The 71,465-nt window shown below is 38.1% G+C and overlaps 1 protein-coding gene across 4 annotated transcripts; it reads right to left on the minus strand.

Moving 5' to 3' along the window:
- Nucleotides 1–688: 688 nt before the first annotated feature.
- On the minus strand, nt 689–35,111 carry LOC119542493 (prostaglandin F synthase 1-like). Of its 4 annotated transcripts, none has more exons than XM_037847297.1 (10): nt 35,033–35,111; nt 18,017–18,159; nt 13,419–13,586; nt 11,422–11,538; nt 10,644–10,721; nt 9,530–9,652; nt 7,313–7,422; nt 5,784–5,949; nt 5,152–5,234; nt 689–1,060 (listed from the first exon to the last, which is right to left on the minus strand). In XM_037847297.1, exons 2-10 carry the CDS (start codon nt 18,101–18,103, stop codon nt 1,018–1,020), a joined length of 975 nt encoding a protein of 324 aa, XP_037703225.1. In that variant the 5' UTR covers nt 18,104–18,159; nt 35,033–35,111; the 3' UTR covers nt 689–1,017. The 4 variants fall into 4 exon arrangements, with proteins under 4 accessions (XP_037703225.1, XP_037703223.1, XP_037703227.1 ...); XM_037847295.1 differs by having other exon boundaries at nt 13,368–13,586; XM_037847299.1 differs by lacking the exon at nt 10,644–10,721.
- Between the last annotated feature and the right edge of the window lie 36,354 nt (nt 35,112–71,465).

Here is a 71,465-nt window from a genome sequence, read left to right on the forward strand (position 1 = left end):
AGCCGTTACTTCTTTGAGTATCTTTTTAAGTCTGCCCTCTTTCTCTTCCCTTCCAGCATTTTGATGATAAAAATATAGATCTTTTTTTATAATTCCACAAGTACCTGATGCTCTGTTAAATTTTTAAAAATCTCCTTTCTCTCTGTAATTCAGGTTAGGTAATTCATATTGTTTTATCTTCAAGCTTACTGGTTATTTCCTCTGTCTCCTCCATTCTCCTGTTGAATGCATGCTTTGAGTTTTTAATATGTATTATTGTATTTTTCAGTTCTAAAATTTCCATTGGTTCTTTTTATAACTTCTATTTATTTACTGAGACTTTCTATTTCTTTAATGAGTCTTCCTATTTTTAAATTTGTTCCAAGTATATTTGTAATTGCTTATTGAAGCATTTTTTTTAATGATAGCTTCTTTAAAATCTTTGTCAGATAACTTTTATCATTTTTGTCATCTTGATACTGGAATCTATTGATTGTCTTTTTTCCATTTCATTTGAGATCTTCATTCTTGATATGGTGAGTGGTTTTTATTGAAATTTGGGCATTTTTGATATTATTTTAAATTAAATTTAAACTCATTTGCAAAGTACAATAAAATTGTATAGTGTGGAATATTCACAAAATGAAAGGTAATAAAACCAAGAAGTACAGAAAAATGAAAAGGTAGACTTTGAAAATTTTAAGGCATACTAAATGATTGCATTTTCTGAGAGACTTATATTCCCTGTGATCATTTCCAGGGATGCCAGCATTTCACCTCATTAGTGAGATACAGAAAAAATAAAAAAGCAAATGCCATAATTTCAATAGTTTATGTTCTTTAAAATTTATCTTTATTTTCTTAGAAAAAAGACTGAGTTTTGAGATTTTTATTTCCTGATCATGTGACTTGGTCCAAGTTGTGACACAGCAGGCTAAGCAACATGGAATAAATCAAATACCTTCTCATTCTTGAGATGTTCTCTAATCATCAGAAAAAAAAAATCAAAGAATTCTGGAGTAATCACAGACACTGTTGTTAATATCCATCAAGGAATGGATAATTTGGGTGATGAGAAAATCTAAAAAATAAAGGGAGAGTGTAGCTTAAGAACTGTGCTTCTGGACTGGGGGAAGAGAGGTTTCTGTTACACTTGTGTCAGTATGAAAATCATTGTGATTTTCTTTTTTGGAAGAGGTGCAAATGTAATTAGTTTTATCATAATCATATATTATTGCATCACACTTCAGTTAACACATTTTGGAAAATAAGTATCCCTGCACACACATGGACACACACACAAATAAACCAATACATTCCATTTCTGCAGGTATGTCATTCTACAAGATAAGGAGATAAAGTATTCGGGTTGATATTTTATACCCCTAGGAGGGCAGAAATATATTCTATCTCTGTTGGAATTATACCCAGTTTGGTTTACTGTGTAAAGTTAATAAACATTTCAAGGTGATAATGAAGAAGGTGATAAAGATATCATTGTTCAGTTTTTTCATACACCCAGAAATAAGTTATCTATGACTTTACTAGGTGAAAAATTATATATCAGACCTACAGATGAATACAGTGACTGTAAAATGAGATAACTTCAACAGGGAGTTTCCCTTTTAGCAAGGGACGTCAAATATATATAATTTGAGATAGAAAATGATAAATAATTGCATGCTACTCACATTTATTATTAATGATTACTGATTGCTTCTCCACCTTCCCTTATTCTTATTTATCTATTATTATATGATATTATTCATTCAACCAATATATATTGAGTACCCGTGAATAGAGTGGTTTAAGCAAAACCCTGCCCTCATGGATCTAACATTCTAATGTGATAGGCAGAAAACAAATAAGATAACATAAAAAAGTCTATGGTATGTTAACTAGGGATTTGTGCCAAGGACAAAAATAAAGCAGGATAGAGAGAAAGGAAGTACTGGGTAGGGTAGCATTTTTAGATAAAGTGATAAACAAGGCATCTCTGATGTAACATCTGAGTTAAGACTTGAAGGAGATGAAGTGGGTCACCCATTTATCTAGGGGAAAAGCACTCTAGGCCAAGAGAACAGCCAGTGCAAAGACTCTGAGACAAGCCTGGCATCTGCGGGAAACAACAGGAGGGGGAAAAATAGTAGAACATGGAGTCAGAGAGGTACATGAGGAAGTAAAATGTTGGGCCTGATAGGTCTTTGTAAGGAATTTGGCCTTTACTCTGAGTGATAGCAAGAGGAAAGTGACCTTACCAGACTTACCTACTTTTTAGCCTGTTCATTCTGTCTCCTGTGCATGGGGATGAAGTTCAGAAGTGGGGACAACAGTTAGGAGCTAGCTATTTGATCAGGAAAACTTTGAAATGAGCAGATTTGGTATGTAGTATGTGTGTGGAAGAGGGGCAGGGAGTTGGTTGCAGTTACCATCAGGAGTTTGATTTTGGACATCAAGGGTTGAGATGCTTATGACATCCAAGTGGAGTTGAGTAGATAGATATCCAAATCTTGGTCCAGGGCCTAGGCCTGAGTGGATATAATTTTGGCAGTCTATATTTAGATGAAATCACTAAAGATGTGGGTGTACAGAAAAGAGAAAATAGAAGAGGTCCAGGAATTGAGCTCCAGGCCACTCCCAAGTTTAGAGACAAGCTGATAAGGAGCAACCAGCAAAGAAAATGAGAAGGGAAGGCGGGGGTGGGTGGAGGGTGGGGTGGGCACAGGACCAGATCAACAATAAAGAAAGAAAATAAGGAAGCAAGTAAAGAAAGTGTTTCTAGGAAGAGAGAGTGATCAGCTAGATAAATAAGATGAATGAGAATTGCTGTTGGTTTAAGCAAAGAGGAGGTCATGGATAACCTTGATAAGAGTTTTGTTGGAGTGTAGAGAACAAATACCTTATTGGGGTGGGTTCAAGAGAGAACTGAATGAGAGAAGTTGAGGGCAGCAAGTATTTACTTCTTCAAGATGTTTTGCTATAAAAGGAGAAATGGGGTGGTAGCTGGAGAATGAAATTAGCTAAAGAGAGGATTTTTGTTTTGTTTTGTTTTGAATATGAAAGCATGTCTGAATGTCTTTAGTAATGATCCCATGGAGAGAGAAAAACTGATGATGTAGACACAGAATAGGGTTTAGTCAGGTTTTTGTTTTGACCAATGAGTAAGGCAAAGACAAAGAGTTGGGCAAAGGAGTTGAGGGTGTATACAAGATGCTACTGTATTGATTGACTCTGGAATTTAAGCCAGAATTTAAGCAGTAGGGTTAGGGTTAGGATTAGGGTTAGAGTCATGTCAGAGTGTTGAGTGATAGTGAAAAGGTGGTATGATAATGGATTGTAGGTCACAGGGTAATCAAAGGATTGTTGAAGTTGGAATAATATGGAGAATGAACTGGACATTTAGGTAGTGTTGACTGGGATGGGAGAATTTAAAATTGAGTGACAAATAGGAACTAAAATCGTCAATGAATAAGGGAAAGAGACCTAGAAGTCGGTAGATGACAGCAACAAGGAGATGTAGTCATGGGATAGTCTGATGATATGAGATTCAGGGATGGATGTTTTTAGGAAAGAAGGAGTAAGAATATCCTAGCAGTACTAATGAGGGGGAAAGAAGACTCCTCCTATTCTGTGTCTAGGCTTTGTGGTACTAAGGGTTTGGGATTGATAACAGCCATAACCTGAGAGGACTGATGGAATGCAGAGCCATCAGGAGAAATTAGGTTTTAGCTAGAGCAAGAAGGTGCAAGGGGCATTTAAGAAGGAGTTGAGGCTGAGATGCTTTTGTCAATGGTTGATGGGTGTTCCAGAAAGAACAGTGAAAGGGTGCAGAGGTGGTGTACAGAAAGCTATCTGGGAACCAAGAATTACAGGCTCCTTGTGGTGACTGAAATAAATTGTGACAAAAGGCATGTTGGCCCCAAGGAAGCAAGACAGTTGTGGTCAGACTTTTTGGGCAGAGGAAGGGTGAGGGTCTTTCCAGGAGCTCACAGAGCTCTGGGGCTCCCTCAGAATTTCTACTGTTGAAGACCTTGAGGGGCCGTCTTACTTTTTTCATGTTATGAGCCCTTTACATACAATTATGCATTAAAATGTCACTGAACGGAAAAACAAACAAACAAAAAACCAGCAAACAATTTTAATTCTTTCCCATTTGTAACAGCCTCTGAGAATCACAGAATCTAAAAGTATTCATCCTTTTTTTCATTAAAAGCTTATCTTTGGAAATGATTTTTTTTTTTCCTGCCACTAGACTTTTTTTACCCACCTCCAACCTCTCTCCCCTTTTTTCTTCCTGATTTTCAGAATCCTCTCACTTTTTCGTGAATTAGAGGGCATGGGCTTAGTGATAGATATTTGGGAAAGATCCAGAAATATTAAGATGTAGAATTGACAGGTTAAGGTGGTTAATTAGATGTGGAGATAAGGTTTGTGATATAATACTGATGTTTGTAACATTACCAAAGGAGTTTAGCGAGAGAAGATAAACACTTTAATTTTAGGTATATGAAGTTTTTGTAATAATCGCTTCAAGTATCATCATTATTTAATTATCTCATTTATTTTTATGTTCTCCTGTGAGAATAGCTATGTCACTGTATAGGGCACAAACCTGTTTTTTTCCCCCCAGGTTTAGAATGATAGAAGTGACATTGTGTTATTACTATTTGAGTGTTACCTATTTCCAAATGTTTTTGTTTTATAAATTGTATGTTTTAGAAATTTTGATGTCAGTTGGAATATATCCTCACTACCATATCCACTGTTGATGATTTGCTATTTTCTGGAAGACAGCCTCTATACTTAAATGGTATATTAAGTCTGAATCGTGAGAATAGATAGAATTGTCCAATTAGGCTACTGGAGACAGGAGAAGGTCTAGAAATTGGGGAAATACTGATATGTAGAGAGGAGTGAGGCTACCAAGGGAGGCAGTGTTGAGTGAGAAGAACACAGGTTTGAGGATGAAGCTTCAGTTTTACTCTGAGTCCTGCTCCTACTCTTGTCTGGGCAGAACCCTGAACCTTGGAGTAAATCTCTGGTCTGTGGGTTTCAAGAAAAAAGTTTCCCAACAACTTTCACAAGCAACAGACTCTGCCTTCTGTGTACTGAAATGAACTGAATTCCTCCAGTTTCCTTCTTTCCAGGTCTGCAATCAAACAAGCTACTTACTCATGTGCTTCAAAATAGCGCATGTTTCTATTTAGGCCATCTAGGGTTTCCATGTCCTCTAGCGTCAACTGGAAATCAAAAACCTATTGGAAATGTGAGGAGATCAATTTAATTTCCCTCAAGCAATGGCTCCTCTCCCCCAATATATGTAGGTTTTGTGAGATGGTTGTCGTGGACCTGGGATTCATTCAAAGAGTCACAGGAATTCGTGCACTCAGATAGTTGAAATTGGTACCTCTGATGTGGCCTCAGAGCCACATCTTTTATTGGGTGACTGTGGGCTATGGCAAAGGAATCTGAGAGATTTTTGAGCCCAAATCTCACCTGATCCAATGCCTTCATATTACAGGTAGAGAAGTCAAAGGATGATTCACCTGGGGACATACAGGAGGGGGCGGAACCAGGATTGGGACCCGAGCCTGACCCTCTGTTTACTGTTCTTTCCAATCACCAAGTGCCCTCCCTTGCAGCAGCTGGACAGTTAAATACAGCACATGTAGGATGCAAACAGAAACCAGCATGGAGCATACAAGGAGGTAAGTTTTGCCCACGTATACCGTCAGAAGATCACAAATAACCACCTACCTGGGGAGGGGATTATGGTGCTTGGTGCCCACAGCCCTGCCCTGTACCTGGAAGTTCTCTTTGATCCTCTTCTCATTAAAACTCTTGGCCAGGACCACCACCCCCCGCTGCAACTGGTAGCGCAGGGCCACCTGGGCTGGAGTTCTCCCGTGCTTTTCAGCAATGGCTTTGAGTACTGGATCCTCCAGGAGAGCTGGATTGTTCTTGTTTATCCTGGGAGGGAAGGCAGAGATGCTAAGTGTCTGGAGCTGCTAATCTTACTTGGGGTTCTAATTTAGGCTTGGGATGACTAATCCTCTAGAATCTTCTTACCCTCTGGATGCCTCAATATCTGTTTGTTTTTTTTGCTATATCCAAAGAAGAAGGTCAAGAGCAGGTAATGGGGAAAGGGAAACTCAGGTATTTTTTCATTTTTAAATATTTTTGGGAAATTCAGTAAAAGATTAAGTCAGGAAGACAAAACTGTTATCTAAAGTACGACCCAATAACCACCATAATAATAAATGATCGACTATTGTATAGGAATTTGCTCTTTCAAAACAAGTTTTCAATTAATTATCTCAGTTTTGTCATCAGAGTACTAAATATTCAAGAGGAATATTATCATTCCTCTTGAAGAGTTAAAATCAACAGAAATTGTTACTTGTGTCATATCGCTTAAGTGTTAAGTGTTAGAATCATGGCTTGAGCGCACATTATCACTCTTTAAAGCCAAAGTTTTTGACTTACATGGATATTTAAATTAATAACTTCACTATTTAAAATGCTTTATTGAGTCCCTTAGAATGTAGGTCTGCTGGCATCGTGGGATGGAGAACATCTTCTTGACCAATAGGGGGATGTGAAAGGAAATGAAATAAGCTTCAGTAGCAGAGAGATTCCAAAAGGAGCCGAGAGGTCACTCTGGTGGGCACTCTTAACGCACACTTTAGACAACCCTTTTTAGGTTCTAATGAATTGGGGTAGCTGGTGGTGGATACCTGAAACTATCAAACTACAACCTAGAACCCATGAATCTCAAAGACACTTGTATAAAAATGTAGCTTATGAGGGATGACAATGGGATTGGGAAAACCATAAGGACCACACTCCACTTTGTCTAGTTTATGGATGGATGAGTAGAAAAATAGGGGAAGGAAACAAACAAACAAACAGACAAAGGTACCCAGTGTTCTTTTTTTACTTCAATTGCTCTTTTTGACTTTAATTATTATTCTTATTATTTTTGTGTGTGTGGTAATGAAGGTGTCAGGGATTGATTTAGGTGATGAATGTACAACTATGTAATGGTACTGTGAACAATTGAATGTACGATTTGTTTTGTATGACTGCATGGTATGTGAATATATCTCAATAAAATGAAGATAAAAAAAAGAATTATAGGTTGACAGCTTTCTTTCAGCATGTTAGAGATAGATATAAAAAATAATGTACAAAGGTGAATTCTTCCTGCTGTCTATCCTTGATTTCCCCCAGGTAGTTTGAGAGACAATGCCAGAAGGTAGGGTATATGTGATTAAAAACATCATGACTGCAGTAATTGCCCTAGAATAAATAACTTTATAGAGATCATTACCAGTCCTTGCCTGGGTCGGACCCCAGTGCAGCATACGCAACCAAGACAATGTCCTTTGACTTGCAGAACTCTAGCATTTTGCTCTGGTTGAGGTAAGGGTGACATTCCACCTGCAGAATGCCAAACAGAAGTGTTGGATTATAGGATGACCAACACCAAATTTATGAGGAATTTACAATGTCATATTGCATGGTATCAAAAATATGTAAGAGGATCAGCAGTATTGGTTGGTTGTGTTCATGATCAAGAGTTCTGCCCATGGAGCTCCCAAAGGCCAAACTTTGGATTCCAGAAATATTAGTTAAATAATTAGTTAGCAGTCTTACAGGACATGATTTAGATTACAAGATGAACAAATATTCTCCTGTCTCTCAGACTGGAAACTATGGGGTTATCTTTTGTTCTTCCTCATTTGTTGCTTGTTTATAATAAGCAGCAGTTTCTGCCTTTTAAACGTTTTTTAATCTTAGTGTTCCTTACATTTGTCTCTCCTCTCCATGGCTGCTACCCCTGGGAACCAATAAATCTCTCAAACTTGAGTAACTTTTTCATTCTTGGCCATTCTTTGACCCCAGAAACATTGTGATATCTTTGCTTGATCCTTAAGAAGCTCCAAAAACTGGCCTTACTCCAAATTATTGCACCCATATGCTTCCCAAAGCTTTAGTCTTGGAAAGGGAACTCTTCTGGCCCTTTTGCCATCAAGTGGAAAAAATTTGCTAATTGTTATTCGTCAGAACTGACTCATTTACACATTACCAGTGAGAGGTTTTTGTGCTGTAAAAGGTATTCGGTAGTGCTGTAATCTCACTTTTCCATTTTTCTCTCTTCTGTGCACCTGGAGAGTAAGACATCCAAGACCTTTACTCTGCTCCCTGCCAGATATCTGGGCCAAGGTCACTGCCATAGCCAGGGGATCAGAGGCCTAGTGGCCTGCTCAGAACTAGGCTCTACGGGCAGATGCACTTTTTGCTGCATTCTTTTCTCACTGCTTTTCTTCTGACACTTGTGATTTGATAAAATAAATGGCAGAGATCTAAAGAGAAGAAAAAGACGCTTCACTTAGGCCTCTGTTTGAATTGCATTCTCCATCACAGTTTGCAAGAAAGGCCCTGAATTGGGACACTGGCTGGGTTGGTCATTAAGTACAAAGTAACTTTCTATATCACTGCTGCTTGTATGTTTGCTGTCTCAGTCATGACACTGAAAAGGAGAAAGGGTGATTGGTAGTATTCTGGGATCAAAACTAAGCCTTTATCCTGTAACACCCTTGCCTGAACTATGCTCTCACTATTACCTGCTTTGCTACACAAATCATAATTAATTGCAATTTTGCTCAAACTTTCCATGCCAAAGTAAACCAGTCAGCCTTAACCTGGCCAAATTCCATTAACCCTTTAGAAAATGTCCAGCTTTTCCTTTAAGTCTTCAACTACTCCAGTCAAAACAGATTTTTCCTTTCTCTAAACTGGTGATCTCCAAATTGGAGGTAGACAACCCAAGGGATACAAAAGACTGTGGTTAAACAAGAAAACATTAGAACTTCTATGTGTATTTTTCATCCAAAAATAAGAAAGAAATTAAGCTTTACTAATTTTTAATACATGGATTAACTGTTATCCTCACTCAGTCTGGGAGAAGCCTGGGTCTTCCCCAGGGCAAATGTGTTGTCAGCTGTTCCTTTACTCATCTGATTTCTTCCAGGAATTTCCAAGATGTGGCTGTTAATGTGTTGTCCATTTATGTGGATTTATCTTAAGAGTTTTTTCTTACACCCATTTTAATAAGTTTGGGAGTGAGTTTGCCTTACATAGGGTCTCACTAGTTATTTCATGGCTCTACCCTTAAAAGAGTTACCAGACCAAAAGATGAACTACCCTGTTTTTTTTTTTTTTTTTTTTTTCTTTCACATTTCAGTGTTCCAAATTTGCTGACCTTTTCTGTGATGAGAAGTGATTGTCAGTGGTTTGCCAGCTTTAAAATCCTAGGGCCCTCTTAGCACCTTTTAGCAGATCATACCCCCACCTGAATGTTAGGTTTTTTTTATAAAGGGCACAGCCTTGGGACTGTCTTCAACAATTTGAAAGATGCTCTGTTCTCTTGAAGCAGCTGATGTCCAAAGGTAAAATACACCAGAGGGCAGTGTCATTGGAGGCCTTGGGAAAATGAGGAAAGAGGAGGCTGAGTTGCAGAAGGGAGATGTTGGGGGCTGCTCACCTGGTTGCAGACGGGCTTGTACTTGAGCCCTGGCTTGTTCAGGATCTTCTCCAGCTGCTTGTGGTTAAAGTTGGACACGCCGATGGACTTGGTCAATCCCGCATCCTTACACTTCTCCAGGGCCTGGGAGGAAGGGGTTGTGAGGAGTAACCGGTATAACAGGCTAGAGAAGAGGAACACATGCCAGCATGCATTAATTTCTGGGGATATTCCTGAGGAACTGGGGAGTGGGAAAGAATATGAGACAGACAGTGAGAGAGGAATTCATTACAGGTGTAGATGTCAATAAATAAGACCGGAAATGACTGAGTAGGAGGAAAATGAAAACAAGTAGGAAAAAAAAAAAAACGCTCAGAAGGTAGAGTAAGAAAAGAATGTAAATGGCTAGGACTGAGCTAAAGGAGCCAGCATGATCTTCAGGTGAATGCCTGGAAGGACTTGACTGAGAAGGAAGTGGAGCCAGGTGCAGCCTGGGAAATAGGAAGGGAGCCATATAGCCAGCTCACTGGCTCCCTGTTTTCTCTTTGACCTCAGTTTCTATTATTGTCCACCTCACTCACTCTGTTCCAGGCACACATCTGTTCCTTGAACATAGCAGGTTCTCTCCCACCTTAAAACTTTGCTCTGCCTTTTTTCTGCCTGAAACACTGTTCTGCCAGATATCCACATCATCAGTTCCCTCATCTCCTTCAAGGCTTTGCTCAAACGTCCCCCTCTCAAAGAGGCCTACCCTGCGTGCTCTGTTTTTAATCATCTCTCTGTGGCCCAAACCTACTTTGGCACTCCCAGTTTCCCTTTCTCAGCTTTTCTTCCCAGCTCCTCCCCTCACCCCAATATCCAGCACTCCACAGAGGGGAAGGGGTGCACAAAGACCTTTGTTTTTTTCACGCATATAGTCTAAGTACCTAAAACTGCTTGGCACATAATAGGCACTCAATAAATGTTTGTTGAATGACTGAATGAGTGAAACATGAAAACAGAGGCAGAGGGACATTCCAGAACTTGTTTGAGTAGACAAAGGGAGCAGAATTGGACTAGATCTGCCTTTCTGGGGTTCCTTATTTGTCCTCTCTACCCCAAGGTGCAGAGATGGCCTCTCCAGAGCTGCACTCACCTCCCATGTGGTGCAGAGATCTACTGTGTCAGAAATGATTTTTCCCTGCTTGTCCTTTGGGTAAAGATCCTCCCCAGGCTGGAACACAGGAAAGAAGGAGGGGGTTGTGTAAAGCTATGTCTGACAACAGGCAAGTTCTTTGGAGCTTATAGGCCTTGAGGCTAACTCTTGAAAGGATCTGTAAGGTTGGGCGAAAGGGAAAGGAAGTATATTTAGGAAACATACTTCCCAGAAATGCTTTTACCTGCTAAAAGTTTAATAAATACTGTTTGTGTCAAGGACAACCTGGGGCATTGAGCACTGTGTCTTGGAGAAAGTGTAGAATGGAGCCATGGCCCAGTGGGCTCTTTGGCTTTGAAACCTTGTGAGATAATCCTCTCTCACCCTTACTTTCCCCCGAAAGGTGGTCATATGACAGGGTGACTTGTCAGTGTCCCAACTGCTGAATGTCATCCTCATTAAATTTTCTTTACTTCAACTAACTCCAAATGGGGACATTCCCCAGATGCCAGTGGGAATGGGGTTGAGATTCAAGAGCATGGGGCCTTAAAAGTACAGACAGTGTACACAAGAATAAGGCAAAGAGATCAAGATCAGTGAACTCATATCATTCTGGGCTGTAATAGTGAACTAAAGTGGGAGCAGTTTCAGCAGAAAAATAATCTTAAAGTGTTACTTAGGGTAATCTCATAGTCACAAGCTGTATCTTCTCCTATAATCAGCTTCTAATTTAGACAGTGATTACATTGATTACCAATATAAAATAACTTTTGCTAACCTTAAAAGCTGTTGGGAAATGAATAATATAAAGATCCACATAGCTCAGCTGAAGTTTCTTCAGTGACATTTCCAGGGCTGTTTGGACCAATTCTGGGCGGAGAAAGGTGCTCCACAGCTGCAATGTTTCAAAGAGAGGAAATTGTGTGTTATTTCTTTAAGTCTTTAGCAGAGATAAATAAAACAATAAATAAACAACAACAACAATCAAAAGCTCTCCTATGGTAGTTGGGAAGTGATAAGTTATACCCTGTGGTTCTCATGAATTCTTTATCATGAAAGCTGATTTTCGTACAAATTTGAGACAATGTAAAAATCCAGATATCCTACCACAGTCAGTCTTTAGCATTATCTGGTTTGCTTATAACAAAGCATTTTCGTGGGTTCCACCCCAAACACAACAAATCACAGTATCTGGAGACTGGGTGGGAAGTTGCATTTTGAAGAACTCCAAGTGATTATGATGCAGGAAATTCTCTGTTGACTGTATTAGATTTACTAAAGAAAGTTTCCCCCCAAAAGTTAGATCCTGTAGGAACATATTTTTTTGGGGGTATTTAAGTGACTTCATTCTAAGGATTTCAGGAAAAATAATCTAAAGGAAAATTAATCAAAACGACTAAAGTTAATGAAGCAAGACAAGAACAGGAAGGTAGTGTCTGAGCTCTAGGAGTTCTAGGAACTGCTGTCTAGGAACAGGGAGATTTACATCCTGGATCCCTATTCCTAGAAGGAAAGCTGTCCATGGATAGGCCTGCAGAGAATTCACTCACCAGGGCTGCAACTCTTTCTTCCTGGGCCACTTCACCTTGAATTTGAATGATCTTTTTTTTTTTTTCTAGTACTAGTCAGTTCAATGAACATTAGGGTGGAAATTGCCTACTTATGTTCACTTTCCCATCGGACTCAAACATCGAAGTTTAAGGGGATATGAAGATTATTAGAAGAAAATGGCTCAAGAGCTAAAAAAAAAATTTACCTAAGTACTTTTAGAAGCATTAATTTCATCTTCCTTTCAATCCTGAGATATTAATATTCCTACTTCATAGGGAAGATAAAGAAATGTTTATCGGTCACCTAATAGATTGAGATGCGAGGACTGAGGCGCTTAGAGGTTAAGAACCTTTTCTTTTTTGGTTAAGAAATTTCACAAAGTTACATAGATAGAATATTAAAGAGCTAAAATTTGACCCTACTTTTGTCACATTCTGAAGCTCATACTCTGGCTGAATTCAATACTATGACTGAGAAAGATAAGTCACTTTTTCGAAATTTAAGTATAGTGGAGTTGGAAATGCCAAATCCATCTATGAGTATTTAAAAATATAATTATAATAAAAACAGTTAGCAGTTTTGAGCATTTAAAATGTACCAAATACTTTTCTAAGGGCTTTACATGATTTATTTATTTATTTATTTATTTATTTATTTAGAGAAGTTTTAGGTTTACAGAAAAATCACACGGAAAATACAAAGTTCCCATATACTCCGCTACTATTAACACCTTTTATTAGTCTGGTACTTGTTACAAATGATGAAAAGATATAGATATTATTATAATGATACTATTAACTATAGTCCATGATTTAAATTAGGGTTCGTTGTTTGTGTTGTACAGTCATATGTTTTTTTTTTCTTAAATTCTTATTCTAGTAACATATATACAATCTAAAATTTCCCCTGCTTGCCATGTATTTTTTGATGTAATATGAAAATTCTGTGAGATAAATAATATTTGCTTTATTTCATAATTTGGGAAATTCATTTTAAGTAGTTTGTCCAAAGTCACACATTTATTAAGTGACAGAGCCTGGATTCAAATATGGGGAATCTGACCACAGAACCCAAGTTCCTAACCAGTGTGTTCCTAACCAGCCTTCTCGTAGTGCAAGGTCTAAGAGAGAATGAAGATGAACCAATGGGAAGAGAAATTTGCCAGCCATGTACCAGCTTATTCAGCTTAGCATGAGCTTCCCACAGATCTAGAGGGAACAGCACCTTTGAAGTGTAGAATATGTCATCTCTCATCACAGTGCCACTGTTGATTTTCTTCTGGATGGCCCGTCCAATCTCTTCTTCATTTAGGTAGAGATAAGCTGAGTCAATATGGCGGTAGCCTACATCAATGGCCAACTCGATGGCCTTTTCTACTTTAGACTTAGGAACCTAGATGGGCATAAAAAGACAGGGGCATGCTTGAGTCAGGAGCAGATGACCCATTCCATAAGCAGAGCTATTCAATAGAATCTATGGCTTTTTGAAGTCTCCTGCTAAGAAGTAGAGGTGATAAAGCTAAATATTGAGTTATAACCAGGGGTAAATGTTTAACAATTGATTCTGTGGGAAAAAAAAAATCCAGATTTGTCATATTTGCCCATTTCTATGGTGTAGATACTCCCAGGATGGCTAATTGGGAAGAGATGCTCATCACCAACTCTTGTGTGCCCGTATGAGTTGGCTCCAGTACATCACTCGGTTTAACCCCTTATCTGTAGATTTACGCCTTTATCTGTAGAAATACATTTCAAAATTAATTCTGCTCTATAAGAGATTAGTTAACTGGTTTCAACCCAGAAAGCCAATGCTAATAATTATGTATCAGTGCAATAAAGATGTAACTTTAGACATAATAAATTAGTGTCTTACCTATCTCAACTTGGACAAACACTTCAGACTACACTTGAAGAAGAATAAAAAGGTTAAAAAAACCTTTTTTTTCCACACAAAAATATCTCATAATTAATTTTTTTTTGATTGCTAAGAAATTAGGACTCATCCTTAGATGCCACTTTCTCCTTTACAACTTTTTAAATTTTTTTTTAGCTGTCCCACTATTCTCTTAGCCTACTAGGCTGGACTCTTGAAATCATCCATAAATTTTCCTTCTCCATTACCCTCCTCTGTCTCAGTGAGGAATTAAAATGTCTCTTGGACACCTATCTTCATTTCTAAGTCCTGATAGTTAACGGAGACCCATGCAGATTAATTGACTGCCCCAGGTCAAAGCGTCAAGTAAAGACAAAAGCAGCACTTCATGCTAGTCTCCTTGCTTGCATTCCTCAGCATTAAATAGCACATGCCTCTCATGTTGGAGAATCACTCCTACAACTTTCCTTGAACAATTATAAACATCTTCACCAAGAATCACTGAAGATGTGCTCTTGTAAAATTGCAGTGTTTAATCTAAAAACTTGTATGGAGTTTAGTCTTTCCAGCAGAGGGAGAATTTCCGAGGACCTACCATGGGACAGCAGGTGAGAGTAACAAAAACAGACTTGCTGCCCTGAATCACTGAAATAACATACATTTATCCCCCTGGATGTAGCACCACTCCAATTATGGTCTTGGTCTGTGGACAAGCAGCATTGGAATCACTTGGTAGTTTCTTTATAATATCAATATTTTTAAATTTGTTGAGACTTGCTTTGTGACCCAACATGTGGTCTATCCTAGAGAATGTTCCATGAGCACTTGAAAAAAAAGTGTATCCTGCTGTTGTTGGATGTAGTGTTCTATAAATGTCTGTCAAGTCTAGTTCATTTATCATACAATTCAACATCTCTGTTTCTTTAGTGATCCTCTGTCTAGATGTTCTATCCATTGATGAGAGTGGTGTATTGAAGTCTCCAACTATTATTGTAGAGGTATCTATTTCTCCTTTCAGTGATCGCAGTGTTTGCCTCATGAATTTTGGGGCATTCTGGTTTGGTGCATAAATATTTATGACTGTTATGTTTTCTTGATGAATTGACCCTTTTATTAATATATAGTGTCCTTCTTTGTCTCTTTTAATTGTTTCGCTTTTGAAGTCTAACTTGTCTGATATTAATATAGCTACTCCCGCTTTTTTCTGGTTGTTGTTTGCATGAAATATCTTTTTCCAACCTTTCACTTTCAGTCTATGTTTGTCCTTGTGTCTAAAGTGAGTTTCTTGTAGACAGCATATAGATGGGCCCTGTTTTTTAATCCATTCTGCCAGTCTGTGTCTTTTTATTGGGGAGTTTAATCCATTTACATTTAGTGTTATTACTGTAAGGGCAGTACTTTCTACTACCATTTTGTTTTTTGGAATTTATATGTCATATCTTATTTTTTCCTCTCCTTTTACCTTTCCTGATAATCTTCATTTCTGCACTCTTCTCCAACTCTCTCTCTCCTGTCATTTCCTATCAGCCTGTAGCACTCCCTTTAGTATTTCTTGTAGTGCCGGTCTCTTATTCACAAACTCTCTCAGTGTCTGTTTGTCTGAAAATGTTTTAATCTCTCCCTCATTTTTGAAGGAAAGTTTTGCTGGATATAGAATTCTTGGTTGGCAGTTTTTCTCTTTCAGTATCTTAAATATATCATGCCACTGTCTTCTTGCCTCCATGGTTTCTGCAGAGAAATCTGTACATAGTCTTATTGACTTTCCCTTGTACATGATGGATTGCTTTTCTCTTGCTGCTTTCAGAATCCTCTCTTTGTCTTTGACATTGGACAATCTGACCAGTAAGTGTCTTGGAGTAGGTCTATTGGGATCTATTCTATTTGGGGTACGCTGTACTTCTTGAATCTCTAATTTTCTGTCTTTTATAAGAGTTGGGAAATTTTCAGTGAATATGTCTTCTGTTACTCTTTCTGCCCCTTTTCCCCTCTCTTCTCCTTCTGGGATACCCATAACACGTATATTTGTGCGTTTCATGTTGTCACTTAGCTCCCTAAGACCCTGCTCATATTTTTCCATTTTTTTCACCAACTGTTCTTTTGTGTGTATGAATTTGAATGACCTGTGTGCCGGTTTGAGTGTATTGTGTCCCCCAAATGCCATTATCTTTGTGGTTTTGTGTGGGGCAGGTGTTTTGGTGATGGTTGGATTTGCTTGGAATGTGCCCCACCCAGCTGTGGGCAATGATTCTGATGAGATGTTCTCATGGAGGCGTGGCCCCGCCCATTCAGGGTGGGCCCTTATCGGTGGAGCTATATAAATGAGCTGACTCGGGGGGAAGAAAGAGAGTGCAGCTGGGAGTGATGTTTTGAAGAGAAGCAAGCTTGCTAGAAAGGAACGTCCTGGGAGAAAGCCATTTTGAGGCCGGAGCTTTGGAGCAGACGCCAGCTGCCTTCCTAGCTAACAGAGGTTTTCTGGACACCACTGGCCGTCCTCCGGTGAAGGTACCCGATTGCTGGTGTGTTACCTTGGATGCTTTGTGGCTTTAAGACTGTAACTGTGTAGTGAAATAAACCCCCATTTTATAAAAGCCTGTCCATCTCTGGTGTTTTGCATTCTGCAGCATTAGCAAACTAAGACAACCTGTCTTCCAGTTCACTGATCCTTTCTTCTGCCTGTTCAAATCTACTGTTGTGTCCCTTCATTGTGTTTTTCATCTCCTCCATTGTGGCCTTCATTCCCATGAGTTCTGCCATTTGTTTTTTTAAGTTTATGAGTTCTTCTTTATGGTCAGCCAGTGTCTTGTTTATATCCTTCAGCTCTTTTGCTATATCTTCCTTCATTTCATCAAATTTATTTAGCATTAGTTGCCTCCACTCCTGTGTCTCAGCTGAGCTATTAGTTTGTTCCTTTGGCTGGTCCATGTTTTCATGTTTCCTGGTATGGCTTGTTATCTTAAGTTGTCTAGGCATCTGATTCTCTTGATTAGTTTATTTTGGAGCTTGTTTTCTGTCTTTTTACCTAGTGGTTTTCTTGTTGGTTGGCTTTGTTTTCTGGCCTCTGTTATTCAGTTCAGCTTATTCTAGACCTCTAACTTGGGTTCTATTTAGTTGATCAGAATTTTTCCCCTCTTGTTTTTTCTGTTTCTTGCTCTGCCTCTATGTAACCTTTTTGTGAGTGGGTCTCCTCAGATATGGTCGACCCTAGTCAGATTTTCCCAGTCTAGTGAGGCCCAGGTCTCAGTGGAAGGGTATGGAGTTTTCCTGAGAATGAGACCCTCCTATGAGGCCTTTAGAATTGGTGCTTTTCCTCTCCTGTCCAGCAGGTGGCACTGGCCAGCCCGCAGCTCCCTCACCAGTGTAAGGAGGTGTGGAGCCTTTAGTTCTCCTGGTGACTCTGATCCTGTCGGGGGCGTGGCTGACTGAAGCAATGTTCGCTGCGATCTCAGCTTTTCCTCCAATTCCAAACTTGTGTCCAATGTGTGACTGGTTACTGGAGACCCCGAAAACACTGTTTCATATAGTTCTTGGGTAATTGCCAGCTGCTCTAGGGGAGAGACGAAATTCTGCTCCTCACCACTCCGCCATCTTGCCCTGCCTCCACTTGGTAGTTTCTTTAGAAATGTGCGTTTTCAAGTCCCATTCCAGAACTACTCAATCGGAATCTTTGGGGGTGGAGCTCCCAAATCTGCATATTTAACAAGAGCCTCAGTTTACACGCCCATTAAAATATGAAAAGCACCAACTTAATGTACAAAATAACCTAACTTGGAGAGAAGCTTCTTACAAATGAGGAAAGTGAGACCCACCTGAATTTCCAAAACTCTCCAGTGACTGATTCTGATCTGGACCTATGTTGACTTCCCCTCCATCTCCACCCCCTCCATCTCCAGCCCCTCCATCTCTACCCTCTGTATCTCCACTCCCTCCATCTCCGATACCATTACTGTTACCTGATTAGGGGTGGAGGTGCCAATTCCCAATATGGGTATGGAGTGTCCATCATTCAGTTGTACAGAATGGGATCGAATCTGATTCATGACCTTTTTCTCTTCTGGCTAAATAGACAATGATTTTCTTCTTTATGAAGAGAAACCTGTAGAGGGAAGAAAATAGTCCAGTTGCTCTTTTTTAAAATAGCAGATTTATGGAGATATAATTCACACACCACAAAGTTATCCCTTTGAAGTACACAGTCCAGTAGTTTTTAGCATATTCATTGAGTTGTGTGGCCATCAGCATTGTATAATTTTGGAACATTTTCATCATCCTAAAAGACATCTCATACTCATTAGAAACCACTCCCTATTCTCCCCCTCCCTCCAGTCCCCAGCAACTACTAGTCTATTTCTGTCTCTGTGGATTTGCCTATTTTGGACATTTCATATGAAGGGTCTTATACAATATGCGGCCTTTAGTGACTGGCTTCTTTCACTTAGCATAATGTTATCAAGGTTCATCCATGTCATAGCATGTATCAGTTCTTCATTCCTTTTTATGCCCCAATAATATTCCATTGTATGGATATGTCACATTTTGTTTATCCATTCATCAGTTGATAGATATTTGGGATCTTTTCTGGTTTTAGGAATAATGCCTCTGTGAATATTCATATATAAATTTTTATGTGGACGTAAGTTTTCATTTCTCTTGGGTATATATATACCTAGGAGTGAAATTGTTGGGTCTCCATGTTTAACACTTGGAGGAACTGCCAGATGCTAACCAAAGTGCTTGCACCATTTTTGCATTCCTACCAGTAGGTTCAGCTTCTTGGATGTGTTTGTGCATGTCTTTCGTGAAATATGTGAAGTTTTTAGCCATTATTTCTTGGAATATTCTTTCTGTCCCTTTATCTCTTTCTTTACCTTCTGGGACTTCCATAATGTGTACACTGGTACACTTGATGCTATCCCACAAGCCTCTTAGGCTCTGTTCACTTTTCTTTATTCTTTTTCCTTTATGCTCCACAGACGGAATGTTTTCAATAGTCTCATCATCAAGTTCACTGATTGTTTCTTTCGCCAGCTCCAATATCCTGAAGAACCCTTCTAGGGAGTTTTTTTTTTTTTTTAATTTCTGTTATTTTGGCCTTTACCCCTGTTTGGTTTGAGAATATTTAGCATCATTTTTTTAAATATTCATTTTATTGAGATATATTCACATACCACGCAGTCATACAAAACAAATCGTACATTCAGTTGTTCACAGTACCATTACATAGTTGTACATTCATCACCAAAATCATTCCCTGACACCTTCATTACCACACACACAAAAATAAGAATAATAATTAAAGTGAAAAAGAGCAATTAAAGTAAAAAAGAACACTGGGTGCCTCTGTCTGTTTGTTTGTTTGTTTCCTTCCCCCATTTTTCTACTCATCCATCCATAAACTAGACAGATGGGAGTGTGGTCCTTATGGCTTTCCCAATCCCATTGTCATTCCTCATAAGCTACATTTTTATATAATCGTCTTCAAGATTCATGGGTTCTGGGTTGTAGTTTGATAGTTTCGAGTATCTACCGCCATCTACCCCAATTCATTAGAACCTAAAAACGGTTGTCTATATTGTGCATAAGGGTGCCCACCAGAGTGACCTCTCAGCTCGTTTTGGAATCTCTCTGACACTGAAGCTTATTTCATTTCCTTTCATTTCCCCCTTTTGGTCAAGAAGATGTTTTCCATCCCATGATGCCGGGTCTACGTTCCTCCCCGGGAGTCATATTCCACGTTGCCAGGGAGATTCACTCCCCTGGGTGTTTGATCCCATGTAGGGGGGAGGGCAGTGATTTCACCTGCCATTTGGCTTAGCTAGGGAGAGAGGGCCACATCTGAGCAACAAAGAGGCATTCGGGAGGACGTTCTTAGGCACAATTATAGAGAGGCCTAGCCTTTCCTTTGCAGCAACCGTCTTCCCAAGGGCAAGTCCTGTTGTAGAGGGCTCAGCCCATCAAACTACCAGTCCCCTATGTCTTTGAGCACATTAGCAACCATTGAGGTGGGACAGGCCAATACCCCGGCATTCTCCACCAGCTCCTCAACGGGGCTCTGCATATTTTTTTCCATGTATTTTTTTTTAACCTTTTTTTAAATCAACTGTATAAAAAATAAAAAAAATAAAAAATGTTAAAAAACATACAATAAAAGAACATTTCAAAGAGATAAGAAGGGAGTAAGAAAAAGACAAGGGAGTAAGAAAAAGACAATACTAAGATAACTACTTTACTTCCAACATGTTCCTACTGTACCCCAAGAAGGTAACCTAATATAGCAACATTTCTGTGAGCTTGTTAAGATCATTTTTTAAAGTCTTTTCTGGTATGTCCCAGGTCTGGTCCTCCTCTTGTATGGTTATTAATGCTTTTTCCTGCTCCTTTTATGAGCCATTTTTTCCTATTTTTTTTGTATGTTTTGTCTCTCCTAAAGGTGGTAAAAAAGCATCTGGTAGCACTTTTCCCCATAACCAATTATTATGTGAAACACTAATACCAGAACTGTGTCCCTAAAAGATATCTGGATTCTTGGAGAGTAGCTGACTTCATGTCTTGCATCAGGAAATGTCAAGGCAGATCTGAATATTGTGATGTTGCCAGAAAGCAAGGCTGCTAATGGCTGTACTGAAAAGACAAAGGAACACCCTGAGGGAATCCTACCTAGACAGTTATGACACTTTGAAAATGAAAACAATGTTAATATTGCTATTTGGAAAAAAAGCCATGAGATCATAATTATACTAAAAAAAAGAATATTAATATAAAATTCAGGGAAAGGTAGTTATAGTACAAAAGGGTGAATAAAATAAAATGTTTAATTTTTTATTATTTTAATAAGTAAAGAAATTAAATTTCTATGGGTATTTTTCTTCCTTTATGTTAACATAAGGCTATAAAAGTTAAGTTATGAAATAGGGATATATGCTTCTTTCTTTTTTCCTATAATGCATTTTTTAAAATTAGGGAAGTTGTAGGTTTATAGAAAAATCACATAGGAAATACAGAGTTCCCATATACAGCCATCCCCCCATTATTAGCACTTTGCATTAGTGTGGTAACTTTGTTACTATTGATCAAAGAATATTATTATAATTGTACTAATAATTATAGCCCGTAGTTTACATTAGAGTTCACTGTTTATATTGTATTGTGCAATGGGTTTTTTAAAAAATTATTATTCCAGTAACATATATAAAACCTATAATTTCTCTTTTAAATGCATTCCAATATGTAATTCAGTGAAGTTAATTACATTTACAATGTTGTGCTACTATAACCACCATCCATTACCAAAACTTTTCCATCACTTCAAACAAATTCTGTACAAATTAAGCAATAACTCCCTATTCCCTACCCAAAACCTGGCCCTTGGTAACCTGTATTCTAGTTTCTGACTCTATGAATTGTTTATTCTAGTTATTTCATAACAATAAGGTTATAAATAGTTGTCCTTTTGAGTCTGGCTTGTTTTACTCAATGTGATGTCTTCAAGTTTCATCCATGTTGTTGCATATCAGAACTTCATTCTGTTGTATGTATATACCACATTTTATTATCTGTGCATCTGTTGATGGACACTTGGGTTGCTTCCATCTTTTGGCAATTCTGAATAATGCCACTATGAACATTGGTGTGCAAATGTTTGTTTGAGTCCCTGCTTTTAGTTGTTCTGGGTATATACCTAGTAATAGGATTGCCAGATCATAGGACAATTCTACACTTAGTTTTCTGAGGAACTGCCAAACTGTCTTCCACAGTGCCTGCAACATTTTACATTCTCATCAGCAGTGAATAAGTGTTCCTATTTCTCCACATCCTCTCCAACACTTGTAATTTTCTGTTTTTATTTTTTAATGGTGGCCATTGTAGTATGTGCAAAATGATATTTCATGGTTTTGATTTGCATTTCACTAATAGCTAGTGATGTTGAGCATCTTTTCAAATACTTTTTTAGCCATTTTTATTTCTGTTTTGGAAAAATGTCTATTAAGTCTTTTGCCCATTTTAAAATTGGGTTGTTTGTCTTTTTATTGTTGAGTTGTAGGATTTCTTTACATACTCTGGATATTAAACCCTTAGCAGATATGTGGTTTCCAAATATTTTCTCCCATTGAGTAGGCTGCCTTTTCACTTTCTTGACAAAGTCCTTTGATACATAAAAATTTTAAATTTTGATTAGGTCCTATTTATCTGTTTTTTCTTTTGTTACTTGTGCTCTGAGTGTAAAGTCTAAGAAACCATTGCATTTCACAAGATCTAGAAGATGCTTCCCTAGATTTTCTTCTAGGAGTTTTATGGACCTGGCTCATACATCTAGGTCTTTGATCCATTTTGAGTTAATTTTTGTATAAGATGTGAGATAGGGGTGCTCTTTCATTCTTTTGGATATGGATATCCAGTTCTCCCAGTATCATTTGTTGAATAGAGTATTCTGTCTCAGCTGAGTGGACATGGCAGCCTTGTGCAATATCAATTGGCCATAGATATGAGGGTTTATTTCTGTTCTCTCAAATTGATTCCACTGGTCAATATATCTATCTTTATGCAAGTGCCATGCTGTTTTGATCACTGAAGCTTTGTAATAAGTTTTAAAGTTGGGAAGCATGAGTCCTCCAACTTTGTTCTTCTTTTTCAAGATGTTTTTGTCTATTGGGGGCCCCTAACCCTTCCAAATAAATTTGATAATTGGCTTTTCCATTTACGCAATGTAGGATGTTGGAATTTTGATTGGGATTGCATTGAATCTATACACTATTTTGGGTAGAATTGACTTCTTAACAATATTTAGTATTCTGATTCATGAACATGGAATGTCCTTCCATTTATTTAGATCTTCTTTGATTTCTTATAGCAAAGTTTTGTCACTTTCCATGTATAAGTCTGTTACATCCTTGGCTACATTTATTCCTAGATATTTGATCCTTTTAGTTGCTATTTTTTCTTGATATCCTCCTCAGATTGCTGTTAACTAGTGCAGAGGAATACAACTGATTTTTGCATGTTGATGTTATATCATGCCTCTTTGCTGAACACATTTGTTAGCTCTAGTAGCTTTGTTGTAGATTTTTTGGGTCTTGCTGTATATAGAATTATGTCGTATGCAATTAGTGAAAATTTTACTTCTTCCTCTCCAATTTATTTCTTTTTCTTGCCTAACTTCTCTAGATAGAATTTCTAGCACCATGTTGAATAACAGCGGTGACAGTGGGCATCCCTTTCTTGTTCCAGATCTTAGAGGGGAAGCTTTTACTCTTTCACCATTGAGGACAGTGTTAGCTGTGGGTTTTTCATATCTGCCATTTATCATGTTGAGGAAGTTTCTTTCTATTCCTATCTTTCAAAGCGTTTTTTTTTTTTTTTTTATCTAGAAAGGATGCTGGATTTTGTCCAGTGCCTTCTCTGCATCAACCAAGACGATCATGTGGTTTTCCCCATTTGATTTGTTAATGTGGTATATTAATTGATTTTCTTGCATTGAACCACTCTTGCATACCTGGGATAAAACCCACTTGATCATGGTGTATAATTCTTTTAATGTGCCATTGAATTTAATTTGAAAATATTTTGTCATGGATTTTTACATGTATATTCATTAGAAACTTTGTTGTAATTTTCTTTTCTTGTAGTAGCTTTATCTGGCTTTGGTATAACAGTGATGTTGGTTTCACAGAATGAGTTAGGTAGTGTTCTCTCCTTTTCAATTTTTTGGAATAATTTGAACCAGATTAATATTAATTCTTCTTGGAATGATTGATAGAATTCCCGATGAAGCCATTGGGTCCTGGACTTTCTTTGTTGGAAGGTTTTAGATGACTGATTCAATCTCTTTACTTGTAATTTGTCTGTTGATGTCATCTGTTCTTCTTCTTTTTTTTTAATTTTAAATTTTTTATTTATTGAGATTGTTCACATACCATAAAATTATCCAAAGATCCAAAGTGTACAATCAAATAATCAATTGCCCCCGGTACCATCATACAGCTGTGCATCCATCACCACAATTAATTTTTTTCAGTTTTTAGAACATTTTCATTACTCCAGAAAAGAAATACAGACAGAAAAAAGGAAACTCAAATCCTCCCATACCCCTAACTACCCCCCCTCCATTATTGACTCATAGTATTGGTATAGTATATTTGTTACTGTTGATTTAATTAGTTTGCAATAGGTATATTTTTCCCTATATGCCCCTCAATTATTTTTTTTTAAGTTTCAGAATAGTATTTCATTTTCAGATATTTATAGTCATCTTATTTGATATCACAAAATAGTGGCCGTGTTATAAATTTTACAGATGAGGATGTTGTTGCACTATTCTCACCATACATAGGTTGCAGAATAAATCTGAATACAGTTCAATACTTCCCCTTCTTCCTCCTTTGTATATTTACAAACATGCCTACACATAACCCTTGCTATTCAAATTATTTTTATCTGAACCAAGGAACTAAATGCATTGAGATAATTTTGTTTTGTTTATAGGAATTCTCACTGTAAACTATACAAGCTTAGGGATCAGAGAGTAAATAGATTTTTTTTTTTTTTTTACCAAACCCTCTGTCTGAACTCAGAAGCTAAAATGGTTCAGTATTTTCCATTAACTATGCAATAAATAGCAAATCTTGGGTCCACAATTAATGTTCTTTTGTTTCAGTGTATGAAATAGAAATTGCCACTTAAATTTAGTGGTTCAATGACTACAATAACAGATGTCTCTCCATATATAAATAGACATTTTCACAAACACGGCTCCCTATATGCCTTTCCTCTATATATCCCATGCCTGTCTCCAGACGATGGCATCTCATCTACACCAACCAATAAACATAATTGACAATATACATTTTTCAGTGGTCTCAAAAACTGTAAGAGTATTCCTTTGGATTTTCAAAAGAAGTCTATATTTTCAGACTTAAATTTAATAGTTTTTAATTAATCTTAGTCTAATTCCTGTTTTATCAATTAGGAAACTAAGAGTCATCTTACAAGTTAAGTGAGATGACCACATTTACAATCAGCAAGTCAGAAAAGTGAGGCAAGTATCTTCATCTTCTGACTTCTAGTGTTTCAGAAAGAATGCCATACCATAAACCTGAGTTATCCATTTGAAATAGAGTGAAAGAAATTGTAGCATGGAATAGGATGCGACACCAAGTATGTTTTCTCCTTCATAATGTCACCATTCTGCAATGTCTGTTTATTCCTCTCTGAAATACGGAATTAAAAATAATTTAATATAGGGTTGTGTCTTATGATGACTATGATGATAACAAAGCCAAACTTGTATTCAGTGGTCACTATATGGCTTAGAAAATGCATCTTCGTCTAATATTATGGAACCTTTCTCCATCTCTCTCTCTCCTTTATTTGTTTCTCTGTTGGTAGGGCTCCCTTTAGTATCTCAAGTAGGGCAGGTCTTTTGTTAGCAAAATCTCTCAACATTTGTGTGTGAAGAATTTAAGCTCTCCCTCAAATTTGAAGGAGAGTTTTGCTGGAGAAAGAATTCTTGTTGGCAATTTTTCTCTCTCAGAAGTTTGAATATGTCATGCCACCGCCTTCTCGCCTCCATGGTGGCTGCAGAGGAGTCACTACTTAGTCTTATGTTTTTTCCTTTGTATGTGGTGAATTGCTTTTCTCTTGCTGCTTTCAGAGCTTGCTCCTTCTGTTCAGTATTTGACAGTCTGATCAGAATATGTCTCGGAGTGGGTTTATCTGGATTTATTCTATTTGGAGTTCACTGGGCATTTATGCTTTGTGTATTTATGTTGTGTAGAAGGTTTGGGAAATTTTCCCCAACAATTTCTTTGAATACTCTTTCTAGACCTTTACCCTTCTCTTCCCCTTCTGGGACACCAATGAGTCTTATATTTGGATGTTTTATTTTATCTATCATATACCCGAGGTCCATTTCAATTTTTTCAATATTTTCCCCCATTCTTTCTTTTGTTCTTTCATTTTCCATTTTGCTGTACTCCAGGTCGCTGATTCATTGTTCAGCTTCCTCTAGTCTTGTACTATGAGTATCCAGAACCTTTTTAACTTGGTCAACAGTTTCTTTTATTTCCCTAAGAACATCTATTTTTTTTATTTACTCTTGCAATGTCTTCTTTATGCTCTTCTAGCGTCTTCTTCATGTCGTTTATATCTTGTGCCATGGTCTCATTGTTTGTCTGTAGTTCTTTGATTAATTGCTCCAAGTACTGTGTCTCCTCTGATCTTTTGATTTGGGTGTTTGGGTCTGGGTTATCTGTATTGTCTGTTTTTTTCATATGCTTTAAAATTTTCTGTTTTTGGCCTCTTGGCATTTGCTTAACTTGATAGGGTTCTTTTAGGATATGTATGCTAATTCAGAGACTTCTCTCTAATTTGTCAGATCTACAGCTTGGTGGCATACACTTTCTCTAACTAACCAGCAGGTGGCGGCTGTGAGCCACTTATTCCCCTCAAGCCAGTTCTCCCCAACTTTGTCTTTGTGGTGTGTGGGGGTCTGATTCTTGTGGGGTCCAACTGGTGCACCAGTTTTGCGTGTGTAGTTGGTGCTGTCTGCCCTGAATGTGGAGTGTGTGTCTGAGTGGTTAGGGAGCGAGGGCGGCTTTAACAATGAAACCTCCCAGTGTTCCTGGAGATTTAAGGCTGTTCCAAGAGTCTAAACCTTCAGTTTGGTCTCACCACAGATTGTCTCTGCCGCTGACCCACAAGTCCTTGGTATTGGCATATGGTCCCTGGGATTTCCAAGTGGGTCCCTCTTCCGAGCCGTGCCCTTCTAGGGCCTCTGCTGAGGGAAGGCTGTGCTACATCACAAGTGCACGCTGTCCCTCAAAGGAAGTTCTGGGCCACCAGCCATGTAGGGATGTTCCCAGCCTGCTGAAAGAATGGCTGAATGGGGTGTTCCAATCTCCCCCCTTTTGCACCGCTCTGCCCCCCCAGCTTCAGGACAACCAGATGCGGGTGCACGAAAGGCCAGTGTCCACGCCATACACTGTAGCGTGTGTGTGTGTTACTGGAAATGCTTCCCGTTGCACTGGGTTTCCTTGCACAACTCTGGGCTGTGGCGCTGGTGCTGGGCAGGAGTGTTCCCAGCCCACTGGGAGGATGGCTGCAAGGAGCGTGGTTTTGCTCCCCTTTTGGCTAACCCCTGCCTGCCTCACTCTGAGACAATTACGAGTAGGTGCGCAAAAGACTATCATCCATGCCAGATACTGAGGTGTACCCACAGGTTGTGGAGACGCCGTTCCTGCCGTGCTTCCCTGTGTGGTCCCTGCCACCGTATCCGCAGCCACTTTTGGGCCTTTAAAAAGAACTAGTCCAACTCCAAACGCCAACTCACAGCTTCCCCACACTGCAGTGTGGCTGCTGGACATTCAGCAGGCCCACTCACTCGCCCCAGAATGCAAACTCCCAGCCTTACCAAGTGCATGGTCCTTGTGGATCCAGCAGACCCTGTCCAGCTGGTGCATTGCTGGAACCGGTGTTCTGGGTGACCCTCTGGCCTTTATCTCGTATTTTTCATGGAGGTTTTTTTTGTCCTGTCTCTCCTGACCGCCATCTTCCGGAGGTCCGGATCCACAGTTTTTACTTACAGATTTTATGCTGTGATCTCGGGCATTCCTCCTAAATCAGGTTGGTGTATGATGAGTGGAGGTCACGTTTGTCCCCCTGCAGTTATTCTGACTTATTTACTAGTTGCTTCTGTTTTTTTTCTGTTGTTCCAGGGGGACTACTTGGCTTCCACTCCTCTCTATGCTGCTGTCTTAGATCTCTCCCATCTGTTTCTTCTTGAGTCAATGTAGGTTGTTCATTTGTTTCTTGGAATTTGTCCATTTCATCTTCGTTGTCTAATTTGTTGGCACAAGTTCTTCATCGTTTCCTTTTATAGTCCTTTTTATTTCTGTGGGTCAGTAGTAATATCTCCTATCTCATGTCTGATTTTGTTTATTTGCATCTTCTCTCTTTTTTCCTTTGTCAGTCTAGCTTAGGGTTTGTCAATTTTTTGATTCTCTCAAAGAATCAACTTTTGGTTTTGTTAAATTTCTCTAATGTTTTTAATTCTTAATTTCATTTATTTCTGCCCTAATATTTGTTATTTCTTTCCTTATGCTTGCTTTTGGATTAATTTGCTGTTCTTTTTGTAGTTCCTCCAGCACTGCCTTCCCTGCATCCCATAAATTTTGATATGTTGTTCTCATTTTCATTTGTCTCAAGGTATTTACTGATATCTCTTGTAATTTCTTCTTTGTGCCAATGATTGTTTAAGAGGATGTTATTTAACTTTTATATATATATGGATTTTCCAGTTTTATCCTTGTTACTGATTTCTAGCTCTATTCCATTATGGTCAGAGAAAATGCTTTGTATAATTTCAGTATTTTAAAATTTGTTGAGACTTGTTTTGTGACCCAACATGTGGTCTGTCTTGGAGAATGATTCATGGGCACTTGAGAAGTATGTATATCCTGCTGTTTTGGGGTGCAGTCTTCTGCATATGTCTGTTAGGTCTAATTCCTTTATCATATTATTAATATTCTCTGTTTCCTTATTGATATTCTATTTAGATGCCCTTTCTATTGATGTGAGTGATGCCTTCATGTCTCCAACTATTATTGTAGATGTGTCTGTTTTCCCTTCAGTTTTGCCAGTGTTTGCCTCATGTATTTTGGCACTGTAGTTAGGTGTATAAATATTTATGATTGATATTTATTCTTGGTGGATTTCCTCTTTTGCTAATATATAGTGACCTTCTTTGTCTCTTATAACAGCTCTTGACTTAAAATCTACTTTGTCCAATATTAGTATAGTTACTAAAGCTCTGTTTTGGTTATAACTTCCATTCTTTCAGTTTCAACCTATTTTTGTTTTTGGGTGTAAGGTTAGTCTCTTGAAAACAACATTTGGTTGGAGCATGCTTTTTTATCCATTCTGCAAATTTGTGTCTTTTGATTGGGGGCTTTAATCTGTTAACACTGTGTTATTAGTGTAACAGCAGAACTTCCTTCAACCATTCTGTCCTTTGGTTTTATTTGTCATATCTTTTTGTCTCTTTTTTCCTTTACTACAGTCTCCTTTTCTGGAGAGTTCATCCTTTATGTTGTATCTGATTCCTTTCCCATTTCTGTTTCTGTATATTTTTAAGATGCTTTCTTTGTGGTTACCACGGGGTGTGTAGTACACAATGTACATCTAAAATCTACTAATTTGAAAAGATACTAAACTAGGTTCAATAGCATGCATATTCTCTGCTCCCATATCCTTCTGTTTCCCCCTTTTTGTTGTTTTTATCCCACGTTACTTCTTTATATTTTATATGTTCGTTGTTGGGAATTGTGCTTTTTTTCTTCTAAATTGTATTCTGACTCTTATAGGAATTAAAGAGTAGACTTGTATGTTGAGGATACAGTACTATTGGGTTTTACATTTGTCCTTTTAGTCACCTTTACCAAAGATTTTCATTTCTTTACATGATTCCAAGCCACTCTTGCCTGTCTTTTCCTTTCAAGCTATAGAAACTCCTTTTAGTAATTATTTTAGTTCTTGTCTTTTGTTGATGAACACTCTCAGTTTCTGTTTATCTGTGAATAAACACTCCCTCATTTTTGAAGGACACTTTTGCTGGATAAATAATGTTTGGCTGGCAGTTTTTTTTCTTTCAGTACCTTAAAGATGTCTTACCACTGCCTTCTCACCTCCATGGTTTCTGATGAGAAATTGGCACTTAGTCTTATTGAGGATCCTTTGTATGTTATGCATCACTTTTCTTTTGCTGCTTTCAGAAATCTCTGTTTATCTTTGGCATTTGACATTCTGTTTGGTATGTGTCTCAGAGTAGGTTTGTTAGGGGTTTATTCTGTTTGGAGTAAATTGTGCTTCTTGGACATGTCTATTTATTTCTTACGTAAGAGTTGGGAAATTTTCAACCATTATTTCCTCAAATATTCTTTCTGCCCCTTTCCCTTTTCTTCTCTTTCTGTGAACACCCATGACATGTATGTTTGTATGCTTTACACTGTCATTCCAATCCCTGAGACATGCTCAATTTTTTTCTATTTTTTTCTCTATCTGTTCTGTCTGTATTGTTTTGGCTATCCTTTCTTCTAGTTCACTATTTTTTTTTCTTCTGGCTGTTCACATCTGCTTTTTTAGGCCTCTGCTGTATTTTAAATCTCCATTTTGTACCTTTTATCCCTGTAATTTCTGTTATGTTTCTTCTTAAACTTTCAAATTCTTCTTTATGCCCACACCTTATCTTAATATCCATATTTTCCTTCCTCTCCTTTAATTGATTTAGAAGATTTATTTGAACTTCTCTGATTAGGTGTTCCAAATTCTGCATCTCCTCTGAAATTTTAATTTGTTCCCTTGATTGAGCCATATCTTCTTGTTTCTTAGTATGGCTTGTTATATTTTGCTGAAGTCTGCGTATCTGATTCTTTTGAAGTCTTAACTGTGAACATCAGTTTCTTTTCTTGCCTAGGGTTTTATTGTTGTTTGGCTTTGTGTTAAGTTTCTTCTTTGATGCTTGGTCCAACATATTCTGGACCTCGGACTGGCCTGTGTTGGACTGTTCAGATTTTTTAAAACTCCTCTGGCCCTGTTTCTTGTCCTGGGTGTGCAGTACAATTTTCATTTTATGTGCAATTGTTTCACCTACAGGAGAAAACTTCCTTTCCTCTGGTCCTTCTCTGTAAATCATGATCTTTCCTGTTTCTTGTTTTTGCAGAATTTTCTCCCTATCCCCTTTGATTTGTTTAACTTTCTCCCTCATTCAGTGCCCCCTTTTCCTTACATTTTTCAGTTCTTGGACCTGTCCTGTCTTACAGTTCAGTTTCCCCCTTTTATTTTCTGTGAGACCTTTCTGCCTCTGATTTCTTCCCCATTAAAGTACCCAGCCCTGAGGACCCAGATATGGTCTATTCAGAAAGGTGGGTTAATCCAGAAAGGTCTGTTTTACAATTTAAGTGGTCCAGCAAACCAAGACTGGATTGAGTGTGTGCATCTCTTGGCAACAGTCCTGCAGTGGTCTCTCTCTCTCTCTCTCTCTCTCTCTCTCTCTTTTTTTTTTAAACCCTTGGTAATGTTTGTATGCAGCATTCCTCAGCTGCTTATGTTCTGTCCTAGGTCTCTGTGGACTTGGCTCCCTGTGTCTGGAAATTCATGGGGTTCTACCTAACTGCTGTGAGTGGCTTGATAATCTCCTGTGTGGGAGGAGGGACTGGGCGGTGCTGCCCCCATGCAACTCCTAAGTTGCATAGAATGAAGTGATGGGAAGGGGTCCAGCTTGGCAGGTCTGCAATGAAAGTCTTCTCCCTGATTTTGGTGATCATTTTTCTTTTTCTTCGATTCAGCATTCATGGAATTCTTCTCCATTCTCTATAGTCCTCCAGAGATCCAAACAAGTGGGATTTGTCCTATTATTTGTTGATTCTGAGGAGAGACTTTTTCAGGGGCTGCCTTACATCACCATACTGATGTCGTCCCTCTCATCCTGTTTCTTTCTTTCTTTTTTTTTGTCTTATATTTTGTGGTTACCGAACATTTGAATATTTTAATGTTTTAACTCTGGGATTTAATCCCTGAGCCATCTCTTCCTTAAGTTTGTATCCAACTAGTGATATGACTGAGATTTCCTTGAATTCTGGGAGATAACAAAATCTACAAACCATGTCCAAAACACCTTTCACAGTGTTTCCAAATTGGCTGTGAGTTGGCTGGTGTTCTCCTTCAGAGTGCAGCCCTTCTATCAAGAAGATCAGCTGAGGCAAAAGTGAAGTCCAGTTTCCTTTCCATCTTTCCTGATCCTGCTTATTGTCTGGACTTGTGCTTGCTCCTGGCTTTAGCAATTCTCCCATTTACAGGAATTTAAATGCCCCCTTTCCTCCCTAGTAATAGAATTTCTCCCCCTCCCAGGTGCTCTATTTTATGACTTAAAGCAGGTAATTCTTTGCCCTAGGTCAGTTTGAGTTAATTGTTTCTTACACTGCTTTAGCTATCTACAAGCTGCTTTTGCCTGCAAGGGAAGTTCTGGGAAGGTGAGCTCTAGATGAGTTTCCTGGTTCAGTCTTTCAGGATGACTCCTGATAGCTTGGCATGGACATACAGGCACCTCATATGCACATAGGGGTTGCTCTGTTCCCTCTGGAACAGGACCAGGGTGACTCTGCACTGTCCTGGGAAAGTGCTGGGGGAGGGGCCAGCAAGAATGCCACAAGCTTCTCCTATCATATTTTAAGATGTGTTTTCTTGATTTGGCCCTCACCCCATTACTTCAACCCTTTAACTCTTTTCCTGAGTTTTGAGGAAGATGGCTCTGCCAGGTTTTCTGGTTTTTGAGAGATTCTGTGTGAGAACAGCAACCTGTAGTATTCTATGCCACCACCCTGGTCCATCAAAACCACTTCTCTCTCTTTGCAAGCCGGAATTGAGAGTAACCCAAGTTCTCAAAGTATGCCAATTACAGAACAGACTGTGCTAATACAGTTGGCAGGAAGTGTACCAAGTATAGGAGATATTGATCCCATTTGGAGTCACACAAAATAAAAGTTAAGCTCTCCAATGGTCAGCCACATTATACACGTCCATGGAAGTTTCAACAGTTTGGGAGAGAGTTAACTAAATATTATGAGTTATGTGACATTAATAAGTAGAAACTCTAAAATGCATGCCAGTTTGGGAGACGCCAGGTTGCAAAGAATCTAAAACCTATAGTTTAAGGCACAGACATTAAAGCTGGTTTCACATAAACTTTAAAGCGATTGTTCTCATAGTGTGGTCTAGTGACTTACACAGGTCCTTGAGACCCTTTTGGGAGTTTGTGCAGTAACTATTTTTATAATACAACATTATTTTCCTTTTTTGCTCTTATTCTCTCATAAATGTACAGTGGAGTTTCCAGAGGTTTACATGATGTGTGATATGGCAACAGATTGAATGCAGATGTAGGTTTGATTACCTAGCTGTATTGATAAAGATAGTCATTGAAGAGATTTGCAAAAATGTATAACAATACCACCCTTCTTCCTAAATGATTTTCACATTGAAAATTGTTATTTTTCATAAAAAATTTATTGTTATCATTTATTATTTTAAGTGGATTGATACATAAAAAATTAAAATTTTCTGTTTAAATTTAAAATACAGTACATATTAATAGATATAATACATATAAAAAAAGCTTTTTGAGATCCTCAATAACTTTTAAGAGTATAAAGGGCTTCTGAGACCAAAAGCTTTGAGAAAGCTTTCAGTACTTTAACTAAAAGATTATTTCAAATTTATTTAAACTATTCCAGGTTGTGGGAAAACTATGGAAAGCTGTCAATTCATTTTATGACCCAGAATAATTTTGATAACAAACCTGATAGATGATACCAAAAGAGAAGAGAAAAAACTGTGGCTCATACAAACACAAACCTAGATGTGTAATTCTAAATAAAAATATAAGGTAATAGAATTCAGGGCTGTATCAAAATAATAATGTATGCTAAGAATTCAAATTTTCTTCTGTCAATGTGGTGATTTGGAGCTGTTACATGTCCCAGAAAAGGCCAGATTCTTTTAATCCAGTCCTGTGGGTGCAGACCTATTGTGGGTGGGACCTTTTGATTAGGTTTTTTCAAATGAAATGTGACCCACCCTAATTCAAGATTAGGAGACGATAAAGGACAGAAAAAACCCAGAGAGCCCAGAGAGAAACATCCAGAGAAGTGTGAAGAGAAAAAGCCCCTGGAGAAGCTAAGAGAGGACCCACAGAAGCTCAGAGAGGAGGCCACTGGAACTAGAAGCTGAAAGCAATGAAACCAGGGAGCGAAGGACCAGCAGACACTGGTGTTGTCAGAGGACCAGACTATCTGACAGAGGAACCCCAGATGCCACCAGCCTGTCTTCAGAGAAGGTATCATCCTGTTGATGCCTTATTTGGGACATTTTCACTGCCTCAGAACTGTAGATTTGTAAGCTAATAAACCTCCATTGTAAAAGCCAGCCCATTTCAGGTATATTGCATTCCAGCAGCTTTAGCAAACTGAAAGTCAGGGATCAAATGAAGTTATGAAGAAAGTTTCACAGAGGAACAAATGGCCACAAAGATAATAAAAGATGTTTAATTCACTAGTAGTTGGGCAAAAGCAAATTAAAGTAACAAAGAAGTTTCACTTTACAGCCACCTAAATGGCAAACATTTAAATGGGTCATATTATCCATTGTGGGCAAGAGTCTAGCATCTACTGCTGCCAGAAATGGGACTGTTGATTTTGAAAACCCATCTAGCAACAGCCATTGAAGCTAAAATTGCATGTACCTTTTAAGTCATAAATCCGGATCCTACAGAAATAAAAGCTCCTGTGTAATGTTACGTGTATAAGGAAGTTTCATGTAACCCTGTTTAGTGCCAATACTGGGAGCCAAGGAACACTTGCCCATGGGTGAATTGCTGAGTAATTATGGTGCATTGACCCCACGTTCCACTAGTGCACTTGGGGGAATTTCCATGTTCAAGATGCAGAAAGGCATGCATTGAGATCCAGTTGTGGTAAACAAAGACCAAATACTTGCTGTATGTTGTATTTATATGTATGTAAGTGTATACATGAATATATATCTATGTAAACATATATTACATGAGCATGGAGAACATATGGAAAGTGCATTTAAGCTATTAACAAGAATTGTTGTGAGGGGTTGCTGATAAGATTGCCTCCCCTCCATAAAAAGAAAAATCTCCAACCAGAAAGCATGTATATGATTGCATTTGTGCATTTATTTAAAATTATGTATTTATAATTTCAATTCTTTATGTATATAAATAAATTAAATAAATTCAGAAAGTAATACCAAATTATAGAGACAAGTGGTAGAACACTCAATATAATCAAATAAAAGACCAAGGATGCATGCATTATAATTTATAGCTGAGTTACCAGGAATAGTATAGAGAGAGTGAGAATTCCTGGCATCAGAGAATTATTCTCTTTGGTACTTACCTTTAGTTGGATATCTTGGGCAGGTCGAACCTTGAATAGGAAAATGCTGAGCTTCACAGCACAAATAAAAGCAGAGAAAATTATCCAGCAGACACTGGAAAGATTCTTATTTGCTAAGCTACCCTTTGATCTTTGCCTTGCAAAACTTGCAAGACCAGTTGATGTTTGACTACCACTGCATTTTTATTTTTAACCCTTCTCTGCTATGCCACTGTTAGAGTCATAGGGTAAATTGTATAGCATAATCAAAGCCAAAATGGTCAAACACAATTTTAAGTATTAGGGGAAGGAAAAAGAAAACTGTCTTGGATGTTACTTATGGCAATCACTAACCTTTCAGAAACAGATCTGAGTCTGAAATGGAAATTCAGAATTTATCCAGAAAATACAAGTAGTTGGATAATAAAGATACATTATATCAGTAATGTGTATCATGTATTTCTCTATATAATAAAGATACAATAAACATTAGTCTATAGAATTAAAAAATATGGATATCTTGATGTGAATCAAATGCATGAATAGTGAGAAAAATAAGTTACTGGTTAATTTTTCATCCCTAGCCTCCAAGAGGACAAAGGCTGCTGAAGAGCCTTCACACCCTGCCTTCTTTTTTTCTTGCTTACATGCAGCAATGTGACAGTTGATTGTGTTAGATTGGGATGGAGGATGTTGTATTCCTCAGGACTTGCAAGACTCTGGGAAAGTTGTGGGTTTAAGGAAAATCATGCTTGAAATACAGGGTCCCAATAAACCATCCTATTATTAACACCTTGCATTGGTGTGGTACATGAAAGCACATTTTATTATTTTTTAATTTATTTTTTTAAATTCATTTTTATTGAGATATATTCACATACCACACAATCATACAAAGCATACATTCAGTTGTTCACAGTACCATTACATGGGTGTGTGTTCATCACCAAAATTAATTTTTAAACATTTTCATTACCACACACAAAAAAATTATAAGAATAAAAATTAAAGTGAAAAAGAACAATTAAAGTAAAAAAGAACACTGGGTGCCTTTTTTTTATTTTTGCCCCCATTTTTCTACTTATCCATCCATACACTGGACAAAGGGGAGTGTGGCCCGTATGGCTTTCCCAATCACATTGTCACCCCTCATAAGCTACATTCTTATACAATTGTCTTCAAGTTTCATGGGTTCTGGGTTGTAGTTTGATAGTTTCAGGTATTTACTGCTAGCTGTTCTAATTCATTAGAACCTAAAAAGGGTTGTCTATATTGTGCGTAAGAGTGCTCACCAGAGTGACCTCTCGGCTTCTTTTGGAATCTCTCAACCCCTGAAACTTATTTCATTTCCTTTCACATCTCCCTTTTGGTCAAGAAGATGTTCTCTATCCCATGATGCCGGGTCTAGATTCCTCCCCAGGTGTCATATTCCATGTTGCGAGGGAGAATCACTCCCCTGGGTATCAGAGAAAGCACATTTTAATAATTCCACTATTAACTATAGTCCATGGTTTAATTTAGGTTCACTGTGTTGGGCAGTTCCATGGATTTTTTAGAAAACATTTATTCCAGTGATATATGTACAACCTAAAATTTCCCTTTTTTAACCACATCAAATATATAATTCAGTGCTGTTAATTACATTCAGAATGTTGACTAGTATTACCACTATCCTTTACCAAAACTTTTCCATCATCTCAAATAGACTCTACATTTTAAGCCTTAATTCCCTATTCCATACCCCTACCTCAACCACGGGTAAACTATATTCTAGACTCTGATTCCATGAGTTTGCTTAATTATAGTTATTTAATGTCAGTGAAATCATACAATAGTTGTCCTTTTGTGTCTGGCTTAATTCAGTCAACATGATGTCCTCAAGGTTCATCCAAGTTGCAACATGTATCAGAACTTCATTCCTTTTTATGGCTGAATAATATTCCATCATGTGTATATACCAGAATTTGTTTATCCATTCATCAGTTGGTGAACACTTTGGTTGTTTATGATGTGTCACTTCCTCATCTTCTATTCTTGCTCTGCTCTCACCATCTGTAACTGCTCCTGTTAAGTCTCCAGGTCTCCTTGTCTCTAAATCCAACTGCCCTTTTCAGTCCCTGATAGGGCTACTTGGCCTCTCAGCAGGATTGACCCTGTGGTCCACTCAGACTTTTTCAACCCTCTTTCTTTGGCTTTTCCAACATACAGTCTCTCACTTTCTCCTTACTTGTCTGGCATGTCCTTTCAGTGCATCTTCTGCCTGATCTTTAAGTGTTGACTTTTCCTCTTTCTTTGTTTTCATTCTATGAACTTACCCTAGGAGAGCTAACACAGCTCTGTGAGTTTAATTACCATCTATAAAAGAATGACTCCAAAGTTTGTATCTCTAAGCTCCAATTTTCCTGAGCTCCAGATCAACATTGCCATCTGCTAACTCAGAATCTCTATTTGGATGTCTTCTAGGAACCTACCGATTATCCCCTGAATAATTGGAGTCATATTCTTGCCATCCCACTCAATCTGTTCCTTCTTTGATATTTTGTGAGGCAGTAAAAAGTACTATCATTCATGTAGTTGATATCAAGCCAGAAACTTGGGAATTATTAATTAAGGAAGAAGTGAAGGCTGTGCTGACCAGGAAAAGGGGGGATCCCAGTTGGCTAAGGGAACAGCTCACCTGGCTGCAGACAGCTTTGTGTTTGAGTCTGTCTTGTCTGGGTTTATCTCTGGCTTTTTGTGATTAAAATCGTATACCCTAATGGACATTGGTTATACCTGTGTCTTTACACTTCTCTGGGGCCCATCCAGGAAGAAATGTGTGGTGAACCTCTACTTTAGTTTGGACCTTGCATTTGACATTGAACTTCTTAAACTAAAAATTCCAGTTTTATAATATATATATTTTAGTTTCCTTGGCTGCTCCAAACAAATACCATGTAAGGGATTGGCTTAAACAATGGCAATTTATTAGCTTACAGTTTTGAGCCTAAGAGAAAGTCCAAATCAAGATGTTATCAAGGTTCTGCTTTCTTTCCGAAGACTGGTGTTCTGAGGCTGGCTGCTGGTGATCCCTGGTCCTGGGTTCCTCTGTCACATGGCAGCCTCTCCTAGCCTCTCTCTTCTCCTCCAGGTTCTGTTGAATTTCAGCTTTTTGCTTCCCATGGATTTCTCTCTCCCTGTCTGACTTTCATTCTGCTTATAAAGGATTCCAGTAATATGATTAAGACCCATCCTGATTGAGTTGGGCTGTATCTTACCTGAAGTACCTCATCTTAAGGTCCTACTTTGGATTCCCATCTACAGATATGGGTCCATAGGTATGGATTAAGTTTAAGAACATGTTTTTCTGGGGTGCATACAGCAGCCGCAAACCAACATAATATATAACTATTTTTTCCTTTAAAAAAACTTTTTATTTTGGGAATCAATTGGGGTGTTGTAAATATATCACGGAGTGGGCTAGTGTACCCTTCAGCCAGCTTCTCCCAGTGGCAATATTTATGTAACTAGAGGATAGTATTATAACCAGGAAGTTGGAATTTGTACCATCGACAGAAGTTATTCAGATTTCACCAGGTTTACAGCAACTTATTTGTGTGTGTGTATATTGTATTTGTGTCTGTAAATAATTCTATGCAGTTTTGTCCTTTGTGTAGATTTGTGTAACCACCACCAAATCAAGGAACAGAATTGTTTCATCATAATAAAGATCCTTGAATTCCTTTCAGAAAGAAAAAATCCACTCCTGAAAGCACTGTCAGCAGATGCTGCTGCAACACAATTGTGATCAGAGTTTCCTTTGTATCATTTACATTTCATTCATATTTTTGTATGAATATATATGGCATGCCTCTAATAGGACCTACAACACTCACATCTCTTCAACTGGATTGGGAAATTATATTGGTCCCATTTTTAATACACCCTTAGATTAGCCACTGGAGGCATTGGGGAATTTGTCTTTCTTGTTTACCACTTTAAATAGAGTACAGCATATAGCTGGTACCCAATAAACATTACTGGAATGGATTATATCATTGTTTCTTGATAGTTACAACTTATGCCTCAGAAATTTACAGGGGAACCTGTGTGTCTTTGTTCCCTAATATGTCACCAGCAGTTCTGCTCCCTAAACCAACCTTGAGTCTGGTCTGATTGAATCCTAGAGATTTCACTGTTTTGTTAGTTTTAAAATTATTTTAACTGTTTTTTGTAATATATTTCACATAACATAAAGTTCACCCATTTAATGTGTACAATTCAGTGCTTTTTATAATACTCACTGATATTTGCAACCATCCTCACAGTCAATTTTAGAATATATCCATCACCTCAAAAATAAACTCCATACCCTTTAGCCCTTAGCCCCTATCACCCAGACCCCTCCCAGTCATTCACACTACAATCCTAAGCAACCACTAAGCCACCTTCTGTATAGATATAGCTGTTTTGGACATTGCATATGGATGAAATACGATGTGCTCTATTGTGACTGGCACCTTTCACTTTGCATAATGTTTTCAAAGTTCATCCGTGTTCTAGCATGAATCAGTACTTCATTCCTTTTTGTGGTGGAGTAATATTCCATTGAATAGATGTATCACCTTTTGTTTCTCCATTCACTAGTTGATGGACATTTGGATTGTTTTCATCTTTTGGGCTATTATGAATAATGCTGCTGTGAACATTCATTCATATACAAGTTTTTGTATAGATACATGTTTTCATATCTCTTGGGTGTATACTTAAGTGTGGAATTGTGGAATTGCTGGGTTATATGGTAACTGTATCAATCAGGGTTTTCCAGAGAAACAGCACGAGAGGCTACACACACACACAGAAACACACATATAAATATTATGAGACTTATTATAGGAATTGGCTTACTCGGCCATTGGAATTGGCAAGTCTGAATTTTACAGGGCAGGGCAAAAGTTGGAAACTCAATGAAGGTGGCATTGAATTCCCCGGAGAAACTACACGTTGGGAACTCTGATGAAGATGAAGATGAATTTCCCAGGAGAAGCTAGATGTTTGAAGTAGAGATAGAAATTCTTTTTTCTGACTGCTGAAATCTGTCCTTGCTTTAAGGCCTCCAAGTGGTTGGATGAGAAAACTCCTCCCATTGCTGAAGGCAATCTCCTTTGATAATTGCAGATGTAATCAGCCACAGATACAATCAACCGACTGATGATTTAAGTCCATATATGGAATTCCTTCATGGTAACAATCAGGTCAGTGGCTGCTTGACTGAACGACTGAACATCATAACTTAGCCAAGTTGACACATGAAATTAACCATCACAGTAACTGTGTTTTATCATCTGAGGAATTGCAATGGGACTGTTTTCTAAAGTGGCTGTACCTTTCTACATTCCCATCAGCAGTGTATGAGGATTTCTTGGAAAAATGTCTTTTCAGATCTGTACTAGTTTGAATCTGTTAGGTACACCAGAAAAATGTTATTTTTTAAAAATTCAATTTTATTGACCTATGTTTACATACCATACAATTATCCATGATGTACAGTCAGTTGTTCACAGTACCATTATATAGTTGTGCATTCATCACCACAATTTTTGAATATTTTCGTTACTACACACAAAAAAGAATAAGAATTATAATTAAAGTAAAAAAGAAACCCCAAACATCCCATACCCCCATCCCTCCCTATTATTCATTTACTTTTTTGTCCTCATTTTTCTATTCATCTCTCCATAGACTGTATAAAGGTAGTGGGAGCCACAGAGTTTTCATGATCACACTGTCACACTTTAAGCTATATAGTTATGCAACTGTCTTCAAGAATAAAGGCTCTGGGTTGCAGTTCAACAGTTTCAGGTATTTCCCTCCAGCTATTCCAATACACTAAAAACTAAAAAGGGATATCTATATAATGCATAAGAATAACCTCCAGAATGATCTCTTGACTCTATTTGAGATCTCTCAGCCACTGAAACTTTATTTTGTTTCATTTATCTTCCAAGAAGGCATGTCCCACGTTGGGGGGAGTGCAGTGAGTTTACCTGCAGAGTTGGCTCAGAGAGAGGCCATATCTGAGCAACAAAAGAGGTTCTCTATGGATGACTCTTAGGCACTATTTTAAGCAGGCTTAGCTCTCCTTTGCAGCAATAAACTTCATAACGACAAGCCCCAAGATTGAGGGCTCAGCCTTCCAAATTGGCAGTCCCCAATGTTTGTGAGAATATCATCAGTTCCGCAAGTGGGGAAATTTACTATTTCCACATTTTCTCCCAGTCCTTCAAGGGGACTGCAAGTACATTTTATTCTCTGCCCAGATTACTCTGGGATGTATTGGGGCTTCACACTAGCCTGTACAAACCAACCAGATTTCACTCCCTGTTCAATGTTCCACGTAATTATGTTGTTTGAATAAGCTGACCATACAAGTTAAATCATATAGTGTGTTACAAATAATATAGATTTGCGACTAATAAGCATCTCTTCCTTTGGTCTCAAATAGAAGTTGAAGTTTTTAAAACATCATCAATATTGTCCTTTGCCCTTTAATCTGATTTACCTTAGTCCTATCCAAGTCCATTTTGTTCATAACTCTAATTGAAGTCAGATCTCTTTTTTTAGACTCCTTAACATTTGTTCTCTGGGGTAATGCTGACATTCATAGCTGTCAGACCATTTTTAACACCTTGCAAAGTTGACATTCATTTGTTCTCCCTCATGTAAAAACATTTGTACATTTTATCACAATCATTGACTGCTCTAGGTTTCATTAAGTTATACAGTCCCAGTCTTTATCTTCTATCTTTCTTTCTGGTGTCCTACGTGCCCCTAATCTCCCTCTTTCAACCATACGCACAGTCATCTTTGTTCAGTGTACTTACATTATTGTACTACCATCACCCAAAATTGTGTTCCAAACCTCTCTCTCCTGTCTTTTCCTGTCTGTGGTGCTCCCTTTAGTATTTCCTGTAGAGCAGGTATCTTGTTCACAAACTCTCTCAGTGTCTGTCTGAGAATATTTTAAACTTTCCCTCATATATGAAGGACAGTTTTGCTGGATATACAATTCTTGGTTGGTGTTTTTTCTCTTTTGGTATCTTTAATATATCATACCACTGCCTTCTCACCTCCATGGTTACTACTGAGAAATCTGCACATTGTCTATTGAGTTTCCCTTATATGTGATGGATCGCTTTTCTCTTGCTGCTTCCAGAATTCTCTCTTTGTCTTTGACATTTGATAATCTAATTATTAACTGCCTTGGCATGTGTCTATTCAAATCTCTTCTCTTTGGGGTTCGCTGTACTTCTTGGATCTGTAATTTTATGTCTTTCAAAGAGATGGGAAATTTTCATTGATTATTTCATCCATTATTACTTCTGCCCCCTTTCTCTCCTCCTTCTGCAACACCCATGACACATACATTCATGCATTTCATGTTGTCATTCAGTTCCCTGAGACACTGCTCATATTTTTCCATTCTTTTCCCTATCTGTTCTTTTTTGTGTAGGATTTCACATGTCCTGTTCTCCAGTTCTTGAATCTCTTTTTCTGCCTCTTCAAATCTGCTGTTGTATATCTTCACTGTGTTTTTCATCTCTTGTGTTGTACCTTTCGTTCCTGTAAGTTCTGCCAATTGTTTTTTCAAACTTTCAAGTTCTTCCTTATATTTGCCCAATGTCTTCTTTATATCCTTCATCTCTTTTCTCATATCTTCCCTCAACTCATTGATTTGACTTTTGAATTGATTTAACATATTTGTTTGAAGATCTTTAATTAGTTGTTTCAATTTCTGTATCTTAGTTGAAGTGTAAGTTTGTTCCTTTAACAAGGCCATATCTTCGTTTTTCCTAGTGTGATTTGTCATTTTCTGTTTTCTGGGCATCTGCTTTCCTTGATTGCCCCAATCAGATTTTCCCAGACCAGAGGGGCTCAGGTCTCAGGAGGAAGATGTATTCAGTATGAGATTTCCTGAGGGTGAGTCCTAGGAGATTGACAGACTTTCCTGTGAGACCTGTAGGCTTGATTCTTTTCCTATCCTGCCCAGTAGGTGGCACTTGTCAGCCCACAGCTCCCTACTGGTGTAAAGAGGTGTGGTCCCTTTAATTTTCAGGGGACCCTGTCCTGGCCAGGGGCTGAGGGTGTCAGAAGCCAAGCTTAAGTTGTTTCTGGTTTGTTTGTTTTCCTCCAGGCCCTGGGGTCTGAATTCTCTGAGGGAGGGCTGCCACTTGAGCTTGCCCCATCTCCCTTTTCTTAGGTAAGATATACCCTTTAGGGAGTTTTCTTCTCCACTTGAATTCCTCCTTTGTCTCTCTGATCCTATTAAGTCCACCCTTGCCTGGGTCAACGCTGATAATTGAAAATGCCTGAGGCTTTCTCTAATGGGCTATTGAGACTGAGAGAAAAAAAGGAAAAAGAGCAAAAGTCCCTTTTCAGAGTCAGTCCCCAGCCCTTCAGTTCTGCCAGTCAGCTGGTGTTGGTAGCCAGTTCTCTGTGCCCCTTTTCTTGGGACACAGCTATTTTTCAGTATTCTGAGCCCAGCTATCTCCAAAAGCCTCTGTTTTTATTTATTTATATATATCTTTTTCCATCAGCCCTGCCTCCTCTTTGCTGGAAGGAACCTGTTTTCCTTTCCTGCTTTGTCTGGGATTATCTGTGCTTGAAGCTTGCATTCAGTAGTCCAAATTTGTTAGTTAAAACTGCAGTTGGAGCTTGGTTGAGTTACTTTCCCTGTAACCTGTTTCTTTTTTCCACATGGAAGTGTTCAGCTCAGCCTGCCATGTTGGGAGCCAGTTCTGGGTTTGGGGAGCTTTACTTATGATTCTGTGCTATGATTTCAGCCATTCCACCCATTCCAGTCTGGTGTACACTGTGTGTCCAATCTCAGATGTGTCCCAGCAGTTGTTCCAGGTTATTTGTTATTTACTCATTGCTCTAGAGGACTAACTAAATTCCATGCCTCTCTATGGAGCCATCTTGCCCACCTCCTGTACTATGTTCTTTTAATCCATTCTTGTTGGAACAGACCTATTGTCAGTGGGACCTTTTGGTTAGACTATTCCAATTGAGATGTCACCCAGCCCATTCAAGGTGCATCTTAATCCTTCATTGGAGTCCTTTATGAGAGGACAAAAGGCAGAGACATTTTGGAGAGACTTTAGGCAGAAGCGCAGAGACATTTTGGAGAAAGCCACAGAAACCAGAAGCTAAACCTGGGAGAGAAGGACCAGCAGACTCTGGCCGTGTATGTGCCTTCCCATGTGGCAGAGGAAACTCAGATGCCATTGGCCTTTCTTCAGAGAAGGTATCGTCCTGTTGATGCCTTAATTGGGACATTTTCGTGGCCTTAGAACTGTACATTTGTGAATAATAAACCCTCATTGTAAAAGTCAATCCATTTCTGGTATATTGCAGTCTGGCAGCTTTAGCAACCCAAACAAGATCTTTTGCCATTTTAGATTGTGTTATCTTTTTATTATTGAGTTGTAAGAGTGCTTTATATATTCTGGATACAAGTTCCTTATGAAATATTTCATTTGCAAATATAGTCTCCCTTTACGTGGGCAGTCTTTTCATTTTGATAATGGTGTCTTTGAAGCACATTTTCTAATTTGCTGAAGTCCAATTTATCAGTTTTTTCTTTTGTTGCTCAGCCTTTTGGTGTCATATTTAAGATTTTTTGCCAAATCAGAGGTCATGAAAGTTTACCTCTCCATTTTCTTCAGAGTTTATGTTTTTAGCTGTTAACTTGGGGTCTTTAATCCATTTTGAGCTAATTTTTGTATACAGTGTGAGGTAGGTGTCTGACTTCATTCTTTTGTAGGTGGATTCCCAGTTGTCCCAATACCTTTTGCTGAACAGACTTTCCTTTCCCTATCAGATGGTCTTGACACCTTTGTTGAAAATAAGTTGACCATAAATGTATGGATTTAAATTTTGGCACTCAAGTCTATTACATTTATCTGTATATCTATCCTTGCAGCACACTTTTGGATTACAGCTGTTTTGTAGTAATTTTGAAAGTGGGATGTGTGAGCCCCGCTGCTTTGTTCTTTTTTATCAAGATTGTTTTGGATATTCTGGGTCTCCTGCAATTCTGTGTGAATTCTAGAATCAGATTGTCAGTTTTACAAAGAAGTCACCTGGGATTCTGATGAGAATTGCATTGAATTTGTAGATTAGTTTGGAGAGTTTTGCCATCTTAGCAATGTTAAGTTTTCTGATTGATGAATATGGGTGTTTTCTACTTCTTTAGACCTTCTTTAATTTCTATCAATAATGTATTGTAGTTTTCAGAGTAGAAGTTTTGCACTTCTTTTGTTAACTTTATTCCTAAGTATTTTATTCTTATTGATGCTATTGTAAATGGAAATATTTTCTTAAATTCATTTTTGGATTGTTCATTGCAAGCGTATAGAAATGCAGTTGATTGCATATCCTGCAATCATGCTGAACTAATTTGTTAAGTCTAATAGTATTTAGTGGATTTCTTGGGGGCTTCTGTACACAAAATCATGTTATCTGAGATTGATATCGGAGAAACATTTCTTTCTATTTGGGTACATTTTATTTCTTTTTCTTTCCTAATTTCCCTGGCTAGAACCTCTAGTACTATTTTTTTTTATCTTCATTTTATTGAGATATATTCACATACCACGCAGTCATACAAAACAAATCGTACATTTGATTGTTCACAGTACCATTACATAGTTGTACATTCATCACCTAAATCAATCCCTGACACCTTCATTACCACACACACAAAAATAATAAGAATAATAATTAAAGTGAAAAAGAGCAATTGAAGTAAAAAAGAACACTGGGTACCTTTGTATGTTTGTTTGTTTGTTTCCTTCCCCTATTTTTCTACTCATCTATCCATAAACTAGACAAGGTGGAGTGTGGTCCTTATGGTTTTCCCAATCCCATTGTCACCCCTCATAAGCTAAATTTTTATACAATTGTCTTCGAGATTCATGGGTTCTGGGTTGTAGTTTGATAGTTTCAGGTATCCACCAGCTACCCCAATTCTTTAGAACCTAAAGAGGGTTGTCTAAGTTGTGCGTAAGAGTGCCCACCAGAGTGACCTCTCGGCTCCTTTTGGAATCTCTCTGCTACTGAAGCTTATTTCATTTCCTTTCACATCCCCCTTTTGGTCAAGAAGATGTTCTCCGTCCCACGATGCCAGGTCTACATTCCTCCCCAGGAGTCATATTCCACGTTGCCAGGGAGATTCACTCCCCTGGGTGTCTGATCCCACGTAGTGGGGAGGGCAGTGATTTCACCTTTCAAGTTGGCTTAGCTAGAGAGAGAGGTCCACATCTGAGCAACAAAGAGGCATTCGGGAGGAGGCTCTTAGGCACAATTATAGGGAGGCCTAGCCTCTCCTTTGCAGCAACTGTCTTCCCAAGGGTAAAACCTACGGTAGAGGGCTCAACCCATCAAACCACCAGTTCCCTATGTCTGTGGTCATGTTAGCAACCATTGAGGTGGGGTAGGCTAATACCCCTGCATTCTCCACAGGCTCCTCAAGGGGGCACTACATATTTTTTTCCTTGTTTTTTTCCCTTTTTTTTTAAACCTTTTTTTCCTTTTTAAATCAACTGTATGGAAAAAAAAATTAAAAAAAAAAAAAAAGAAAAACATACAATAAAAGAACATTTCAAAGAGATCGTAACAAGGGAGTAAGAAAAAGACAACTAACCTAAGATAACTGCTTTACTTCCAACCTGTTCCTACTTTACCCCAAGAAAGTTACATAATATAGCAACATTTCTGTGAACTTGCTCCTACTATATCCATCAGAAATTAACAGACCATAGTCATTCCTGGGCATCCCCGGAACATTAAATAGCTTATCTGTTCTTCTTGGATTACTGTTCCCCCTTCCTTAATTGCTCTCTATTGCTAGTTCCCCTACATTCGACATTATAAACCATTCATTTTACATTTTTCAAAGTTCACATTAGTGGTAGCATATAATATTTCTCTTTCTGTGCCTGGCTTATTTCGCTCAGCATTATGCCTTCAAGGTTCATCCATGTTGTCATATGTTTCACGAGGTCGTTCCTTCTTACTGCCGTGTAGTATTCCATCGTGTGTATATACCACATTTTATTTATCCACTCATCTGTTGAAGGACATTTGGGTTGTTTCCATCTCTTGGCAATTGTGAGTAATGCTGCTATGAACATTGGCGTGCAGACATCTGTTTCTGTCACTGCTTTTCGATCTTCCTGGTATATACCAAGAAGTGCAATCGCTGGATCGAATGTTAACTCTATTTCTAGTTTTCTAAGGAACTGCCAGACTGACTTCCAGAGTGGCTGAACCATTATACAGTCCCACCAACAGTGAATAAGAGTTCCAATTTCTCCACATCCCCTCCAGCATTTGTAGTTTCCTGTTTGTTTAATGGCAGCCACTCTAATCGGTGTTAGATGGTATCTCATTGTGGTCTTAATTTGCACCTCTCTAATAGCTAGTGAAGCTGAACATTTTTTCATGTGTTTCTTGGCCCTTTGTATTTCCTCTTCAGAGAACTGTCTTTTCATATCCTTTGCCCATTTTATAATTGGGCTGTCTGTACTATTGTCATTGAGTTGTAGGATTTCTTTATGTATGCAAGATATCAGTCTTTTGTCAGATACATGGTTTCCAAAATTTTTTTCCCATTGAGTTGGCTGCCTCTTTACCTTTTTGAGAAATTCCTTTGAGGTACAGAAACTTCTAAGCTTGAGAAGTTCCCATTTATCTATTTTTTCTTTTGTTGCTTGTGCTTTGGGTGTAAAGTCTAGGAAGTGGCCGCCTAATACAAGGTCTTGAGATGTTTCCCTACATTATCTTCTAGGAGTTTTATGGTACTTTCTTTTATATTGAGATCTTTCATCCATTTTGAGTTAATTTTTGTGTAGGGTGTGAGGTAGGGGTCCTCTTTCATTCTTTTGGATATGGATATCCAACTCTCCCAGCCCCATTTGTTGAATAGACCATTATGACTCAGTTCAGTGACTTTGGGGGCCTTATCAAAGATCAGTCGGCCATAGATCTGAGGGTCTATCTCTGAATTCTCAATTCAATTCCATTGATCTATATGTCTATCTTTGTGTCAGTACCATGCTGTTTTGACAACTGTGGCTTTATAATAAGCTTCAAAGTCAGGGAGTATAAGTCCTCCCACTTCTTTTTTCTTTTTTAGAGTGTCTTCAGCAATTCGAGGCATCTTCCCTTTCCAAATAAATTTGATTAGTAGCTTTTCCAAGTCTGCAAAGTAGGTTGTTGGAATTTTGATTGGGATTGCATTGAATCTGTAGATGAGTTTGGGCAGAATTGACATCTTAATGACATTTAGCCTTCCTATCCATGAACATGGAATATTTTTCCGTCTTTTAAGGTCCCCTTCTATTTCTTTTAGTAGAGTTATGTAGTTTTCTTTGTATAGGTCTTTTACATCTTTGGTTAAGTTTATTCCTAGGTACTTGATTTTTTTAGTTGCTATTGAAAATGGTATCTTTTTCTTGAGTGTCTCTTCAGTTTGTTCATTTCTAGCATATAGAAACATTACTGACTTATGTGCCTTTATCTTGTATCCCGCTACTTTGCTAAATTTGTTTATTAGCTCTAGTAGCTGTATCGTCGATTTCTCAGGGTTTTCCAGATATAAGATCATATCATCTGCAAACAATGACAGTTTTACTTCGTCTTTTCCAATTTGGATGCGTTTTATTTCTTTGTCTTGTTGGATTGCCCTGGCTAGCACTTCTAGTACAATGTTGAATAACAGTGGTGACAGCGGGCATCCTTGTCTTGTTCCTGATCTTAGAGGGAAGGCTTTCAGTCTCTCACCATTGAGTACTATGCTGGCTGTGGGTTTTTCATATATGCTCTTGATCATATTGAGGAAGTTTCCTTCAATTCCTACCTTTTGAAGTGTTTTTATCAAAAACGGATGTTGGATTTTGTCAAATGCTTTTTCAGCATCTATTGAGATGATCATTTGATTTTTCCCTTTTGAATTTTTAATGTGTTGTAATACATTGATTGATTTTCTTATGCTGAACCATCCTTGCATGCCTGGAATGAACCCCACTTAGTCATGGTGTATGATTTTTTTAATGTGTCTTTGGATTCGATTTGCAAGTATTTTGTTGAGGATTTTTGCATCTATATTCATTAGGGAGATTGGCCGGTAGTTTTCCTTTTTTGTAACATCTTTGCCTGGTTTTGGTATTAGATTGATGTTAGCTTCATAAAATGAGTTAGGTAGTGTTCCATTTTCTTCAATGTTTTGAAAGAGTTTGAGTAAGATTGGTGTCAGTTCTTTCTGGAAAGTTTGGTAGAATTCCCCTGTGAAGCCATCTGGCCTTGGGCATTTATTTGTGGGAAGTTTTTTGATGACTGATTGGATCTCTTTGCTTATGATGGGTTGGTTGAGGTCTTCTATTTCTTCTCTGGTCAGTCTAGGTTGTTCATATGTTTCCAGGAAATTGTCCATTTCCTCTACATCATCCAGTTTGTTGCCATACAGTTGTTCATAGTATCCTCTTATAATTTTTTTTAATTTCTTCAGGATCTGCAATTATGTCACCTTTTTCATTCATTATTTTGTTTATATGGGTCTTCTGTCTTTTTGATTTTGTCAGTCTAGCTAGGGGCTTGTCAATCTTGTTGATCTTCTCAAAGAACCAACTTTTGGTGATATTTATCCTCTCTATTGTTTTTTTGTTCTCTATGTCATTTATTTCTGCTTTAATCCTTGTTATTTCTTTTCTTGTACTTGGTTTAGGATTGGTTTGCTGTTCATTTTCTAGCTTCTTCAGTTGATCCATTAGTTCTTTGATTTTGGCTCTTTTTTCCTTTTTAATATATGCTTTTAGTGCTATAAATTTCCCCCTTAGCACTGCTTTTGCTGCATCCCATAGGTTTTGGTATGTTGTGTTCTCATTTTCGTTCGTCTCTATATATTTAGCAATTTCTCTTGCTATTTCTTCTTTAACCCACTGATTGTTTAGGAGTGTGTTGTTTAACCTCCAGGTATTGGTGAATTTTCTAAGTCTCTGATGGTTATTGACTTCTAATTGTATTCCATTGTGGTCAGAGAGTGTGCTTTGAATAATTTCAATCTTTTTAAATTTATTGAGGCTTGTTTTATGTCCCAGCATATGATCTATTCTGGAGAAAGTTCCATGAGCACTAGAAAAGTATGTGTATCCTGGTGATTTGGGATGTAATGTCCTGTATATTTCTGTTAAACCTAATTCATTTATCAGGTTGTGTAGGTTTTCAATTTCCTTATTGGTCTTCTGTCTGGTTGATCTATGTATAGGAGAGAGTGATGTGTTGAAGTCTCCCACAATTATTGTGGAAACATCAATTGCTTCCTTTAGTTTTGCCAGTGTTTCTGTCATGTATTTTGTGGCACCTTGATTGGGTGCATAGACATTTACGATTGTTATTTCTTCTTGCTGAATTGCCCCTTTTATTAGTACGTAGTGGCCTTCTTTGTCTCTCAAAACATCCCTGCATTTGAAGTCTATTTTATCTGAGATTAATATTGCTACACCTGCTTTCTTTTGGCTGTAGCTTGCATGAAATATTTTTTTCCATCCTTTCACTTTCAGTTTCTTTGTGTCCCTGTGTCTAAGATGAGTCTCTTGTATGCAACATATTGATGGTTCATTTTTTTTGATCCATTCTGCGAATCTATATCTTTTAATTGGGGAGTTTAATCCATTTACATTCAACGTTATAACTGTGGAGGCATTTCTTGAATCAGCCATCTTATACTTTGGTTTATGTTTGTCATATTTTCCCCCTCTGTCTATTAATATCCTTTATTGTACCCATACCGAATCTCTTTAGTACTGAACCTTTCTCCAAGTCTCTCTGTCCTTTCTTTGTTTCTCTGTCTGTAGGGCTCCCTTTAGTATCTCCAGTAGGGCAGGTCTCTTGTTAGCAAATTCTCTCAGCATTTGTTTGTCTGTTAAAAATTTAAGCTCTTCCTCAAATTTGAAGGAGAGCTTTGCTGGATAAAGTATTCTTGGCTGGAACTTTTTCTCACTCAGAATTTTAAATATATCGTGCCACTGCCTTCTTGCCTCCAAGGTGGCTGCTGAGTAGTCACTACTTAGTCTTATGCTGTTTCCTTTGTATGTGGTGAATTGCTTTTCTCTTGCTGCTTTCAGAACTTGCTCCTTCTCTTCTGTGTTTGACAGTGTGATCAGTATATGTCTCGGAGTGGGTTTATTTGGATTTATTCTATTTGGAGTTCGCTGAGCATTTATGATTTGTGTATTTATGTTGTTTAGAAGATTTGGGAAGTTTTCCCCAACAATTTCTTTGAATACTCTTCCTAGACCTTTACCCTTTTCTTCCCCTTCTGGGACACCAATGAGTCTTATATTTGGACGTTTCATATTATCTATCATATCCCTGAGGTCCATTTCGATTTTTTCAATTTTTTTCCCCATTCTTTCTTTTATGCTTTCATTTTCCATTGTGTCATCTTCGAGGTCACTGATTCGTTGTTCAACTTCCTCTAGTCTTGTACTATGAGTGTCCAGAATCTTTTTAATTTGGTCAACAGTTTCTTTAATTTCCATAAGATCATCCATTTTTTTATTTAGTCTTGCAATGTCTTCTTTATGCTCTTCTAGGGTCTTCTTGATTTCCTTTGTGTCCCGTACTATGGTCTCATTGTTCATCTTTAGTTCTTTGAGTAGCTGCTCTAGGTGCTGTGTCTCTTCTGGTCTTTTGATTTGGGTGCTTGGGCTTGGGTTATCCATATCGTCTGGTTTTTTCATATGCTTTATAATTTTCTGTTGTTTTTGGCATCGTGGCATTTGCTGAACTTGATAGGGTTCTTTTAGGATTTGTAGACCAATTGAAGTCCTTATCTCTAATTTATCAGATCTACAGCTTCGTGGAGTACACTTTCTCTAACTAACCAGCAGGTGGCATCCACGAGCCACCTGTTCTCCACAAGCCAGTTCTCCCTTGCTTAGCCTTTTTGGTGAGTGGGGGAGTGAGTCTTGTGGGGTCCAATTGGTGTACGCAGCTTGCTTGTGTAGTTGGTGTTGCCTGCCCTGTATATGGGGCGTGTTTCTGGGCAGTCAGGGAGGGGGGGGGTGGCTCTAACAATCAAATCTCCCTGGTGATCCTAGAGTTTTAAAGCTGCTGCAATAGTCTAATCCTTCAGTTCAGTCCTGCCACAGTTTGTCTCTGCCACTGACCCACAAGTCCTTGGTATTGGCGTATGGCTCCTGAGATTTGCAAGTGGGCCCCTCTTCCAGGCCGAGCACCCCGGGTCCTCTGTTGAGGGATGACTGTGCTATATCACAGGTGAGTGCCATCCCCCAGGGCAGTTCTGGGCTGCTGGGCTGTGTAGGGAGGCTCTCAGTCTGCTGAAATGATGGCTGAATGGGGCTTTGTTAATTCACACTGCTCTACCTTCCCAACTCTGGGACAATCAGCTGAGGTTGCAGGGAAGGCTAATGTCCACACCCAGTTTTGTGGTGTGTGCCTGTTATTTGAAGCACTTCCGTCACACTGGGTTGTCTGGGGCAGTTCTGGGCTATGGGGCTGGCGATGGGTAGGAGTGTTTCCTGTCCACCAGGATGATGGCTGTGAGTGGACACCCCCCTTTTCTTAGGAAGTTGTGGTGTTTAGTGAATTTTCTCAGCCACTGGATTATTGTGTTTTGTCTCAGAGCTCTCCTAGTTCTGCTCTTGACTTGACTTGCCCAGATTGCAAGTCTTTGAAGCTTTCTGTATTGGGCTTCTTAGAGTAATTGTTTTAGAAAAAGAAAAAAGGAGTAAAAAAAAAAAAAAAAAGGGCCCTACTCAGAGATCTAATGGGTTATTGAAATGCTAAGAGACAAAGCAACCAGGGCCATTAAGGAAAGGTCCACAGGGCAGAGAGATCAGCTTTTCTTCGGGATTTGCATATGCGCCTCAGGGCCTGAGCTCGGGCCTGAGCTCTGCCCTTCCCCTTTCTATGTTCACCAGAACTCCAAAAATCCTCCGCTTTTATTTTGGAGTTTTTCGTGTTGTTTTTTTTCTATGCCTGTCTCCTCTCTGCTGGGCTGGCTGTTCTCAGATTCTCTGGTGTCTGGTCTCCGTCTATCTATGGTTGGAGTTTGGATCAGCAGAATGAGTTTCCGATAAGGGCTGCCATTGCAGTTCTCCCTTCTCCTTCCCAGAGCTGACAGCCCCTCCTCCCCTGGGACTGAGCCTGGCAGGGAGGGGCGCGGGTCCCCTGGCCGCAGAAACTTACAGATTTCGCTGATCTCAGCAGTTCCACGTTTTCATGAGTGTTGTATGAAGTATGCCCAAAGTCAGATTGCTCTGTGGTGTCCAGTCCACACAGTTCCTGGCTTTCTACCTACTTTCCTGGAGGAGTAACTAAAACATACAGCTCACCAGTCTGCCATCTTGCCCCGCCCTCTCCCTTGTTCTTTTCTGAAAACTAGCTGACCTACAATTTAACCTTTATCTTAGATCTTCTCTCAATTGGCTTTCCCACAAACTCCACTGTTCTTGAATGTTTAAGTGTGAAATTCTTCCTGCTCTATTGCAAATGATGTCAGTTTCTTTGTGAAGACAGTAGGATCTACCATTTTTATAACAGCTTTCCCAGGAAAAATCTGTAAGCCAGGGCTCTGAATGTGGGGATAGGGATAATGGCAGTCTTCTCCCTGAGTAATATCCTTGCTTAAGTAGCTTAGTACCCAGTGGAGGGGAGCTGTAGCCTAAGACCCTATTGTGGAACTCATAGAGACTGGCATGTGAATACTGATGAGATCATCATACTTCTTTAGTGATCTTTCCAGGACTGTTTGCACCAGTTCTGTACAAGGAAGGTAACCCAGAGCTTCAGTGATCAAAAGTAAAAAGTTTCTTTCACACATTTGGAGGCCCAGGTTACATCATTGCTAAAAGCTTTGCATGTTTACATGCAGTTTTACATATTTTAATAACTGCAGTGGTTGACTTGAAAAAGTATTTCCTTGTCTGACTCCCTTTTCTAATTAATATCTCACCTTACAATTGGCTATGTTGTGAGAGAATGTCATAAAAGAATAAAAGGAGTCAACCCACATTGTCTCAATTACTCCTTGTAGTAGTGATACAAGATAGTGAGTGTTATTCCTGGTATTTTTCTAGAATGATGTTTGATGTTCAGAGAGGTGGAGGAAATGTGTCCCACCTTTCACATAATTCAGAGATAAGCAAGCCTTGTCTGGTTTCTAAGTTTCTGTAATTGGCCACTTCGATGTTAAGAAGTAAATTATTCAAGCCAAGACCAACTTTTTTCCAAATATGTGAACAAATAATGACCTCTAATGACTCTACAGACAGCATGGTGTAGAATATGTCTTCTTTCTTCACAGTACCATCAGAAATCTCTTCTGAAGTTCCTCTCTGATCTCCTCATTTTCATAGAAGTATACTGCATTACTGTGTCAGAAACCTACATCAATAGATACTTTGGTTGCCTTATGAGCTTTATTCTTAGGAACCTATAAAATATGGTTAAGGAGGGCTGTTGTCTGCTCAAGACAGAAAGAGTTTATTTTCTCAGTAGCATGTTTACCAGCTGTTTATGCATATCTCCTAACCTTCCTTGGTAACAGAACTGACATCTGGGGCTTAAATTAAACTCTAATATAATTTATAATCTGAAGTGAATTTTGAAAGGGCTTCACCATGATACATGAAAAATCATGTCTCACCTAATAAAAAATTAATTGTGATGGAAATAACTAAAAGGAAAAACTGCCAACATAGAGAAAACATCTAAGGCACCTTGTAGGAAGGACAGAAAGATAGACTTTTTTTACAGCATCTATTTTTTTGACAAAGAATTGGATCTGAATCTATAACACCAATCCATCACCTAGTGTCTACCCAAACTGGGTTCTTAAACCCATTTTGTAAAAATTCAACTCATATTTACTGAACACTGATGATTTACTGCAGATATTTTTTTCCCTTTATTAGAGAAGTTGTGAGCTTACAGAACAATCATTCATAAAATACAGGACTTCCATACACCACCCCACCACCAACACCTTGCATTGTTGTAGAACTTCTGCCATAATTGATGACAGTAAATTTTTATAAATGTACTATTACTTAAAGTTCATGGTTTAATCTAGAGTTCACTGTCTGTGCAGTTCAATTCCATGAATTTTTTTGAAAAAATCTTCATTCTGTTACTGTATATAAAATCTAATACTTCCCCCTTTAAACACAATGTTTAATTGCATTCACGATGTTTTACTATCATCACCACAATTCACTACCAAACATTTCCATCATTCCAAATAAGAACCCTATACACTTCTGTGATGGTTGGGTTCATGTGTCAACTTGGCTAGGTGGCCTAGCTGTCTGGTCAAGCAGGCACTGGCCTGACTATTGCTGTGAGGATATTTGAGGCTGGTTAATAAACCAATGGGCTGGTTTGTCGGATCATCAGTCAATTGACTGCAGCTGACTGATGACTCATCAAGGGGTGTGCTTCCACAGTGAGAGAATGCAATTGGCTGGATTTGGTCCGGGTGATCAGTTGGAGGCTTATAAGCTGGACGGTTAGAGAACCTTCACTTCTTCTTCGGCTGCTCAGTGAAGCATTTCCTGGGGAGCTTGTCGAAGTTGCCCGTTCGTTTCCTGAGGAGTCTGTCAAAGTTGTCAGTTCGTTTCCCGAGGAGCTCGTCGGACGTCTTCCTTGGAGTTGACAGCTTGTTGACGGCTCTGCAGAATTTGGACTCGTGCGCTCCCGCAGTTGCTTGAGTCACTTTTACAATTTGATAATCAGAGACATCTCTCATTGATTCTGTTTCCAAGGAGAACCCTAACTAATACAACTTCCCATTCTCTATCCTCACCCTGTTCCCTGGAAACCTATGTTCTAGATTTTGACTCTATGAGTTTGCTTATTCTAATTGTTTCAAATCAGTGAAATCATACAATATTTGTCCTTTTGTTTCTGGCTTATTTCACTCAGTGTGATGTCTTCAAGTTTCATCTATGTTGTTGCGTGAATCAGACTCCATTCCCTTTTACAGCTGAATACTACTCCATTGTATACACATAACACATTTTATTTATCCATTCAATGGTTGATGGACACTTGGGTTGCTTCCATCTTTTGACAACTGTGAGTAATACTGCTATGAAAATCAGTGTGAAAATATCTGTTCACATCCTGTTTTCAGTTCTGAGTATATACCTAGAAGTGGGATTGCTGGGTCATATGGTATTCCTATATTTAGCTTTCTGAGGAATAGCCAAACTGTCTTCCACAGTGGCTGCACCATTTTACATCACTTCCAGCAATGATTGAGTGTCCCTTTTTCTCTGCAATCTCTCCAACACTTGTTATTCACCATTATTTTAAAATAGCAGCTATTCTAGTGGGTGTGAAATGGTATCTCAGTGTGGTTTTGATTTGCATTTTCTTAATGGCTAATGATGCTGAGCATCTTTTCATGTGCTTTCTGGCCATTTGTATATCTTCTTTGGAGAGATGTCTATTCAAGTCTTTTGCCCATTTTAAAATTGACTTGTTTGTCATTTGTTGTTAAGTTGAAGGATTTCTTTATATATACTGGATATTAATCCTTTATCAGATATGTGGTTTCCAAATATTTTCTCCCAGTGTGTAGGTTATCTTTTCACTTTCAAGACAAAGTCCTTTGAGGAATAAAAGTTTTTAATTTTGAGGCAGTCCCATTTATCTGTTTTTTCTTTTGCTGCTTATGCTTTGTTTGTAAAGTCTAAAAAACCATTGCTTAATACAAGGTCCTGAAGATGCTTCCTTACATTTTCTTCTAGGAGGTTGATAGTTCTAACTCTTATATTTAGGTCTCTGATCCATTTGGAGTTGATTTTTGTATATAGTGTGAGGAAGAGGTCCTTCTTCTTCTTCTTCTTCTTTTTTTTTTCTTGCAAATGGAAATCCAGTTTTCCCAGCACCGTTTGTTGAAGAGACATTACTTTCCTAATTGAGTAGTCCTGCCACTTTGTCAAAAATCATTTGGCCATAAATGTGAGGGTTGATTTCTGAGCTCTAAATTTGATTTCATGTTTTAAATGTTTGTCCTTGTGCCTCTACCATGCTGGTTTGATTACTGTGGCTTTGTAATATTTTTAAGATCAGGAGATATGAGTCCTCCAACTTCATTCTTCTTTATCAAGGTGACTTGAGCTATCTGGGGCCTCTTGCCCTTCCATATACATTTGATGATTGGCTTTTCCATTTCTGCAGAGAAGGCTGTTGGAATTCTGATTGAGATTTCATTGAATCTATAAATTGCTTTGAGTAGAAGAGACAATTATCTATAATTAGTCCTCTAATCCATGAACATGGGATATCCTTCCATTTATTTAGGTCTTCTTTAATTTCTTTTAGCAATGTTTTGTAGTTTTCTATGCACAAGTTGTTTACATCCTTGTTTCAATTGATTCCTGGATATTTGATTCTTTTATTTGCTATTGTGAATGGAATTTTTTTCTTGATTTCTTCTTCAGATTGTTCCTTGCTTGTATATAGAAGCACTATTGATTTTGGGGTGTTGATCTTGTACCCTACCACTTTGCTGAATTCATTTATTAGCTCTAGGAGCCTTGTGCATTTTTCAGGATTTTCTATATATAGGAATCATATCGTCTGTAAATAGGGAAAGTTTTACTTCTTCCTTTCTAATTTAGATGCCTTTTATTTCCTTTTCTTGGCTGAGTGCTCTGGCAAGACCTTCCAGTACAATGTTGAATAACAATGGTGACAGTGGGCATCCTTGTTTTGATCCTGATCATAGAAGGAAAACTTTCAGTCTTTCGCTATTAAATAGGGTGTTAGCTATGGGCTCTTTATATATGTCCATTGTCATGTTGAGGATGTTTCCTTCTTTTCTTAGTGTTCTAAGCAATTTGATCCAGCATGGAAGCTGTATTTCATCAAATTCCTTTTCTATGTTGATTGAGATAATCTTGTAGTATTTTCCCTTCATTCTGATAATGTGGTGTATTATATTAATCAATTTTCTTATGTTGAAGCCATCTTGCATACCAGGGAAAAGTTCCACTTGATCATGGTGTATAATTCTGTTAATATGCTGTTGGATTCAGTCTGCTAGTGTTTCATTAAGGATTTTTGCATCTATATTCATAAGAGATATTGGTTTGTAGTCTTGTCTTGTAATATCTTTATCCAGTTGTGGTATGCGGGTGGTGACCTCATAGAATGAGTTAGGGAGTTTTCCCTCCTCTTCAATATTTTGGAAGAATTTGAGAAGAGCTGGAGTTAAATCTTCTTGGAATGTTTGCTAGAATTCCCATGAGAAGCCATCTGGTCCTGGGCTTTTTATTTGTTGGGAGGTTTTTGATGACTGATTCAATTTCTTCAGTCTCTTCAATCTCTTTCAAATTGGTTTGTTGAGATCTTCTATTTCTTCTTGAGTCAATGTAGATAGTTTGTGTGTTTCAAAAAATTTGTCTATTTCATTTAGGTAATCCAATTTATTGCCATATAGTTGTTCAAAATATCCACTTATAGTCTTTTTTATTTCAATGAGGTTGGTGGTATTGTCTCCCTTTGCATTTCTGATTTTTATTTGTATCCGCTTTTTTCTTTGTCAGTCTAACTAAAAGTTTGTTGATTTTGTTGATCTTTTCAAACAACCAACTTTTGTTTTTGTTGATTCTAACATTCCTTTTTGTTATCTATTTCATTTATCTCCACTCTAATCTTTGTTATTGCTTTCCTTTGCTTGCTTTTGGTTTAATTTGCTCTTGTTTTTCTAATTCTTCCAGTTTTGAAAATTAGGTCTCTGATTTGAAGTTTTTCTTCTTTTCTAATGTAAGCAGTTAGGGCTATAAACTTCACTCTCAGCACTGCCTTCACTGCATTACATAAGTTTTGGTAGGTTGTATTTTCATTTTCATTCATCTTAAGATGTTTCTGATTTTTGCTTCTGATTTCCTCTTTAACCAGTTGGTAGTTTAAGAGTATATTGTTTAATATCCATATATCTGTGAATTTTCCCATTCTCTCTCTGCTATTGATTTCTAGTTTCATTCTTTTATGGTTGTGGAATGTACATCATATGATTTAAATATACTATTGAGACTTTTTTGTGACCCAACATATGGTCTATCCTGGAGCATGCGAAAAGAATGTATATTCTGTTTTCATGGGGTGCAGTGTTCTACATATGTCTGCTAGGTTTAGTCGGTTTAGCATATCATTCAAGTCCTGTACTTCCTTATTGATCTTCTCACGAGATGTTCTATCCATTATTGATAGTTTGTGTTAAAGTCTCCTACAATTAATGTAGAACTGTCAATTTCTTCCCTCAGATATGTCAGTATTTGCATCATATATTTTAGGGCCCTGCTACTAAGTTACATCTCTCTTTGAAATGCTCCCTTCTTCAGTGTGTAATGATCATTTTTGTCCCTCATAACTGTTTTTGACATAAAGCCTACTTTATCCAATATTAGTATAGTCACCCTAGCTCACTTTTGGTTACTAATTGAATGGTATATTTTTTTCCATCCTTTCACTGTCCACTTACTTATATCTTTGACTTTAAGATGAGACTCTTGCAGGCAACATAAAGTTGGGTCATGCTTTTTTTTACCCATTCTGCCAGTCTCTGCCTTTTGACTGGACAGCCTAATCCATTTACATTTAAAGTCAATTCTGATAATACAGATGTTTATTCTGCCATTTTTTCTATTTAGCCTTTATAATTCTTATACCTTTTTTTGTTCCTTACTTTCTATTTCAGTTTGCTAAAGATGCCAGGATGCAATAGGCCAGAAATGGGTTGGCTTTTTTCAATGGGGATTTATTTTAGGTTGCAAATTTACATTTCTATGGCCATGAAAATGTTCAAATTAAGGCATCAAGAGGTAGATACCTTCTCTGAGGAAAGGCTAATGGCATCCAGGGTTCCTCTCTCACATGGGAAGGCATATGGCAATGTCTGCTGGCCTTTCTTCTCCTGGATTCTGTCTCAGAATGGCTTTCTCTGTTTCTGTGGATCCTTCTTGCTTCTCCTGGGGCATTTTCTTTCTTAACTTCTCTCTGCTTTCTCCAAAAAATGTCTATGCCTTTTATTCTCTCATAGAGGACCTCAGCAAGGGGATTAAGACCCATCTTGAATGGGGGGATCACATCTCCTTGGAACCAACCTAATCAAAGGTCCCACCCACAATAGGTCTGACCCCACAAAATTGGGTTAAAAGAACATAGGCTTTTCTGAGATATGTAACAGATTCAAACCAGCACACTTCAATTAAAGCCTACTTTTATATTAATTTGCTTTCTTGTGCAGTATCATATTAAGTGTTTTCTCATTTCTCTTTGGATGCATTTTCCATCTGTTTTCCTTGTAGTTAACATAGGGTTAAAATTTAACATCCTAAATATATAGCTATTATATTTGGTTTGATACAAACTTAACTTCAGTAGCATGCACAGGTAGTTTTCCTATACCCTGCTGTCCCCCCACCATTTTTTGTACTTGTTACCACTTATATCTTTGTACTTGTATGTCCAAAACCTAAGTTTATCATCAATATTTATGTATTTGTATTTTAGCACCTGTGGGAAGGAAGATAGGGAGTTACATAGCAAGCAATATGATATGATAATACTGGTATTTATAATTAACACAAATGGTTACCTTTACTGCAGGTCTTTATTTCTTTATGCTTCTTTGAACCACACTGTCTAGTGTCCTTTCCTTTCAGTCTGAAGAACTCACTTTAGCATTACTTATAGGGCAGGTCTAGTGGTGATGAACTCCCTCAGCTTTTGTTTGTCTGAAAATGTCTTAATCTCTTCCTCATTTCTGAAAGAGTGTCTCACCAGATATAAATTCTTGGCTGGATGTTGTTTTCCTTCAGCACCTTAAGTATTTAAACACATTGCCTTCTTGTTTCCATGGTTTTGGATGAGAAATCAGCACTCTATCTTATTGAGATTCTCTTGCATGTAACACATTGCTTTTCTATTGCAGCTCTCAGAATTCTCTCATCCTTGTCTTTTTTTAAATATATTCATTTAATGTTTTATTTTCTGACCTCTTTGAAACATTCCAAAATTCATAATGGCCAGTGGAGCTTTCCATGCTAAAATGTTGCTCAACATGACAGGTTTCTAAGAAAAAATGTTAATATATAGTGCTTTCATTTTACTCTTGGGGAATCAACATGTTAAAGTTATATTTAGTTGGTAAAACTCAGGTTACAAATACAAGATAAAACAACAGTTTTGAGTCATGTTTAACACCTTGGTTAAATAAAGAGAAAATGGGCAAGGTTGTCACAGAGGTATGAAAAGATTTAGCAGTTCAAATAATCTTCCACCCTTCTGAGAAATTATAGATAGGATATATGTAATAAATATTTCTGTAATATGGTGAGTTCAGTCATTAGTGACTATCATTCAGTTCACGCATTCAAAGTAATTGCCGTTATTTTGGATCACTGAAAACTGGTTTCAAATAAATTACAGCTCAGTGAACTGAGGATAATACAAATACCTTACATTAAAAAATATAGTTTAAATCTAGATCCCAGGGATATGATGATTAATGAATCAGAGTACCTGCCCTAGAGAAACAGCTTACCTAATGGGAAAGAGTAATACCCACAAATGGAATTGCTTTGCAATATAAGTGTTTCTCAATATATGTGCAAGTTGATATGGGAAGACAGAGTGGGAATATCTGACCTTTTATACTTAAAGGAGGATGAGTTTTAAATTGAGTATAATTCTTTAAAAATAGTAATCAGTGTGAAGTATGTTTCAAGACAATTTATTTTTTAATTATAGAATTTAAACTTGAATGAGTCCTTGGAGATAGCCTTTCTCAAGTTCCCTAGGTGGATACTGAGTCTCAGGTAAAGCAACTTTATTTCAAAATAAGTTAGTGATAAGAGTTGAGATGAGAATCTCTTGACATCTAGTCTAGCACTGAAGATGGTTCATTAATTATATCACATCATAGTACCAACATTCATGTATCAGGGCATTTTCTCTGTGTTTTTTTAATGCAATTATATTGAGGTATATTCACATACCACACAATCATCTGAAGTGTACAATATCATCATACAGTTGTGCATTCACCTCCACAATCAATTTTTGAACATTTTTATTATTCCCCCCAAAATAAAAATAAGAATAAAAATAAAAATAGAAGTAAAAAGAACACCAAAACATCTCATGTAACTCCTCCCCCCCATTATTCATTTACTTTTTGTCCCCATTTTTCTACTCATTTGTCCATACACTGGACAAAGGGAGTGTGTACCACAAGGTTTTCACAATCACATGGTCACACTGTATAAGCTATATAGTTATACAATCATCTTTGACAATCAAGGATACTCAATTGCAGTTCAGCAGTTTCAGGTATTTCATTCTAGCTATTCTAATACACTAAAAACCAAAAAGGGATATCTATATAATGCATAAGAGTAACTTCCAGAATGACCTCTAGACTCCATTTGAAATCTCTCAGCCACTGAAACTTTATTTTGTTTCATCTCTCTTGCCCCTTTTGGTCCAGAAGCCTTTCTCAATCCTATGATGCCGGGTTTGTGTTCATCCCCAGGATCATGTCCACATTGCCAGGGAGATTTACATTCCTGGGAGTCATGTCCCACATAGGGTGGAGGGCAGTGCATTAATTTGCAGAGTCACCTTAGAGAGAGGCCACATCTGAGCAACGAAAGAGGTTCTCTTGGGGTGACTCTTAGGCACAATTATAAATAGGTGTGGCTTCTCTTTTGCAGTAATAAGCTTCATAAGGGCAAGCCCCAAGATCAAGGACTCCAGCCTACTAAGCTGGTAGTTCCCAATGCTTGCAAGAATATCAGGAATTCCCTAGTTGGGTAAGTTTAATATTACGATCCCCCCAGTCCCTCAAGGGGGCTTTGCAAATATTTTTTATTCTTTGCTCAAATTACTCTGGGATGTATCAAGGCTTCATGCTAACCTGTACAAACCAACCAGATCTCATTCCCTATGTGAGGTTCCATGTTATTATGGTGTTTGAGTAAACTGACCATACAAGTTAAATTATATAATGTGCTACAGAAAATATAGATTTTTGTACCAAATAAACATCTCTTCCTTTGGTCTTACATAGAAGTTGAAGTTTTAAAACACAGTCAATATCATCCTTTACCCTTTACTCTGATTTACCTTAGTCAAAACAAAGTACATTTTGTTCACATCTCTATTTGAAGTCTTACCTCTTTTTCAGCTGTTTTAACAATTGCTGTGTGAGGTAATGCTGACATTCATAGTGGCCAGACTCTGGCTCTGAGTCTCAGTTGTTACAGATACCTGAAGTTACAGGGACCAACTTGGTTGTACACAAACAGCTCAGCATCTCAGAATTTAGAAGTAACTCATGAATGGATGCGGCTGCTGTAAGAGCTTACAATCTAGGAACCTTTACAGTATGCCTTCTCCTGGTAACCTATGCTCTCCGATTCAATTCTCAGAGTTTTCACATTATAGTTAATCCATATTAGTAAGGCATTATAATGTTTGTCTTTTCAATTCTGGCTTATTTCACTCAACATAATGACCTCAAGTTCCATTCACCTGGTTGCTTACCTCATAACTTTATTACTTCTTGCTTCTGCCCTAATATTCCACTGTATGTATACACCACAGTTCACTATTATGTTTATCAGTTGATGTACCCTTAGGCCACCCCCATCCACTGAAAATCATGAATGTTAGGATGCACCATTCTACTTCTCCTCCAGTAGGGAATGGGTACATACCTCTCTCCATATTTACTCCAGCACTTGTATCCCTCTGTTTATTTTTTAAACAATTTTATTCACACACCATGCAATCTATCCTAAGTAAACAGTCAATGATTCCTGGTGTAACAACATAGTTATGCATTCACCACCACAGTATATATGAGGATATTTCCATTTCTTCCACAAAGAACAACAAAGAGGAGAAAAAATTGAAGAATAAAAAAATAAAAGATAGAAGGAAAATGAAAATGAAAATGAAATAAAATAAAATGGAAAGGTCAGAAAATGACAGCAACACTAAGGATTCCATACCACTCCCTTATATCCCCCTTTTATAGACATTTAGCTTTGGTATATTGCTTTTGTTACAATTCATGGAAGCATCTTACAATGTTACTGTTAACTACAGACTCTAGTTTGCATTGGTTGTATATTTTCCCCTATACCATCTGTTATAGTTTGCTAATGCTGCCAGAATGCAAAACACCAGAAATAGATTGGCTTTCATAAAAGGGGGTTTATTTGGTTACACAGTTACAGTCTTAAGGCCATAAAGTGTCCAACATTCAGGTACCTTCACTGGAGGATGACCAGTGGCATCCAGAAAACCTCTGTTAGCTGGAAAGGCACGTGGCTGGCATCTGCTCCAAACTTCTGGTTTCAAAATGGCTTTCTCCCAGGATGTTACTCTCTAGGCTTCAGCTTCTCTCCAAAATGTCATTCTCAGTTGCTCTTGGGGCATTTGTCTTCTCTTAGCTTCTCTGGAGCAAAAGTCTGCTTTCAAAGGCCGTCTCCAAAATGTCTCTGTAAACTGCAGTTCCTCTCTCAGCTCCTGTGCATTCTTCAAAGTGTCCCTCTTGGCTGTAGCAAGCTTGCTCCTTCTGTCTGAGCTTATATAGTGCCCCAGTAAACTAATCAAGGCCTGTTCTGAATGGGCGGGGCCACACATCCATGGAGATTATCCAATCAGAGTTATCACCCACAGTTGGGTGGGGCACATTTCCATGGAAACAACCTAATCCAAACATTTCAACTTAATCCCCACTAATATGTCTGCCCCCACAAGATTGCATCAAAGAACATGGCTTTTTCTGGGGGACATAAACATACAAACCGGCACACCATCCAATTTTCAACACCTTGCAATATTGACATGTATTTGTTCTCCCTCATGTAAAATTATTCTTATTTTTGTACATTTAAACACCATCACTGACCACTCTAGGTTTCGCTAAGTTATACAATCCCATACTTTATCTTCTGTCTTTCCTTCCGGTCCTTGCCCTCCTCTTTCAACCCTGCTCACACTCTTCTTTGTTTAGAGTACTTACAGTGTTGTGCTACCATCACACATTATTGTGCTATCCATTTCTGGTTCTATATGGCCAATCCTGTTGAACCTCTGTACTCCTTCAGTATCAAATGCCCAGTCTCTACCCTCTTTCTATCTCCTCATAACCTGTGCTCTCAACTTTAACTCTCAACATTCACTCATCAATGTTAGTTCATATTAGGGAGACCATACAGTATTTGTCCTTTTGTTTCTGGCTGATTTCACTCAATGTAATGTCTACTGTCTAGCATTGTGTCTTTTGTATCTTATATGTCATATTTTATTTTATTTTTCTTTTCCTCTCTCTCTCTCTTTTTTTACCCTTACTGATAGTCTTCTTTTCTATACTCTTCTCCAAACTTCTCTCTCCTTGCTTTCCCTATCTGCCTGTAGCACTCCCATTAGTATTTCTTGTAGAGCAAGGATCTGTTCACAAACTCTCTCAGTGCCTGTTAGTCTGAAAATATTTTAAAGTGTCCCTCATTTATGAAGGACAGTTTTGCTGGATATAGAATTCTTGGTTGGTAATTTTTCTCTCTCAGTATCTTAAATGTGTCATACCACTGCCTTCTTACCTTCATGGTTTCTACTGAGAAATCCACAGATAGTCTTATCGAGCCTCCCTTTTATGTAGTATTTCATTTTTCTCTTGCTGCTTTCAGAATTCTTTGTCTTTGACATTTGATAATCTGATTATAAAGTGTCTTGGTGTGCCAGTTTGGATTATTATGGCCCCCAAATGCCATTATCTTTGATGTAATCTTGTGGAGGCAGATATATTAGTATTGATTAGATTGGAATCCTTTGATTGAGTGATTCCATGGAGATATGACTCAATCAACTGTGAGTGAACATTTGATTGGATAATTTCCATAGAGGTATTACCCCACCCATTCAGGGCAGGTCTGAATTAAATCACTGGAGCCATGTAAAATGAGCTGACAAACAGAAGGAGCTCAGAGCAGCTAAGAGTGACATTTTGAAGAGGAGCTGCAGTGAAGAGAGGACAAACTGCCCCAAGAGCAACATTTTGGAGAATACCATTTTGAAATGCAACCTGGGAGCAAGCAGATGCCAGCCACTTACCTTCCAAGCTAACAGAGGTTTTCTGGATGCCAATGGCCATCCTTCAGTGAAGGTACCCTATTGTTGATGCCTTACCTTGGACATTTTATGGCCTTAAGACTGTAACTTTGCAACCAAATAAACCCCCATTATAAAAGCCAGTTCATTTCTGGTGTTTTCCAAAACAGCAGCATTAGCTAACCAGAACACTTGGCATAGGTCTATTTGGATCTATTCTGTTTGGGGTACCCTGCACTTCTTGGATCTGTAATTTTATGTCTTTCATCAGTGATGGGAAATTTTTAGTGATTATTTCCTCCATTATTCTTTCTGTCTCCTTTCCCTTCTCTTCTCCTTCTGGGACACCCATGATACATATATTCATACACTTCACATTGCCCTTCAATTTCCTGCTCCTATTTTTCCTTTCTTTTCTCTATCTGTTCTTTTGTGTGTAGGATTTTTGATGGTCTGTTCTCTAGTTCATGAATCCTTTCTTCCTCTTCTTTAAATCTGCTGTTGTATGTCTCCAGTGTGTTTTTCACCTCTTCTATTTTGCCTTTAATTCCCATAAGTTCTGTCATTTGTGTTTTTAAGCTTACAAATTCTTCTTTATGGTCATCTAGTGTGTTCTTATGTTCTTCATCACTTTAGCCAAACTTTCCTTCAGCTTGGTGATTTGATTTAGAAGATTTGTTTGAGCATCTTTAATTAGTTGTTTCAACTTCTGTATCTCATTTGAAGCATAAATTTGTTCTTTTGACTGGGCCATATCTTTGTTTTTCCTTGTGTGAATCGTAATTTTTTTTTGTCTAGACATTTTGTTTGCTTGATTACACCAATCAGGTTTTCCCAGACCAGATGGGCTGAGGTCCGAGGAGGAGGATGTAATCAGTATCAAGTTTCCCTGAGGATGAGCCCCAGCAGATTGTCCAACTTTCCTGTGAAGCCTTTTCTGCCCAGCAGGTGGTGCTTGTCAGCCCACAGCTCCCCACCGGTGTAAAGAGGTGCAGTGCTTTTAATTCTCCACAGACCTTGTCCCTGCCAGGGGCCAAGGGTGAATTAGAAGCCAAGCTTAAACTGGTTTCTGTTTTTTTTTTTTTTCTTTTTCCCCAGGCCCTGGGGTCTGAATTCTCTGAGGGAGGGCAGCCACTTGAACTGGGCCCTGCCCCCTCTTCTTAGGGGAAGAGAAGCCCTTTAGGGAATTTTCTCCTTCATTTGATTTCTTCCTTTGTCTCTCTATCTTAACTCCACCCTTGCCTATCCAGCACTGACAATTGTAAATCCCTGAGGCTTTCTCTAATAAGCTACTTAAAATGAGGAAAAAAAACAGAATAAAAGAAAGAAATCCCCCTCTTCAGAGCCAGTCCCCAGCCCCCCAGTTTTGCTGTTCTACTGGAGTTGGTACCCAGTTCTATGTTCCCCTTTTCTTGGGACACAGCCCTTTTCCAGTATTCTGAGCTCAGCTGACTCCAAAAGCCTCTGTTTTTGTTTATTTTCATTTTTTCCATCAGCTCTACCTCCTCTCTGCCAGGAGAGACCTTAGGGTTCCTTTCCTGCTTGCTCTGGGTTTATCTGTGCTTGTAGCTTGTATTCAGTAGTCCAGATTTGTTAATTATAACTGCAATTGGAGCTTGGTTGAGCTACCTTCTCTTGCTCCCTGCAGATATCACTTCTTTTTCCCACAGGAAGCTTTGCAACTCAGCCTGCCATGCTGGCGGGTGAGGGCCACCACCTCCACAGTTTGGGGAGCTTTACTTATAGTTTTATTTTGCAATCTCAGCCGTTCCACCCATTCCAGACTGGTGTACAATGTGTGTCCGGTCATGAATGTCCCCCAGTATTAGTTCCGGAGTATTTTCTAGTTATTTCTGGCTATTGACTAGTTGCTCTAGGGGAGTAACTAAATTCCACACCTCCCTATTCCACCATCTTGCCCTGCCTCTCCCTTTCTGTGTTTTAAGACTCTGAAAGTACTTTTCATTTCTTAGCTACATGTTCAATCAAACAGCCCTCAGTATCCCTTGATGCAATTGAGGCCACCATTACTATCTCTTCCCATTGATTCCCAACTCAAATAAAGAAGACATCTTAGGTGATGACTTGAACAGTGCCTTGCCAGAGGCTGAAATTTTCATTTTGGTTTGAAGGTGGTGGTAAATTTAGGACTCTAATATTTCTGTAAAAATGACTAAATATTGAATAAATGTCAACACTGACATTTTAAATATTTTATTTTCATAAAATAGTAGGGAAAATGTCAAATATGGTTATTGACAGTAGATCACTGAAGCTGAACTAAAGTGCTCTAAAAATGAAACTGTATTTTCAATTTTATAATATCCACATTTTTTAACCAAAGAAAGTATAAGGCTATACCATGAATATTTATTTTTATTTATTTTACCTTTGAATGTTTTAAGAATTGGAGTATGATTTTTAAGGTCAAGAGAGTGACAGCACCCTAAGTAACATAAGGAAAGAGCCTGCTGTGCTACTGTTGTTAAAATAGTTTTGGTATGCAGAGCAATGCCTCTTCCCCTCTAAAGATGTCCACACTGTAATCCCCTGTAATGTCACTTACATGTGAAGGGATTTTGTAGATGTGACTAAAGTTAAGATCCTTGAGATGGGAAGATTTTCCTGGGTTATTCACGTGAGCCCATTCTAATCATATGGATCCTTAAAAATGAAGACCCTTTCTCAGCGACAGTCAAAAGTGAGAAGTGATGATGGAAGAAGGGTTGGAGAGATGCAGTGTTGTTCTCTGTGAAGAAGGAAGAAGAGGACACCATCCAAGAAACAAGGCCAGGCACTGGATTTTCCCCTAGAGCCTCCAGAAGGAACATAGCCCTGTAGACACCTTCATTTTAGCCCAGTGAGACCCATGGTGGAATTCTGACCCATAGAACTGTAAAATAATAAATTTGCTTTGTTAAGCCAAGTTGCTAGTAATTTGTTACAGCAGTGTGCTGTATATATTGGATATATTATGTGCCCCAGAAAAGCCATATTCTTTAATGCAATCTTGTGGGGGCAGACTGATTAGTTTGTTGATTAGGGTGGAAACGTTTGATTAAATTATTTCCATGGAGATGTGGACCCTGCCCATTCAGGGTGTGTCTTAATTAAGTCACTGGAGTCCTGTAAGAGAGCTCACAGACAGAAGGAGTGCAGAGCAGCTGAGAGAGACTTTTGGAGAGATGCTTGGGAGCTGACAGAGATGCTTAGAGATGTTAGGAGATGTGGACAGAAGGACATTTGGAGATGCTAAGCTAAGAGATGCTAGCCCAGAGTTTGCTCCAGAGAAGCTAAAAGAGACAAGCCCAGAGACATTTTGGAGAAAGCCATTTTGAAACCAGAACCCAGGAGCAAAGGATCAGCAGACGCCAGCCATGTGACTTCCCAGCTAACAGAGGTGTTCCGGATGCCATCCGCCTATCTTTAGTGAAGGTATCCTCTTGATGATGCCTTAGTTTGGACACTTTTATGGTTGTACAACTGTAAATTTGTAACCTAATAAATCCCCTTTATAAAAGCCAGTCAATTTCTGGTATTTTGCATAAAGGCAGCTTTAGCAAACTGGAACAAACAGCAACAGAAAGCTAATAGAATTCTGTTTTTTTTTTCCTTTTAAATATTGTTAAATGTTTAAAAAATTCTGTATTACAGTAACAAATGTACAACTTTTATTTACCACTTTAAACACTTTCAAGTCTACAATTCAGTTGTAGTTATTAGGTTCACAGTATTTTGCTAACATCATATTCATTACCTTACTTTTCATAACACTAACAGAAACTATACCCATTAAGTAATAACTTCTTCCTTCCCTCTTTCCCCATCCCCTGATATCCTATAATCTACTTTCTGCCTCCAGACATTCACTTGTTCAAGGTATTTTACATAAGTGAGATCGTACAATTCTTGCCTTTTTGTGACTGGCTTATTTCACTCAACATAATGTCTTCAAGGTTCATCCATGTTGTGTCATGAATCATAACTTCATTCATTTTTATGAATGAATAATATTCCATTGTGTCAATTTACCACATTTAAAAAATCCATTCATCTATTGATGGACACTCGGGTTGGTTCTACCTTTTGGCTATTGTGGATATGCTGGTATAGACATTGGTGTACAAATATCTATTTGAGTCTCTTCTTTCAATTATTTTGGGTATATGCAAAGAAGTGGGATCCCCAGGCCATAAGGTACTTCTATTTTCAACTTTCTGAGGAACTGCCAAACTGATATCCACAGTGGCTGTACCATTTATAATGCCACCAGCAATGTGTAAGGGTTCATATTTCTTTGCATCTTTGTCAACACATTAAGAATAACCATCCTAGTGAGTATGAAGTGGTATCTCATTGTGGCTTTTGTTTACAATTTCCTGATGACCAATGCTTTTGAACATCGACTCATATGCTTATTGGCTATTTGTATATCTTCTTTGGAGACATGTCTATTCATGTCCTTTTCCATTTTTAAATTGGGTTGTCTTTTTGTTATTGAGTTGTAGCAGTTCTTTATATATTCTTGATATTAAGCCTATCAGATATATGGTTAGAAATTATTTTCTCCCATTCTGTAGGTTGTCTTTTCACTTTCTTGACAGTGTCCTTTGATGTACAAAAGTTTTAAGTTTTGATGAAGTCCATTTTATCTATTTTTCTATTTCTTGCACATGCTTTTGGGTTCATATTTAAGAAGTCTCTAACAAACCCAAGGTTATGAAGATATCCCCTTATATTTTTGCCTCTGTATTCATAAGGGAAATTGGTCTGTAGTTTTCTTTTTACCTGTGATCTCTTTATCTGACTTTGGTGTTAGGGTAATGTTACCCTCACAGAATGATTGAGAGAAAGTTCAGTTCATCTTGCCCTGCACTTTTCTTTGTTGGTAGGATTTTGTTAACCAATTCTATATCTAGATCTTTTGTTTCTACTTGCGTCAATTGAGACAAACCTCTTGGATGTGTGTTAAGACTCTTCTTCAACGCGTCATCCAGTCTATGCAGAACGTATTGTGCAGCCTGTGGTTGACATTTAAGGCCTCCTCAGGTCTGAGCCTGCATCTTTCCCTTGGCTTGTGGAGTAGCTTTCAAGAATTCCCTAGTTGTGTAACTTTTCCCCTCCAAGAGATGAGTTCCTTTCCCCATCTTCTCCTCTTGGAGCCTAGGGCTGTGCTTTTAGTTTTTATTACATTTTTCCCCCCCTGGCAGTTCAGTCAGCTTGGTGCCACTCCCCATGCTCTGTTCTGCCC

This window comes from Choloepus didactylus, chromosome 8, assembly GCF_015220235.1.
Source record: "Choloepus didactylus isolate mChoDid1 chromosome 8, mChoDid1.pri, whole genome shotgun sequence".
In the NCBI taxonomy this organism is placed as follows: domain Eukaryota; kingdom Metazoa; phylum Chordata; class Mammalia; order Pilosa; family Megalonychidae; genus Choloepus; species Choloepus didactylus.

Excerpts from the sequence above, each read along its gene's own strand:
- LOC119542493 (XM_037847295.1), bottom strand. The coding sequence starts at position 18,103 with ATGAATCAGATTCGATCCCATTCTGTACAACTGAATGATGGACACTCC. Across the intron at positions 11,539-13,367 it reads ATGCTAAGCTGAATAAGCTG|CTGTGGAGCACCTTTCTCCG; the intron begins GTACATGGCTGG and ends GAAACATTGCAG. Across the intron at positions 10,722-11,421 it reads ATTTCCCAACAGCTTTTAAG|CCTGGGGAGGATCTTTACCC; the intron begins GTTAGCAAAAGT and ends CCTGTGTTCCAG.